Source organism: Phyllobates terribilis, unplaced genomic scaffold, assembly GCF_046119375.1.
Source record: "Phyllobates terribilis strain yellow unplaced genomic scaffold, ASM4611937v1 Scaffold_3__8_contigs__length_932513732, whole genome shotgun sequence".
Taxonomy (NCBI): Eukaryota; Metazoa; Chordata; class Amphibia; order Anura; family Dendrobatidae; genus Phyllobates; species Phyllobates terribilis.
The window spans coordinates 112766754-112838842 of record NW_027362763.1 but is presented as its reverse complement, the minus strand read 5'-3'; the positions used below and the strand labels follow the sequence as shown (position 1 = coordinate 112838842).

The 72089-nt window shown below is 53.5% G+C and overlaps 1 long non-coding RNA gene across 1 annotated transcript; it reads left to right on the top strand.

The window, feature by feature from the left end:
- The first annotated feature begins 21786 nt into the window (after positions 1-21786).
- Positions 21787-46321, top strand: LOC141258885 (uncharacterized). The gene is made up of 3 exons (XR_012318344.1): positions 21787-21915; positions 34106-34182; positions 46055-46321. It is a non-coding gene; the product is annotated as an uncharacterized lncRNA (long non-coding RNA).
- Positions 46322-72089: the final 25768 nt, after the last annotated feature.

Below are 72089 nucleotides of genomic sequence, written 5' to 3'. Positions count from 1 at the left end.
CCTAGACGTATGTACTCAGCTGTGGCAGCATGGGCTCACGGGCCTACACACAGAGGAAAGAATCAAGCCTTGGCATGGATCAAGAAACTGTACTTTGCACCCGGAATCTCTTCCACTGTGACTGCGTACTCAAAATCCTGCTCTGTCTGCGCTACCTGCAACCCAACGTGTACGGCACGGGTCCCTCTCCAACACCTGGCTAAACCAGACTACCCTTGGCAGAGAATACAAGTCGACCATATCCAAATGTCTAAAGCAAGAAAATAGGAGTACGTTTTGGTAGCCGTGGATATGTTCTCAGCCTGGCCCGAGGCCTACCCGGTTGTCAACATGACTGCTAAAGTCACAGCCAAGAAACTGATCACCGAAATTGCCTGCAGATTTGGAGTTCCCCAAGTCATAGAATCGGATCAAGGACCAGCTTTCACAGCAAATATCTACGAAGAACTCTGGAACATGTTGGGAACAGATTTGGGCCTCCGCACTCCATACCATCCTGCCAGTTCAGGCAAAGTGGAAAGGATGAATTCCACACTCAAGACCCAGCTCTTGAAAATGACCTAAGATCATCCCCTCCCCTGGCCCGACCCACTCCCCATAGTATTGTATCACATCACACACACTTCTCAGGCCAAACATGGGCTGACTCCCTATAGAATTTTGTTTGGGACCCCACCCAAGATAGGAGAGATTAGGCCCCAAGAGTTGTCTGAAACACATGATAGAGTGGTAAAATTTGTGATTGCCTTGTCTAGAGAATTGACTAACACCCGCTCTCCAGTATCTGCTTCTCTCCCAGAATCTACAGGTGATGCAGTACATGATTTCATTCCAGGCGATCTAGTGTATGTGAAGAAGTTTGTCCGGAGAGACTGCCTCCAGCTGCGGTTCGAGGGACCGTACACTGTGCTTCTCACCACCCTGACGGCTCTGAAGCTTGAGGGCAAGAGCACCTGGATTCACGCCTCCCACTGCAAGAGAGACAGAACGAGTCTATAAAAGATGACTACCTTCTTCTATATCCTTTCCATATGCTTACTGTCTGTCCCAGGGTGGACAGCTACCACACAGGGGTAGATACTTTCTTCTTCTCAGGTTGGTTGGAAGGGCTCAAGGGATTCCTCCAACAAGTTTGTCTAGTAATGGGAGGTCTACTAGTATTGGGCCTGGTGGTCCTGTGCTGCATAGTCCCCTTATACAGGAAAGCTATAACCAATGCTGTCCCAACCTCCGGGACCTTTCTGAATCAAGAGCATATATGGAGAAATACACTCCTTTGAACAAGTCTGACCAGCCCCCCCCATGACAAAGTCCAATTGAGAGATTCAGTTTAGGATCAGTTGGGAGAACTCCATGTGTCACCCAGGATAGGGCTCGATTGTCTGGGGGCGTCCCATAAGGGGGCAGCTTCTAAGATGATTGGGTGAAGAAATCCACCTCCCCTCTCCCCACACATGGACAGTCTCAAAGGCCCCAAAGCAAAGGAAAGCTTAGTGTTTAGGGGGGAATGTCGGGGTAAAAGAGAATATATATATTTGTAACTTTTATACTTTTGTAACTTTTATACGCTTTTTTGCTAATGTACTAACCACCATTTTGTGTCATATAACAATAAGCTTTCCTTGCTACGTAGTGCTCAAATCGAAACTTAAACTAAGATATTTCTAGTGTTGCCAAGACTTATTTCAGAGAAACGAAACAAGATTATAAGCTGACGGCTGCAATATCTGCCCAGAGACTGAGATAAGGAGATGTGGACCAATCAGGAGTGGCCAGACACTGGACTTTCATGGCTTACCCCGCCCCGGACAACCCCTATCCCCTCCCCATTATGTAGTGTATTTAGATTTGTGCATGTAAAAAATAAAGGCAGAACATTGCTGAGGACGTTGACTGTAGTAGTCTTCTGAGCATGCTCTGAGCTTGAACCAGCTTGTTGTCTGACTCATTCTTTGAATGGTTGACCCATGCTCATAGTTTGAATTTGGAGTGACTGGAGGACGAGTGGAATGTCATCACGACCCCCACACCATTATGGGCGTGCCAGAGGGTGGTAAGAGGCCGCCTCCCATCGTGGGCCAGGACCGAAAATGGCGCCAAAAGTGGAAACCGCCCCCACCAACAGAGACTGTGATGCTAGAGGTGTCGGTCAGCGTGAAAGAACTGCCCCTGGAGCTGAGAGTCACCAAGTTGCCCCGGGACCGCCCTCGAAGTGGGAGGAGACGAAAGAAAAGAACGAAGATGGGTGCTGCCTGGAGCAGTCTGGAGCGAGCGCACCCGGAGGCAAGAAGCCTGGAGAAGAGTATCGGAGGAGCTTACCCGGAGATGGCGAGAAAGCAGAGCAGCACCGGCCCGTTGGCCAGGAGCCTGCTAGAAACAGAGGAGGGAGAGCAGAGCAGCACCGGCCCGCTGGCCAGGAGCCTGCTGGAAACAGTGGAAGGAGAGCAGAGCAGCACCGACCCGTTGGTCAGGAGCCTGCTGGAAGCAACGACCCCACTAGGCCTAGTGGAGGTCCTCGCACAGCTTCCCCGAGACCGGGAGTGTGCGCAGACCACGCTGGAGGGCCTCGCAAGGAGGATGGCCCGGGTGCAGCGAGAGACATTGGCGGAGTGGAGCCGTGAGATGGCCCAGCAGACCGAGACCCGTCAGCGGAGCACGCCACCCAAGACGAGGAGACAGACCGCCTCTGAGGATGGCGCGGGAGGACTGAAGGCCGGAGACGGCGCCGAGAAGGGAGCCGAACGAGTGGAGGCAGGTAAAGGGGACGTCTATACCCCAAACCGGGAAACCGCGTACCTGCCCCAGCTCCCCGTCGCAGAGCCCGAAGTCTATCCTGCCGTGCCCGTAACCGCCACGCCACTGCTGCAGACTAGGCCTCAACCGGAAGCCGCCGCCGCGACCCCTGTGACGCCATGCGCAATGACCCCGAGCGTGGCCAAGCAGGAAGTAACACAAGCCTGGTCGCAAGGCCTAGTACACCCGGGCGCCGCATCACCAACAGCGCCCCCTACCTCCGCGGAGCCCCCGGCCTGGTCACAGGGCCAAGTAGCCCAGGGCGCCGCCGTCCTAACGGTGCCCTTCACTTTCCAGGTGCCCCAGGCCTGGCCGCAAGGCCTGGGCAACCCGGGCGCCACCACCACCGCGCCCCTAAGACCAAGAGTGCCGCATCTGGGAGAAAACTTGTTCGCCCAACACACGTGCCCGGACGGGCAGCTCTTCATCTGGCCCCAAGAGTACTACGAACTAGAACGCCAGAGGGCAAGGCCCATGTGTGAACCCCTGATACCGGCTCCAAAGCCCGTAAAGAGGATCTCGCCCCCGCTAGAAGAAGCCCAGTTTGAGTGGGACCCCACCGGAGAAGATCTCATGGGGTTCACTCAGGAGACTCGGGCAGCTGCAGCGGAGCGTGCTGAGTGCTGCCGCCAACAACTCGAGGTCTTCGAGAGGGAGCGGAGAGAAAGGCGGGTCCGGGAACAACAAGCCCAAATAAGGAGCGCCGAGCAGAAGAGCCGGACCAGGAGGAGTCCCCGTGCAGCTCATGGTCCCCCTTCCACCGGGACTGTGATCAAGTTTAACATGCAGCACGGGTGGGGCTTCATCAGAGACCATCACACCCCCGGCGACGTCTTTGTCACGCGCAGAGACGTGGAGTCCCATCTGCCGGAGGGGCATAGAGGTCGTGACCTTTACATCGGGGACGAGGTCACCTTTACCCGGCACAAGTGTGCCAAAGGACCTTACGCCCTCCATGTGCATCTGTCACGGGTGTGTTGCCACGAAGATCGTCACGAGTACACAGCCTGACTTCTCGCAGCTGACTTGTTGGTGCTTTGTGTTTTTTCGGCAGTGAAGGAGTTAATTCTCTCTCTCTCTGGGCTAGCTGAGGTCCAGCCTCGCCCAGCTGCAATCAATGCTTCTTTAGTGAGACTCCTTCATATCCCTGCAGGTCTGTTTGGGAGGTGTCGGTGAAAGCTTTTCATTCAGACTTACAGAGCGGATCGTGGTGTTTGGAGTTGCTGAGATAAGTGTATTTGGAAGTGTTTTTTCCCTTTCCTCGCTTTATCATTTATCTCCTTTCCCGTTGGTGTTCCCTCTGTTGTAGTTGTGTAGAAGTTGTATGCAAGGTGGTTTTGGTTTTTCCCTTGTACTGTCTCGTTCGTCTAAATACTGTGTGTGGGCATATTATTTCTGGTTCCCAATTGTTGTGATCGGGGTCCTTCTCAGGACTAGATTACTGAGGTGCAGGGATCCTCAGGAGGTAGGGGTTACGCTGGCGGCCTGGACCTCTGTACCTTTAACAGTACCTCCAGGTTGAGGGATTAGTCAGGGCCCCAGCTTAGGGTCAGCTTAGGCCCCCTACCTCCAGTATTCTGTGACAGTGTGACATTTTCACCGACCAACTTAGTTTTTCTCCAGCTACCATGGATCCAGTAGCCGGTCTAGCTCGGCAGTTGCAGAGTTTGTCCATGGGGCTGGCGGACGTTAGGTCCAAGGTTTTGCATCCTCTGGAGCAAGCCGGACCAGAACCTAAAGTAGCTCTCCCTGACAGGTTCACTGGGGGGCGGGACAAGTTTTTTGTTTTCCGGGAGGCATGCAAATTGTACTTTCGGCTGCGGCCTCGGTTATCGGGCAGCGAAGAACAAAGGGTGGGAATTGTCATCTCGCTCCTACAAGGGGACCCACAATCTTGGGCGTTCTCTCTTCCCCCAAGCTCCCCGGTTCTCCAGTCAGTGGATAGGTTTTTCGCTGCTCTGGGACTCGTATATGATGACCCAGATCGGATCTCCCTTGCTGAGTCTAAGTTACGTAGGATTCAGCAGGGAGATCGTCCGGCGGAGGAATTCTGTTCGGAGTTCCGTAGGTGGGCCACGGACACCCAGTGGAATGACCCGGCTCTTAGGAGCCAGTTTTGTCATGGTTTATCCGACAAATTACAGGATGTGTTGGCACAGTATGACTCTCCCGCGTCACTGGAAGCCGCTATGGCCCTTGCCATTCGCGTTGACAGACGGCTTCGGGAGAGGTGCGGGATAACTCTACCCCCTGTAATGTCTCCACCTCCTACAAGGTCCCCTCATATGGTGGTTCCCCTGGTCAGTCCGGAGGAGCCTATGCAATTAGGAGGGACATCATTTCGGGGAAGGGGACCGGTGGAGCGCCATAAGACAGGAAGGTGTTTCCTCTGCGGGAAAAAGGGACATTTTATTGGGGGGTGTCCATCCCGTCCCTTGCAGAGTGAAGAGTCGTCGAAAAAACTGTTGATCCCAGGTTGTGTGGTGGACGGCAATCTGGGAGTAGGTATTTCGTCCCTAGGTTCGTCTCAGTTTCTCGTACCGGCGGAGGTGGTGGTGGGTGCGAGAACTGAGAGGATATCTGTTCTTCTGGATAGTGGGGCCGGGGCTAATCTGGTTGATGCTCGGTTTGCCCGGGTTCAAGGTATGCGATTGAGTGAGTTGGCTAAACCCATCCCCATATTCTCGATCGATGCCAGGCCTCTCGGTCAGGGAAGTTTTTTGCAAGCTGTGCATGGCGTAAAACTTCAAGTGGGGGCAATACATAAAGAACTGTTGTCTTGCTACGTGTTGGAGGGTCTTCCCACTCCTATAGTGTTGGGCCTTCCTTGGTTAGCTAAGCATAACCCGGTTATTAATTGGCAAACCAGAGAGATAAGCCAATGGAGTAAATTCTGTAATAAAAACTGCATGAACACGGTCATCGGTGCGGTTACTCCTTGGGTCTTACCTCCATTTCTGGCGGACTTTGAGGATGTATTCTCGGAGAATGGGTGTCAGGAACTACCTCCTCATCGCGAGTATGACTGTTCTGTAAAACTGCTCCCTGAGGCCAAGTTACCTAAAGCTAGGTTGTATAACCTTTCTGGTCCTGAGAGGCAGGCCATGAAGGATTATATTTCTGAAAGTCTGGCTAAGGGGCATATTAGACCTTCATCTTCACCGGTGGCCGCGGGGTTCTTCTTTGTTAAGAAGAAAGATGGAGGCCTACGCCCTTGCCTGGATTTCCGTGAACTTAATCGGATTACGGTCCGAGATCCGTATCCGCTCCCACTTATTCCCGATCTCTTTAATCAGATCGTGGGCGCCAAATGGTTCTCTAAGTTGGATCTCAGGGGGGCGTACAATCTGATTAGGATGAAGGAGGGGGATGAGTGGAAGACGGCTTTTAACACTCCGGAGGGGCATTATGAGAACCTTGTCATGCCATTCGGTCTGACTAATGCCCCGGCGGTGTTTCAACACTTTGTTAATGATATTTTTCGCCACCTGGTGGGACAGTTTCTTGTCATTTATCTGGATGATATCTTAATTTACTCGCCGGATCTGGTGTCTCATCAGGAGCACGTTAGACAGGTGTTACAGATCTTGCGGGATAATAAACTGTATGCCAAGTGGGAAAAGTGTGTGTTCGCCGTACAGGAACTCCAGTTTTTAGGCTTTCTGGTTTCAGCGTCCGGTTTTCGTATGGACCCTGGGAAAGTGCGGGCAGTTCTTGAGTGGGATCGGCCGGAGAATCTTAAGGCACTACAACGTTTCCTGGGGTTTGCTAACTATTACCGGAAGTTCATTCGTAATTTCTCGTCCATGGTTAAGCCTCTCACAGACATGACTAAAAAGGGGACGGATTTTTCTAGGTGGTCTGACAAGGCTTGTCAAGCATTCTCCTCCTTGAAAAAATGTTTTGCCTCGGCACCCATACTCATTCAACCTGATGCGTCTCAGCCATTCTTTGTAGAGGTAGACGCTTCCGAGGTAGGGGTGGGAGCAGTATTGTCACAGGGTTCGTCCCCTGGTAAGTGGCATCCGTGCGCCTTTTTCTCTAAAAAATTGTCGTCCGCTGAGAGGAATTACGATGTCGGCAATAGGGAACTCTTGGCCATTAAGTTAGCTTTTGAGGAGTGGCGCCATTTTTTGGAGGGGGCAGTTCATCCGGTCACCGTCATCACCGATCACAAGAACCTGCTATATCTGGAGTCCGCTAAACGTCTGAATCCCAGACAAGCTAGGTGGTCATTGTTTTTTACCAGGTTTAATTTCGTCGTTACATATCGTCCTGGGTCTAAAAACGTAAAGGCGGATGCCTTATCTCGTAGTTTCCCTGGGGCCGGGAATACGGACGACCCGATTCCTATTCTTCAGGAGGGGGTGGTGGTTTCGGCAGTATGCTCTGAGCTGGAGGAGGAGATATTGGAGGCTCAGGGGGACGCCCCTGTTGGACCTCCGGGGAGACTGTTCGTTCCAGATCAGTTGCGACAAAAGGTGATCGAGGCACACCATAACTCAGTTTTTGCAGGACACCCGGGGAGTAAAGCAACTGTGGATCTCCTCTCGCGTCGGTTTTGGTGGCCTAACTTACATAAAGAGGTGGTAACTTTTGTCGCGTCCTGTGGGGTTTGTGCGCGCTCTAAGACCTCACATACCCGTCCGTCTGGGGCCCTTTTACCTTTGAAGATCCCGGAGCGTCCTTGGACTCATCTGTCTATGGACTTTATTACGGACCTCCCTCCGTCTTCGGGTAAAACGGTCATACTCGTTGTAGTGGACAGGTTCAGCAAGATGGCACATTTTATCGCTCTTCCGGCTCTCCCTAATGCTAAAACTCTTGCGCAGGTGTTCATTGGGGAGATTGTGAGGCTTCACGGGGTACCCTCCGAGGTGGTGTCTGATCGGGGGTCTCAGTTTGTGTCCAAGTTCTGGAAGGCGTTTTGTGCACGGCGGGGGATGCATTTGTCATTCTCGTCGGCTTTTCATCCTCAGACCAATGGTCAGACGGAACGTATGAACCAGAGCTTGGAGACATATCTTCGGTGTTTTGTGTCAGAGAACCAGGAGGACTGGGCTTCTTTCCTACCTCTGGCAGAGTTTGCTCTCAATAATAGGCGGAGCGAGTCCACTGGTAAGTCCCCGTTTTTTGGGGCATATGGTTTTCACCCCCAGTTTTGTACTTTCAGTAGGGGGGGCTCTTCGGGGGTTCCGGAGGAGGAACGATTTTCCTCATCTCTCGCTTCAGTATGGAGAGGGGTGCTGAAGAATCTGAATACTATGGGGAACCGATACAAACGTATGGCTGATAGGAGGAGAGTGTCTGGTCCGGACCTAAGTGTGAACGATCAGGTATGGTTGTCTACCAGGAATATTAAACTTAAGGTTCCCTCCTGGAAACTGGGTCCCAGGTTCATCGGGCCGTACAGAATCAGTTCTGTTATTAATCCGGTGGCATTCCGTCTTGACCTCCCCCCTACGTTTAAAATTCACAACGTGTTTCACAGATCATTGCTTAAGAGGTATGTGGCGCCGGTGGTACCGTCACCTTTACCTCCCCCTCCTGTGGTTGTCAATGGTAACTTGGAGTTCCAGGTATCGAGGGTCATTGATTCACGCTTTAATCGCCGGTCCCTTCAGTACTTGGTTCATTGGAAGGGGTATGGTCCTGAGGAGAGGATGTGGGTTCCTGCGTCGGATATTAACGCAGACCGATTAGTTCGGGCCTTCCACACGACTCACCCGAATAAACCTGGCCCTGAGGGTCCGGAGGCCCCTCGTAGAAGGGGGGGTACTGTCACGGGTGTGTTGCCACGAAGATCGTCACGAGTACACAGCCTGACTTCTCGCAGCTGACTTGTTGGTGCTTTGTGTTTTTTCGGCAGTGAAGGAGTTAATTCTCTCTCTCTCTGGGCTAGCTGAGGTCCAGCCTCGCCCAGCTGCAATCAATGCTTCTTTAGTGAGACTCCTTCATATCCCTGCAGGTCTGTTTGGGAGGTGTCGGTGAAAGCTTTTCATTCAGACTTACAGAGCGGATCGTGGTGTTTGGAGTTGCTGAGATAAGTGTATTTGGAAGTGTTTTTTCCCTTTCCTCGCTTTATCATTTATCTCCTTTCCCGTTGGTGTTCCCTCTGTTGTAGTTGTGTAGAAGTTGTATGCAAGGTGGTTTTGGTTTTTCCCTTGTACTGTCTCGTTCGTCTAAATACTGTGTGTGGGCATATTATTTCTGGTTCCCAATTGTTGTGATCGGGGTCCTTCTCAGGACTAGATTACTGAGGTGCAGGGATCCTCAGGAGGTAGGGGTTACGCTGGCGGCCTGGACCTCTGTACCTTTAACAGTACCTCCAGGTTGAGGGATTAGTCAGGGCCCCAGCTTAGGGTCAGCTTAGGCCCCCTACCTCCAGTATTCTGTGACAGTGTGACAGCATCGCCTGACAGAAGAGGAGCTGCGGTGTGAGGAGGAGGAGCAAGAGGACCCGGACGGGTCTGAAGCTAAGATCCCCAAAGAAAGAGCAGGAGGACGTCGTCGTTGAGTACGGCAGAGTAGAAGCTGTACATAGTTACCCGTCGGGGTACCAAAGAAACTGTTGCTGATAATATAGTCCCCGTTGGGACCAGCATGTGTGAACTGTTTACCCGTTTTTCCCTATCCCCACTGACCGAGGACTGAGAGCGGCCAACTACCCCTGTATATAGTTGCGCGTCCTAAAGCGCTCCCTACTGGTTTTACAGGAAAGCCACGAGTTCCAAAGACTGTCGCACTTTGCCCGGTCAACAGTTGCACAGTGACCGGAGGAGGACAAGAATGTTTTATTATGAAAAAGTTTTATTAATATATATAAATATGTAATGTTTTATATGTTTTATTATGTTCTTATGGAAAAAAAAAAAAAATTGTAAGTTTTGGCATGTTTTGTTCTTACAGCCCGAGGACGTGCTGTGGTTTACCAGGGGGGAATGTAGCACCCTGAGGATTCGGCTGCTACAGGGGTATTGCACCTCAAACCAGAGGTGTGATATTCCACTCCCGGGTAAGGATGGAGTGTGGACCTGAGCTCGGTAGGCTGCATGCACTACACACATCCCATTTCCGAGGGGCAGGCCGACGGTACTCCCACTTAGAAATGTGCAGGTACGACCGTGTCTGTCCCTGGCTGGAGTGGGAGGGGGGTGGAACATCCCAAGTAGTGTAGGGGCAGATAGGGGGAGCAGCCTGGGTAAAGTTAGGAGCTCATTGGGTGCTGGTCACCTGAGCTCACACATAGAGGGAGTATATAAGGTGGGCACCATCTTAGATCAGGGTCAGTCTGTCAGAGTAAGAAGCAGAGGTCCAGATGAGCCTGCAGAGAGAGAGTGGAGCAGAGAAGGAAAGACCCAGAGGAGGAAAAGAGAGGACTCTGAGAACCCAAATTCAATCCCCGGGTGAAGAGTCGGCAACAGGGTACCGGATCCCAAACTGGTGGGGGCAAAAGCACACCCTAGCCAGAGACCGGAGGCCGTGGGCAGCGTCTGCCACGGCCACCCACCACATCCACCCCGAAGGCAGACCACGTGGAGGGTCAGGGAACCCAAGGCCAAGGGTCTCCCAACAGAAGGCCCGAGGGAGCTGGACCTAGGTGGATCCCTGGTGGGGACGGCCAGAGGAAAGGACAGAAGGAGAGCTCAGGGTCACGCTCCGGACTTACTTGGGGGTTGGCCGAGTCCAGGACCTGGTGGACGCAGCACGGCTTGGGTGGTCACTTGAAGCTGGAGTGACCAGAACATCAGCAGTAAGTAAATACCCTAAACTGCACAACCCGACTCTGTCTCATCTATGCTGCACCACCACAACCCCCATCCTCTGCACCTGACCCCCTGAGGCTATACCCCACCCGTTGGGGGTTATAATACCAAAAGCTGCACCAACACCATCAGCCTCAGCGGACCCTGCTGCAGCGGCGGCCATAGTGACCGCAATACAACGGGTGGCGTAGTCGACAATAAAGAACTTAATAACATCTGTAGGACTGCCACATACAACTGAGCTTGACACCCTGGGCACGGACCGGGTCACAGCCACTCGGCGACTACAACTCCCATCTGATCCGGATCCGGGTATTCCCCCTAAAGAATATGGCCCAGGGGGTGCGTCACTGACATCCAATTGGTCGCGGCCGCTATTTAAATGTGCCGCACAAATCGGTGATTGGTCGCGGTCTTGGCCCGCGATCAATCACTGATCTTGCCGCAAAAGTTAAACACTACTGTGCTGATTGGTCGCGTACGCTGTCCGCGACCAATCACCGATTTGGGCGCCAAATTTAAATATCGGCCGCGACCAATCACCGATCTTGACTCCACATTTAAACACCGCTGTGCTGATTGGTCGTGGACGCTATTTAAATGTGGCGCCAAAATCGGTGATTGGTCGCGCCCGGCGTCGGAAACCAATCAGCACAGCGGTGTTTAAATGTGAAGCCAAGATCGGTGATTGGTCGCGGCCGATATTTAAATGTGGCGCCCAAATCGGTGATTGGTGCGGGCAGCGTTCGCGACCAATCAGCACAGCGGTGTTTAACTTTTGCAGTAAGATCAGTGATTGGTCGGGTCCGAAGACCGCGACCAATCATCGAATCGTCTTGGTGAGGACCGGGGAGCGGCGCTGCCTGTGCGGGTACTTCCGCTGCGAGAACCCGGGACATGAGCGGGCGCTCGCAGCAGAAGTATCCCGACCCTCAGCGCCGCTCCCCGGTCCTCCCTTCCGCATGGAGGTCAGCGACGCCGGCGGTCCTTCCGCTGCTACCGGCCAGGAGATGAGCGCCTCGCGCCGCTCATCTCCCGGCTGCATCTCCGTCCCGCAGATGGGTCCGGCGGTCGAGGTCCTTCTGCTGGTACCGGCCGGGAGATGAGCGCTCACGGAGGTGAGGCTGACCTCACTGAGGGGGGTTGGGGGCTGCAGGGACCAAGGGAGTCTGTGTCCACCTATGCCTCCCGGGTCATGATCCCCTTCCGTGAGTATGAAGATGCAAGTAAGCTCGTCAAGAGGCTTCGGGAGGAGGTGCGCTGCACAAGCGCCAAAGCTGCAGGTGCCTCCAAACCGAGGAAGACAAACCTCCAAGCAAAGATAAAGAGGCTCAAAACTGAGATTAATGTGCTGGAACTAAGGAAAGCTACCATCAGGGAGCAGATTGGTCCCTTTAAAGAAAAACTGATAAATGAAGATTGTTTCAGAGAAATGGCTGATAACAGAGAGGAAAGACAGATGGGGCTGCAGCCTGAGAGCCAGGTGGATGATGAGAGTGATGATGACCAGCAGAAAGCCCCACCTGGCAGCCTGCAAAGTCAACCGCAGGCCACGTGCAGCGAGCTCCCTGCAGGACAGGCAACAATGGCATCCGGTCGCAGTTCTGCCAGCTCTGTGGAGGACAGTGACAGTAGCAGCCAGGAAGGGGCGCTAATGGCAGAAATAAAGCTCCTGGAGTCCCCAGTGTGCCTCCAAAACTTCCATCTTGGTGACGATCTGCCAGAAGAGGCACCTGGGGGCCACAAAAAGCTGAAGGAAGCGGTAAGCTATGTATATGCCCCCCTCCCTGTACCCCCTGAGTCGGCGGCAGGCTCACCTCGCTGTATAAGCCCCGTTGCCCAGCCCAGCCCGGGTTCTGCTGTGGATCCGGTGCAAAGGCGTGGGGAGATTACACAGCTTGGTAGTGAGGCGCAGAACTCCGTCTCTGCTTGTAGTAGCAGGGACGCAGCAGGAGGTGCATCAGCCGAGAGGCTGGACAGTGAGGGCGGCCGGGCGGCGGGCGTTCGGTCAGACCATGATGCTGCGGTGCGCTCCTCAGTGGGATGGAGGAGCAGCACGGTGTCGGGGGCAGCTTCGGTAGCCTCGGTGCCTCTGAATGCTGTTGCCGCTGATCACTTAGTTGAGAAGCGGCGACAGGGTGAGGGGGCTGCTGGGGCTGAGCGTTCCAGTCCTCCCATGAAAGTGTTATTTTGTGTTGGCGCCGCTGGTCAGGAAGATCCTGATGCTAAAGATCAGCAGCACCTCACAACAGCTAAAGATCAGCATCGCATCTCTACAAATGCAAAACAGCAGAAATTACCGACTGATGATGTGGAGGGCACACATAAGACCAGAGGTGAGCTCTCCTCCAGTTCTATGGAGGGGACTGAGCCCCTTGTGCCTGATGATGCTGAGGTCAAAATGTCATCCACCATTGTTACTGGTCTAGCAGGAATGAATGTGGTGGTGGGTGTGAATGAGGCCAATTCATTCTCCAGTGGTGTGGTTGCTGGTTTGGTGGAGGGTGAGATGGAGGTGGGTAATGTTGATGCTGTTGGGGCTGATGTAGTCACTGGTCCGGTTGCCCCCCCGGTGGTGGCAATACCTGTCCAGAGTTATGCCAGTGTCACCGCCGGGGCAAATAGGGCATCCTCCTCGTCTCCGGGCTTTGGGGACAGCATGTTGCAACGGCGCCTTCTGGAGGCTCTAAAGAAGGGGGAGAGATCACTAATGGTAGAGGGTCGAGAGGTTGATCTATACTTCTGGATAGAGAGGCATGGCCTCGGGGCCTTCCGATACCAAAAATGGGGGGATACAGTGTGGTCCCTCCCAACAGCTGGGCCAGGCAGTGTGCGTAAGAATGTGGTCCGTCTTCGGTGGAGGGGCACTGATGCATGTCCTCCAAGGTCTAAAGTTGTGGAGCTCCTCCTGAGGATGGGCTTCAAGGCTATTGACATCTACGCCTTGATACATCCCTATTCCACGCCTGAGTTTGATGTCAGCTTTGTTCAGCTGGAGGGGCTTGAGCTCTTCCGGACGAATTATGAGTAGGCAAAAAATGAGCCCGGCTGGCGAGACTTTGCCTTTCAGGCAGTGTCTCGCCAAAACCAAATCAAGAAAGTGACCGTGATGACTCGTAACGAGTCACTTTCTTGTTATTACATCATGACGTGGCTTGGTCAGTATGGAGAGGTAGTGGAGATGCCAAAGAAAAACCGCGACGAGTTTGGTATCTGGTCAGGGTCCTGGACGTTTATGGTAAAACTTAAGCATTCAGGTAGTACGGTTGCCCATATTCCATCATCTGCCTTCCTGGGTAGGGATCGTATCCTGGTCTTCTACCAGGGGCAACCGAAGCTCTGTCACAGGTGCGGCGATCCCACACACTTCAGTGCAAACTGCACCGTGCAGAAATGTGCGTTGTGTGGGGGTGTCGGCCATCTTGCTGCCTCTTGTGTGTAGATTAGGTGCCACCTGTGTGGTGAGTTAGGTCACCCATTCAGCCGTTGTCCTCGCTCATTCGTTAATGCAGTTGAGACCCCGGTGGGAGAAAGCAGTGAGGCCGATTCTGCTGGGGAGGGGACTAGCAGGGGTGGGGGAGCTGAGGGGCCAGGGAAGAAAAGCAATAAAATACGCCTGCCCAGCTGAGGCGTCTAGACAAGCGCAGACAGGAGAGGGAGCAGGGCGAGCCCCAGACTACCGGGGCGGCCCCTGTCCTGGATGCCAGTCTTGCTGCTGAGGCCCCGAGGGATGATGAGTTGGATGAGGAGGTCAGGAGGATCCACAGGGAGGAAATCACCTCTGCCTGAGAATCCTCCCATTATGAAAGTATGGATGAGGATAATAAGCGGTGGCTAGAGGACAAGCGTAAGCTCGGCACCAAAAAGAAGAGAAAGAAGGGAGATAAAACATCTTCTACCGCTCTGACCAAGGTACCTAAGGAAGGTAAAACTGACTCCCCTCTGGTTGGTCTTTCTAACCGATTCCAAGCCCTTGATAACATCTCTTCCTCTGAGGAGGAGGCCGAGGGTGAGGCTCCAGCTTCGGCGCAGCTTACAGGGGTCTCCTTCTCCTGGGGATGCAATGTCCTTGGGGGGAGGGACTGGCCCAGAGTCCTGAGACGAGGACTAATAAAGAAGGAAAAATGTTGTGATGGACACGTCTGTATCATTAAAGAGGGGGAAGGATTTCTCATCTGAGGCAGAGGATAAGGGGAGTGGGAAGAAGAAAGCCATCGAACTCAATCACCAATGATGGCGGTACCCAATCCGTTGACACTGAAGTCCATTAATGTCGCCAGCATTAAGTCAAATATGGCTAGATTTGCGGCCTTTGATTTTCTCAGCAGGGTTGAAGCTGACATTTTCTTTTTGCAAGAGACCAGGCTGCCAAATATGGCAGAGGTGTTTATCGCTAAGAGGGAGTGGAGACCCGGGCCCTCCTATTGGTCTCTTGCGGCTGAGCCATATAGCGGAGTAGCGGTCCTTTTTACCGCACCGGTAGAATGCCGGCGGGTTATTGAGTTAGAAATGGGGAGGTGCCTGATATTAGATGTCCTCATGAAGGGACAGGAGCTTCGGCTCATTAATATCTATGGTCCCCAATCTAAGTGGGACCGGAAGTGTCTCTTTATTAGGATCAAGCCCTACCTTTTTACGAGTCGGCAGGTCGTTTTTGGAGGGGACTTCAACACTGTCACGAGGCCCCGGGATAGAGGAGGTTCCAGAGACAAGCTGACTTATGATAGTGTCACCCTTAATAGTATAGCTAGTGAGGCTCGCCTGGTGAATGTCCACATTCGGCACACCCCAGGCCACGAGGGGTTCACCTATCATAGAGGTAACTGTAGGTCCAGGATAGACAGGTTTTATTTAAAGGAGGAAGCCGTCTCTTCGGTAGTGTCTGTTGTTGAGGTGGAGTACTCCGATCACTGTTTGATTTTGTTTTCTCTGAATGTTACAGAGACCCCCCGGATGGGAAGAGGCTTTTGGAGGCTCAATTCGTCTCTCTTGGAAGAAGCGGAGATAAGACAGTCCTTTGAGGATTTTCTTCAGAGCCAGGTACCCTTACTAGATCTTTGTAGTAGTAAGTCAGAGTGGTGGGAGATGTTCAAGAAAAGGGTGGCGAGATTCTTCCACCAGCTCTTGAGCCTCAGGAGTCTGGACAGGTACCGCGTGTATCAGGGCCTGAGGAGGAAACTCGAGAATCTTGTCTCAACTGGAGGTAGCCGCGAGGAGATCTCCAGAGTGAAATCTTTGCTAATGAGGTGTCAGTATGATAGACACGCATCTTTGGGTTTTGAGAGGGATTATGGGAAGTACCGCTCGCCAGACGCTTACAAAAACTGCAAGATATCAGTGAATAGTAAAGTTGTTACAGGACTGGTTGACACTGCGGTGTCCCTGAAAAGATCCAGATCAGGGATCCTGGAGGTCGTCAGATCCTTCTACTCGCACCTCTTGGGGAAGAGGGATCTGGATTGGGATGAGATGTCGGCTTTTTTGGCTGAAGCCATCCCCGAACCAGGGGTAGACCCCTCTCTTGGCGTTTTGACAGAGATGATCAGGGAAGAGGAAGTTAAGTTGGCGATTGAAGGGCTTGCCCTAAAGAAATCTCCCGGTCCAGATGGCTTAACATCTGAATTCTATAAGACCTTTAAGGACGCCTTGGTTCCCCTCTTGACTGCGGTATTCAATGAGTGTCTTTCCTCGGGCACTCTGCCAAAGTCAATGAGGAGGTCTGCCCTGATCATCTTGTCAAAGGGTAAGGACTCATCTTGCATTGAGAATTGGCGTCCCATAGCGCTTCTCAATGCAGACAGGAAGGTTTTGGCAAAGGTGATGTTTAATCGGCTGGTGAAATTTGTGCCCCGACTCCTTTCGGGAGTCCAGCATTGCTCTGTTCCGGGCCGCAGTACAATTAGTGCTCTACTCTGTGTCCGAGAGGCGGTGGAGCAGGTTAGGGCTGGCCACTTCAAGGGGTACATGCTGTCATTGGACGAGGCAAAAGCGTTTGATCGGTTCAATCTCTCCTTCTGAAGTATGGCCTGCCGGGGGTGGGTTTGTTGATTGGCTTAAGACCTTGTACGCTGGGGCAGAGAGTTTCCCGCTTGAGAACGGTTGGATTGGCAGCTCTTTCGAGGTTGGGTGTGGTGTTCGCCATGGTTGTCCCTTGAGCCCGCTGCTGTACGTGTTTGCGATTGACCCACTTCTTAGGAGGGTGGAGCGTGGACCGTTGGCTAGGATCGGGATGGACCGGGCAGCACCGGAAGCTACTCTGAGAGTGGTGGCGTATGCCGATGACGTCACCGTTTTTGTTTCCTCTGATGGGGAGGCAGAGTGGCTGATGTCAGAGGTAAATCGCTACTCGGAGGCATCCGGGTCTAAGATCAACCGGGATAAGTGTGAGAGTCTCTGGCTGGGAGGAGGAGATTCTGTTTTTGATCTCCCGGACACCCTTCCAGGACCCAAAGTCTCTGCAAAAGTTCTTGGCTTCGAATTTGGCCAGGGGGATTACCCCAAACAAAATTGGGACAGCAGGCTAGAGATCGCCACTCAGAAGGTGAACCAATGGAAGGGTTGGTCTTTGACCCTAAGGGAAAGGGTAAACCTGATTAAAACCAACCTGCTCCCTTTGCTGATCTATCTGCTCAGTGTGTGCATCTTGCCGGAGCCTCTCTGGACTCAGGTCTACAGTTTGTTCTTCCAACTGTTATGGGGGAATAGACTGAACCTGGTCAAGAGGGAGGTTACTTACCGTACGAGGAGACTAGGAGGGTTCGGTATGGTCAACCCTGTGGTATTCCTTGTGAATACCTTCATTAAGATCAATATTGCAAACCTCTGGAAAGAGAGGGCTCCTCTGTGGGTATTCTCCTGTAGGGGATGGTTTCAGCCTTTCTTCCAGGAATGGGAGACAGGAGGGCAAGTGAAGGATCTATGAACACCGCATGGACATCTCCCGGCTTACGCTACCGTGGTTCTGAAGGTAATTCGCCGGTGGGGTCTGGGAATGTGGGAGGTCAGGACTCTGCCAAGGAAGCTCTCCTTGACAAAAGGGTTCTGTTCACCCATTTTCAGAGGCCTCTGGCGCTCAGGGATTGCCCAAGTCGGGATCTTGGGGTGGGTCTGCATCTTTTGAAATCTATCAGGATCCCGTCGAAGTTTTGGGACTTGGCTTGGCGCTGCTTCCATGGGAAACTGTGTGTGAGGAACAATCTGAAGTGTAGGAGCTCTGAGGACAGGAACTGTCCTCGGGAGCATTGTGGTACCATGCTTGAAAGCATGGACCACTTCCTGCTTCGTTGTCCCTTTAACACAGAGGTGTACAACAGGGTGGGCGCCTCCATTGACTGGCCCTCTTATGCGGAATGGGCCTATGGAGCATTCGGAGACCTGGGTGGTCGGGGCCGCTGCACCTTATTTCTAGTTAGCACAGTGGTTAGGTATCACACGTGGAACGCACGGTGCTTAGTATAGAAGCAAAGAAAAATCCTCCCAATGGACGATGTGTTTAGGACCATACTCGGTGACCTGGTGAAGGTGAGTTCTCTGGAGTATGAGAGACTGGGCACACGTAGGGCCACTCTCCTCTTGAGGGGCTTTTCTTTTAATGTGCCCTAGTCTGGTCATCTCCTCTCCTGGTGGTGGGCTGCTGCTGACACCATAGATTTTTGTTTTATTGATCAGTAGACAGTGATGTAGGGCTGCAGGCGCCGAACTTGGGCTTTGTCAGTTGTGGTTATTGTATTGTTTGTTATTGTATTGTTTGCTTCTGTATATATTGTATATAAGGATACGGATTTGGGTGTAGGTGTTAGGTTGGGTGGTGGGAAAAGGGGGGAGGTGGGTTCATCTTGTGGGACAATGATTATTTGGGTGAGAAACTGGCACTGCCTGATCTGGCCTATGGACGTTGGACATGGACTGAGGCATGAGACGCAGGACCAGCTCTCAGGTCAGTGCCGGGGTTGGGACTGGTCGGCTCGAGTGTGGGATGTTTTGTTTTGTCTTGTATAGTTAGTATTTATTTTATATTTTTTTTAAAAAAAGTGTATATATATATATATTAGTTTGTATATATATATATTAGTTTGTATATCATTTTGTCGGCTATTGTTTATTTTACTTACTATATTGTTATTTGTTTGGTAACCGGACCAGATGTCATAGTGTAAGTAGTTGTTTATTCTGTATATATGTATAATATGTGTGTGAGGAGAGAGGGAGCGGCTGGACCAGTTCATTACATTGTTTATTTTGTGGTTATTAATTTTGTTATGTTTCTGTTATTATTATTGTTATGTTTTTCATTTTTATGATAAAAAGATCTACAGGATGTAACTCAGGATCAGTACAGGACCAGTAATATAATGTATGTACACAGTGACTGCACCAGCAGAATAGTGAGTGCAGCTCTGGAGTATAATGCAGGATGTAACTCAGGATCAGTAATGTAATGTATGTACACAGTGACTACACCAGCAGAATAGTGAGTGCAGCTCCGGAGTATAATACAGGATGTAACTCAGGATCAGTAATGTAATGTATGTACACAGTGACTACACCAGCAGAATAGTGAGTGCAGCTCCGGAGTATAATACAGGATGTAACTCAGGATCAGTAATGTAATGGATGTACACAGTGACTACACCAGCAGAATAGTGAGTGCAGCTCTGGAGTATAATGCAGGATGTAACTCAGGATCAGTAATGTAATGTATGTACACAGTGACTACACCAGCAGAATAGTGAGTGCAGCTCTGGAGTATAATACAGGATGTAACTCAGGATCAGTAATGTAATGTATGTACACAGTGACTGCACCAGCAGAATAGTGAGTGCAGCTCTGGAGTATAATGCAGGATGTAACTCAGGATCAGTAATGTAATGTATGTACACAGTGACTACACCAGCAGAATAGTGAGTGCAGCTCCGGAGTATAATACAGGATGTAACTCAGGATCAGTAATGTAATGTATGTACACAGTGACTACACCAGCAGAATAGTGAGTGCAGCTCCGGAGTATAATACAGGATGTAACTCAGGATCAGTAATGTAATGTATGTACACAGTGACTACACCAGCAGAATAGTGAGTGCAGCTCTGGAGTATAATGCAGGATGTAACTCAGGATCAGTAATGTAATGTATGTACACAGTGACTACACCAGCAGAATAGTGAGTGCAGCTCTGGAGTATAATACAGGATGTAACTCAGGATCAGTAATGTAATGTATGTACACAGTGACTGCACCAGCAGAATAGTGAGTGCAGCTCTGGAGTATAATACAGGATGTAACTCAGGATCAGAAATGTAATGTATGTACACAGTGACTGCACCAGCAGAATAGTGAGTGCAGCTCTGGAGTATAATACAGGATGTAACTCAGGATCAGTACAGGATCAGTAATGTAATGTATGTACACAGTGACTGCACCAGCAGAATAGTGAGTGCAGCTCTGGAGTACAATACAGGATGTAACTCATGATCAGTAATGTAATGTATGTACACAGTGACTGCACCAGCAGAATAGTGAGTGCAGCTCTGGAGTATAATACAGGATGTAACTCAGGATCAGAAATGTAATGTATGTACACAGTGACTGCACCAGCAGAATAGTGAGTGCAGCTCTGGAGTATAATACAGGATGTAACTCAGGATCAGTACAGGATCAGTAATGTAATGTATGTACACAGTGACTGCACCAGCAGAATAGTGAGTGCAGCTCTGGAGTATAATACAGTATGTAACTCATGATCAGTAATGTAATGTATGTACACAGTGACTGCACCAGCAGAATAGTGAGTGCAGCTCTGGAGTATAATACAGGATGTAACTCAGGATCAGTACCGTATCAGTAATGTAATGTATGTACACAGTGACTGCACCAGCAGAATAGTGAGTGCAGCTCAACAGCCTGACTCGCGGAAAACGAAAATTTTGGCCGATCGCCTCGAGAATCGGTACTCCGGGCCCCGTGACAAGGCCCGCGAGGGCAGCATCTCCGCTTTTGCGGTGTCTTTTTTCCCCTCGCCATGGCGTTTCTTTGGGCCGCCGCGGCCGTTCCGTCGCCCCGGCGGTCGCGAGGACTTTGCCTGCCCGACCGCCTAGGCAGGCCGAACGATATGCCGCCTCTCCCGCGCCTCTGGGACCACGCCCACTTTTCATGGAAAAGATGACCCCAAAATCACTTTAACCGTATTAGCATGACCCAAAATTCAAGAAATGTACACCTTAACCGGATTAGCATATGCGGTCTACCGACCACAGGCAGATGGCGCAGGAGACCACGGAACCCTCAAACACCATTATCTGGGTTAGGAGAAGCAATGCAGCGAACGAGCAGCAGATGGTGCTGCTGTCCATGGACAGTTTTGCCTTTAGTTAGGCCAATGGGGTGGAAAAAAAAGTGCGCTCAAAAATAGAGAAAGTTTACGTTTTTTTGCTGTAATTCGTCCGATGAGCGTGATAACGGACGCTGCGCTGAACGGAGGCGCGGAGGAACGGGCGACGAAATAAGCGCGCCAAAAAAACGATAAAGTTCACGGTTTTTGGCGTAATCCAGCGTGATAACGGACGCTGCGCTGAACGGAGGCGCGGAGGAACGGGCGACGAAATAAGCGCGCCAAAAAAACGATAAAGTTCACGGTTTTTGGCGTAATTCAGCGTGATAACGGACGCTGCGCTGAACGGAGGCGCGTCCGCACGTACGCTTATTTTTATTTTGCGAATTTCATGTGAAAAACGGGGTCAGTGACTTTTTTCCTGCAGATTGAGTTTTAAGTGCGTGTGGTATCATCAGCCCCTCCCCCGGATGATGGCCGCCGCAATAAAAGTACTTAAAAAGACCCTCAAATCGCGTAAAACGGGGATGTTGCACGGCGGGGGCGGGGTCCGGGTGTTTGACTCGGAGCCGGCTGGCTTGTCACTCATGGTGCCATGTACAATATGTGAACGGCCGGTAGGGGACGCGCACGGGCTGCGGGCTCGATGTGGTGGGCCGTGTACAGTGTGAACTGCTTGTGACCCCGTCCGGAGCACAATGTAGAATGGCCGTGGGCGAGGGGGGGCGCCAGCTCTATGTTCCAGCCTGCACTGTTATCTCCTTTCCCCGTCCCTGTGTGAATGGCTGGGGGCGGGAGGACGTGACGCTACTGGGAAGCCAGCTGCCTGGCTGAGGCCGCAGCCGCACAGCATGTTGGGAGATGTAGTCCACGCCCAGGCCAGAAGAGTCAGTGACAGTGCCTGGAGAACTACAGCTCCCAAGAGCCTCCGCGGGAGAACGGAACTCTCCCTTCCTGCCTTCCCGGATTGGCTGAGACTGAAGAAAATGGCAGCAGCGGATACCCGCCGGCTGCTGTCATCCTTAACTTAGGTACACTCAACGATCCTATGTCCCAACAGGACTGGGGCAAAGGACCACAACAGGGGGGACACAGGGCCACACAGGACAGGACAGGGCCAGAGGACGAGGCTAGAGGGACGCAGAGGCTCACAGGACAGGAGCAGAGGACGGGGGGTGGTGCCTGCAGCAGAGCCACAGGGGGACACGGGGGACAGCCAGAGACAGGGGGACACGGGGGAAAGCCAGAGACAGGGGGACAGCCAGAGACAGGGGGACACGGGGGACAGCCAGAGACAGGGGGACACGGGGGACAGCCAGAGACAGGGGGACACGGGGGACAGCCAGAGCCACAGGGGGACACGGGGGACAGCCAGAGATACAGGGGGACACGGGGGACAGCCAGAGCCACAGGGGGACACGGGGGACAACCAGAGACAGGGGGACACGGGGGACAGCCAGAGACAGGGGCACACGGGGGACAGCCAGAGCCACAGGGGGACATGGGGGACAGCCAGAGATACAGGGGGACACGGGGGACAGCCAGAGCCACAGGGGGACACGGGGGACAGCCAGAGACAGGGGGACAGCCAGAGACAGGGGGACACGGGGGACAGCCAGAGACAGGGGGACAGCCAGAGACAGGGGGACACGGGGGACAGCCAGAGACACAGGGGGACATGGGGGACAGCCAGAGATACAGGGGGACACGGGGGACAGCCAGAGCCACAGGGGGACACGGGGGACAACCAGAGACAGGGGGACACGGGGGACAGCCAGAGCCACAGGGGGACACGGGGGACAACCAGAGCCACAGGGGGACATGGGGGACAGCCAGAGCCACAGGGGGACATGGGGGACAGCCAGAGCCACAGGGGGACATGGGGGACAGCCAGAGCCAGGGGGACACGGGGGACAGCCAGAGACACAGGGGGACATGGGGGACAGCCAGAGACAGGGGGACACGGGGGACAGCCAGAGACAGGGGGACACGGGGGACAGCCAGAGACACAGGGGGACATGGGGGACAGCCAGAGATACAGGGGGACAGCCAGAGACACGGGGGACAGCCAGAGACACTGGGGACAGCCAGAGCCACAGGGGGACACTGGGGACAGCCAGAGATACAGGGGGACATGGGGGACAGCCAGAGACACAGGGGGACAGCCAGAGACAGGGGGACACGGGGGGCAGCCAGAGACAGAGGGGGACACGGGGGACACGGGGGACAGCCAGAGACAGAGGGGGACACGGGGGACAGCCAGAGACACAGGGGGACACGGGGGACAGCCAGAGACACAGGGGGACACGGGGGACAGCCAGAGCCACAGGGGGACACTGGGGACAGCCAGAGCCACAGGGGGACACTGGGGACAGCCAGAGCCACAGGGGGACACGGGGGACAGCCAGAGACACAGGGGGACATGGGGGACAGCCAGAGCCACAGGGGGACACTGGGGACAGCCAGAGCCACAGGGGGACATGGGGGACAGCAGAGACAGGGGGACACGGGGGACAGCCAGAGACAGGGGGACATGGGGGACAGCCAGAGACAGGGGGACACGGGGGACAGCCAGAGACAGGGGGACAGCCAGAGACAGGGGGACAGCCAGAGACAGGGGGACAGCCAGACACAGGGGGACATGGGGGACAGCCAGAGACACAGGGGGACACGGGGGACAGCCAGAGACACAGGGGGACATGGGGGACAGCCAGAGCCACAGGGGGACACGGGGGACAGCCAGAGACACAGGGGGACATGGGGGACAGCCAGAGACAGGGGGACATGGGGGACAGCCAGAGATACAGGGGGACACGGGGGACAGCCAGAGCCACAGGGGGACACGGGGGACAGCCAGAGATACAGGGGGACATGGGGGACAGCCAGAGACAGGGGGACATGGGGGACAGCCAGAGACACAGGGGGACAGCCAGAGACAGGGGGACACGGGGGACAGCCAGAGACAGAGGGGGACACGGGGGACAGCCAGAGACACAGGGGGACACGGGGGACAGCCAGAGACACAGGGGGACACGGGGGACAGCCAGAGACAGGGGGACATGGGGGACAGACAGGGGGACATGGGGGACAGACAGGGGGACATGGGGGACACTGGGGACAGCCAGAGCCACAGGGGGACACTGGGGACAGCCAGAGACACAGGGGGACATGGGGGACAGCCAGAGATACAGGGGGACACGGGGGACAGCCAGAGACAGGGGGACAGCCAGAGACGGGGACACGGGGGACAGCCAGAGATACAGGGGGACACGGGGGACAGCCAGAGATACAGGGGGACACGGGGGACAGCCAGAGATACAGGGGGACACGGGGGACAGCCAGAGACAGGGGGACATGGGGGACAGCCAGAGACACAGGGGGACACGGGGGACAGCCAGAGACAGGGGGACACGGGGGACAGCCAGAGATACAGGGGGACACGGGGGACAGCCAGAGATACAGGGGGACACGGGGGACAGCCAGAGATACAGGGGGACACGGGGGACAGCCAGAGGCACAGGGGGACATGGGGGACAGCCAGAGGCACAGGGGGACATGGGGGACAGCCAGAGCCACAGGGGGACACGGGGGACAGCCAGAGCCACAGGGGGACACGGGGGACAACCAGAGACAGGGGGACATGGGGGACAGCCAGAGACACAGGGGGACATGGGGGACAGCCAGAGACACAGGGGGACATGGGGGACAGCCAGAGACACAGGGGGACATGGGGGACAGCCAGAGACACAGGGAGACATGGGGGACAGCCAGAGACACAGGGGGACATGGGGGACAGCCAGAGACTCAGGGGGACACGGGGGACAGCCAGAGACAGTGGGACACGGGGGACAGCCAGAGACAGGGGGACATGGGGGACAGCCAGAGACACAGGGGGACATGGGGGACAGCCAGACACAGGGGGACATGGGGGACAGCCAGAGACACAGGGGGACATGGGGGACAGCCAGAGACACAGGGGGACATGGGGGACAGCCAGAGATACAGGGGGACACGGGGGACAGCCAGAGACACGGGGGACAGCCACAGACACTGGGGACAGCCAGAGCCACAGGGGGACACTGGGGACAGCCAGAGACAGGGGGACAGCCAGACACAGGGGGACATGGGGGACAGCCAGAGACAGGGGGACATGGGGGACAGCCAGAGACACAGGGGGACATGGGGGACAGCCAGAGATACAGGGGGACACGGGGGACAGCCAGAGACAGGGGGACACGGGGGACAGCCAGAGACACAGGGGGACACGGGGGACAGCCAGAGATACAGGGGGACACGGGGGACAGCCAGAGCCACAGGGGGACACGGGGGACAGCCAGAGATACAGGGGGACATGGGGGACAGCCAGAGACAGGGGGACATGGGGGACAGCCAGAGACACAGGGGGACACGGGGGACAGCCAGAGACACAGGGGGACACGGGGGACAGCCAGAGACACAGGGGGACACGGGGGACAGCCAGAGACAGGGGGACATGGGGGACAGACAGGGGGACATGGGGGACAGACAGGGGGACATGGGGGACACTGGGGACAGCCAGAGCCACAGGGGGACACTGGGGACAGCCAGAGACACAGGGGGACATGGGGGACAGCCAGAGATACAGGGGGACACGGGGGACAGCCAGAGACAGGGGGACAGCCAGAGACAGGGGGACACGGGGGACAGCCAGAGATACAGGGGGACACGGGGGACAGCCAGAGATACAGGGGGACACGGGGGACAGCCAGAGACAGGGGGACAGCCAGAGACAGGGGGACACGGGGGACAGCCAGAGATACAGGGGGACACGGGGGACAGCCAGAGATACAGGGGGACACGGGGGACAGCCAGAGACAGGGGGACATTGGGGACAGCCAGAGACACAGGGGGACATGGGGGACAGCCAGAGACACAGGGGGACACGGGGGACAGCCAGAGACAGGGGGACACGGGGGACAGCCAGAGATACAGGGGGACACGGGGGACAGCCAGAGATACAGGGGGACACGGGGGACAGCCAGAGATACAGGGGGACACGGGGGACAGCCAGAGATACAGGGGGACACGGGGGACAGCCAGAGGCACAGGGGGACATGGGGGACAGCCAGAGGCACAGGGGGACATGGGGGACAGCCAGAGCCACAGGGGGACACGGGGGACAGCCAGAGCCACAGGGGGACACGGGGGACAACCAGAGACAGGGGGACATGGGGGACAGCCAGAGACACAGGGGGACATGGGGGACAGCCAGAGACACAGGGGGACATGGGGGACAGCCAGAGACACAGGGGGACATGGGGGACAGCCAGAGACACAGGGAGACATGGGGGACAGCCAGAGACACAGGGGGACATGGGGGACAGCCAGAGACTCAGGGGGACATGGGGACAGCCATAGCCACAGGGGGACACGGGGGACAGCCAGAGACAGTGGGACACGGGGGACAGCCAGAGACAGGGGGACATGGGGGACAGCCAGAGACACAGGGGGACATGGGGGACAGCCAGACACAGGGGGACATGGGGGACAGCCAGAGACACAGGGGGACATGGGGGACAGCCAGAGACACAGGGGGACATGGGGGACAGCCAGAGATACAGGGGGACACGGGGGACAGCCAGAGACACGGGGGACAGCCAGAGACACTGGGGACAGCCAGAGCCACAGGGGGACACTGGGGACAGCCAGAGCCACAGGGGGACACTGGGGACAGCCAGAGCCACAGGGGGACACTGGGGACAGCCAGAGACAGGGGGACAGCCAGAGACAGGGGGACAGCCAGACACAGGGGGACATGGGGGACAGCCAGAGACACAGGGGGACACGGGGGACAGCCAGAGCCACAGGGGGACATGGGGGACAGCCAGAGACACAGGGGGACATGGGGGACAGCCAGAGACAGGGGGACATGGGGGACAGCCAGAGACACATGGGGGACAGCCAGAGATACAGGGGGACACGGGGGACAGCCAGAGCCACAGGGGGACACGGGGGACAGCCAGAGATACAGGGGGACATGGGGGACAGCCAGAGACAGGGGGACATGGGGGACAGCCAGAGACACAGGGGGACAGCCAGAGACACAGGGGGACAGCCAGAGACAGGGGGACACGGGGGACAGCCAGAGACAGAGGGGGACACGGGGGACAGCCAGAGACACAGGGGGACACGGGGGACAGCCAGAGACACAGGGGGACACGGGGGACAGCCAGAGACAGGAGGACATGGGGGACAGACAGGGGGACATGGGGGACAGACAGGGGGACATGGGGGACACTGGGGACAGCCAGAGCCACAGGGGGACACTGGGGACAGCCAGAGACACAGGGGGACATGGGGGACAGCCAGAGATACAGGGGGACACGGACAGCCAGAGACAGGGGGACAGCCAGAGACAGGGGGACACGGGGGACAGCCAGAGATACAGGGGGACACGGGGGACAGCCAGAGATACAGGGGGACACGGGGGACAGCCAGAGACAGGGGGACATTGGGGACAGCCAGAGACACAGGGGGACATGGGGGACAGCCAGAGACACAGGGGGACACGGGGGACAGCCAGAGACAGGGGGACACGGGGGACAGCCAGAGACACAGGGGGACACGGGGGACAGCCAGAGATACAGGGGGACACGGGGGACAGCCAGAGATACAGGGGGACACGGGGGACAGCCAGAGGCACAGGGGGACATGGGGGACAGCCAGAGGCACAGGGGGACATGGGGGACAGCCAGAGCCACAGGGGGACACGGGGGACAGCCAGAGCCACAGGGGGACACGGGGGACAACCAGAGACAGGGGGACATGGGGGACAGCCAGAGACACAGGGGGACATGGGGGACAGCCAGAGACACAGGGGGACATGGGGGACAGCCAGAGACACAGGGGGACATGGGGGACAGCCAGAGACACAGGGAGACATGGGGGACAGCCAGAGACACAGGGGGACATGGGGGACAGCCAGAGACTCAGGGGGACATGGGGACAGCCATAGCCACAGGGGGACACGGGGGACAGCCAGAGACAGTGGGACACGGGGGACAGCCAGAGACAGGGGGACATGGGGGACAGCCAGAGACACAGGGGGACATGGGGGACAGCCAGACACAGGGGGACATGGGGGACAGCCAGAGACACAGGGGGACATGGGGGACAGCCAGAGACACAGGGGGACATGGGGGACAGCCAGAGATACAGGGGGACACGGGGGACAGCCAGAGACACGGGGGACAGCCAGAGACACGGGGGACAGCCAGAGCCACAGGGGGACACTGGGGACAGCCAGAGATACAGGGGGACATGGGGGACAGCCAGAGACAGGGGGACATGGGGGACAGCCAGAGACACAGGGGGACATGGGGGACAGCCAGAGACACAGGGGGACAGCCATAGCCACAGGGGGACACGGGGGACAGCCAGAGACAGAGGGGGACACGGAGGACAGCCAGAGACAGGGGGACACGGGGGAGAGCCAGAGACACAGGGGGACACGGGGGAGAGCCAGAGACACAGGGGGACACGGGGGACAGCCAGAGACAGGAGGACATGGGGGACAGACAGGGGGACATGGGGGACAGACAGGGGGACATGGGGGACATGAGGGACAGCCAGAGCCACAGGGGGACACTGGGGACAGCCAGAGACACAGGGGGACACTGGGGACAGCCAGAGACACAGGGGGACATGGGGGACAGCCAGAGATACAGGGGGACACGGGGGACAGCCAGAGACAGGGGGACAGCCAGAGACAGGGGGACATGGGGGACAGCCAGAGACAGGGGGACACGGGGGACAGCCAGAGATACAGGGGGACACGGGGGACAGCCAGAGATACAGGGGGACACGGGGGACAGCCAGAGACAGGGGGACATTGGGGACAGCCAGAGACAGGGGGACACGGGGGACAGCCAGAGATACAGGGGGACACGGGGGACAGCCAGAGATACAGGGGGACACGGGGGACAGCCAGAGATACAGGGGGACACGGGGGACAGCCAGAGACAGGGGGACACGGGGGACAGCCAGAGGCACAGGGGGACATGGGGGACAGCCAGAGGCACAGGGGGACATGGGGGACAGCCAGAGACACAGGGGGACATGGCGGACAGCCAGAGACAGGGGGACACGGGGGACAACCAGAGACAGGGGGACATGGGGGACAGCCAGAGATACAGGGGGACATGGGGGACAGCCAGAGATACAGGGGGACACGGGGGACAGCCAGAGCCACAGGGGGACACGGGGGACAGCCAGAGATACAGGGGGACATGGGGGACAGCCAGAGACAGGGGGACATGGGGGACAGCCAGAGACACAGGGGGACAGCCAGAGACAGGGGGACACGGGGGACAGCCAGAGACAGAGGGGGACACGGGGGACAGCCAGAGACACAGGGGGACACGGGGGACAGCCAGAGACACGGGGACACGGGGGACAGCCAGAGACAGGAGGACATGGGGGACAGACAGGGGGACATGGGGGACAGACAGGGGGACATGGGGGACACTGGGGACAGCCAGAGCCACAGGGGGACACTGGGGACAGCCAGAGACACAGGGGGACATGGGGGACAGCCAGAGATACAGGGGGACACGGGGGACAGCCAGAGACAGGGGGACAGCCAGAGACAGGGGGACAGCCAGAGACAGGGGGACACGGGGGACAGCCAGAGATACAGGGGGACACGGGGGACAGCCAGAGATACAGGGGGACACGGGGGACAGCCAGAGACAGGGGGACATTGGGGACAGCCAGAGACACAGGGGGACATGGGGGACAGCCAGAGACACGGGGACACGGGGGACAGCCAGAGACAGGGGGACACGGGGGACAGCCAGAGATACAGGGGGACACGGGGGACAGCCAGAGATACAGGGGGACACGGGGGACAGCCAGAGATACAGGGGGACACGGGGGACAGCCAGAGACAGGGGGACATGGGGGACAGCCAGAGACACAGGGGGACAGCCAGAGACAGGGGGACACGGGGGACAGCCAGAGACAGAGGGGGACACGGGGGACAGCCAGAGACACAGGGGGACACGGGGGACAGCCAGAGACACAGGGGGACACGGGGGACAGCCAGAGACAGGAGGACATGGGGGACAGACAGGGGGACATGGGGGACAGACAGGGGGACATGGGGGACACTGGGGACAGCCAGAGCCACAGGGGGACACTGGGGACAGCCAGAGACACGGGGACATGGGGGACAGCCAGAGATACAGGGGGACACGGGGGACAGCCAGAGACAGGGGGACAGCCAGAGACAGGGGGACACGGGGGACAGCCAGAGATACAGGGGGACACGGGGGACAGCCAGAGATACAGGGGGACACGGGGGACAGCCAGAGACAGGGGGACATTGGGGACAGCCAGAGACACAGGGGGACATGGGGGACAGCCAGAGACACAGGGGGACACGGGGGACAGCCAGAGACAGGGGGACACGGGGGACAGCCAGAGATACAGGGGGACACGGGGGACAGCCAGAGATACAGGGGGACACGGGGGACAGCCAGAGATACAGGGGGACACGGGGGACAGCCAGAGGCACAGGGGGACATGGGGGACAGCCAGAGGCACAGGGGGACATGGGGGACAGCCAGAGCCACAGGGGGACACGGGGGACAGCCAGAGCCACAGGGGGACACGGGGGACAACCAGAGACAGGGGGACATGGGGGACAACCAGAGACACAGGGGGACATGGGGGACAGCCAGAGACACAGGGGGACATGGGGGACAGCCAGAGACACAGGGGGACATGGGGGACAGCCAGAGACACAGGGGGACATGAGGGACAGCCAGAGACACAGGGAGACATGGGGGACAGCCAGAGACACAGGGGGACATGGGGGACAGCCAGAGACTCAGGGGGACATGGGGACAGCCATAGCCACAGGGGGACACGGGGGACAGCCAGAGACACGGGGGACAGCCAGAGACACGGGGGACAGCCAGAGCCACAGGGGGACACTGGGGACAGCCAGAGATACAGGGGGACATGGGGGACAGCCAGAGACAGGGGGACATGGGGGACAGCCAGAGACACAGGGGGACATGGGGGACAGCCAGAGACACAGGGGGACATGGGGGACAGCCAGAGACAGTGGGACACGGGGGACAGCCAGAGACAGGGGGACATGGGGGACAGCCAGAGACACAGGGGGACATGGGGGACAGCCAGACACAGGGGGACATGGGGGACAGCCAGAGACACAGGGGGACATGGGGGACAGCCAGAGACACAGGGGGACATGGGGGACAGCCAGAGATACAGGGGGACACGGGGGACAGCCAGAGACACGGGGGACAGCCAGAGACACGGGGGACAGCCAGAGCCACAGGGGGACACTGGGGACAGCCAGAGATACAGGGGGACATGGGGGACAGCCAGAGACAGGGGGACATGGGGGACAGCCAGAGACACAGGGGGACATGGGGGACAGCCAGAGACACAGGGGGACAGCCATAGCCACAGGGGGACACGGGGGACAGCCAGAGACAGAGGGGGACACGGAGGACAGCCAGAGACAGGGGGACACGGGGGACAGCCAGAGACACAGGGGGACACGGGGGAGAGCCAGAGACACAGGGGGACACGGGGGACAGCCAGAGACAGGAGGACATGGGGGACAGACAGGGGGACATGGGGGACAGACAGGGGGACATGGGGGACATGAGGGACAGCCAGAGCCACAGGGGGACACTGGGGACAGCCAGAGCCACAGGGGGACACTGGGGACAGCCAGAGACACAGGGGGACATGGGGGACAGCCAGAGATACAGGGGGACACGGGGGACAGCCAGAGACAGGGGGACATGGGGGACAGCCAGAGATACAGGGGGACACGGGGGACAGCCAGAGATACAGGGGGACACGGGGGACAGCCAGAGACAGGGGGACATTGGGGACAGCCAGAGACAGGGGGACACGGGGGACAGCCAGAGATACAGGGGGACACGGGGGACAGCCAGAGATACAGGGGGACACGGGGGACAGCCAGAGATACAGGGGGACACGGGGGACAGCCAGAGATACAGGGGGACACGGGGGACAGCCAGAGACAGGGGGACACGGGGGACAGCCAGAGGCACAGGGGGACATGGGGGACAGCCAGAGGCACAGGGGGACATGGGGGACAGCCAGAGACACAGGGGGACATGGCGGACAGCCAGAGACAGGGGGACACGGGGGACAACCAGAGACAGGGGGACATGGGGGACAGCCAGAGATACAGGGGGACATGGGGGACAGCCAGAGATACAGGGGGACATGGGGGACAGCCAGAGACACAGGGGGACATGGGGGACAGCCAGAGACACAGGGGGACATGGGGGACAGCCAGAGACACAGGGAGACATGGGGGACAGCCAGAGACTCAGGGGGACATGGGGACAGCCATAGCCACAGGGGGACACGGGGGACAGCCAGAGACAGTGGGACACGGGGGACAGCCAGAGACAGGGGGACACGGGGGACAGCGGGACACTGGGGACAGCCAGAGAGACAGGGGGACACTGGGGACAGCCAGAGACACAGGGGGACATGGGGGACAGCCAGAGACACAGGGGGACATGAGGGACAGCCAGAGACACAGGAGGGACATGGGGGACAGCCATAGCCACATGGGGACATGGGGGACAGCCATAGCCACAGGGGGACATGGGGGACAGCCATAGCAACAGGCGGACACGGGGGACAGCCAGACACTGGGGGACATGGGGGACTGCCAGAGACGGGGACTGCCAGAGACAGGGGGACAGCCAGAGACGGGGGGACACGGGGGACAGCCAGAGACAGGGGGACAGCCAGAGACAGGGGGACATGGGGGACAGCCATAGCCACAGGGGGACAGCCAGAGACAGGCAGACACTGGGGGACAGCCAGAGACAGGGGGACACGGGGGACAACCAGAGACAGGGGGACACGGGGGACAGCCAGAGACAGGGGGACAGCCAGAGACAGGGGGGCACAGGGCCACACAGGACAGGGCCAGAGGACGAGGCTAGAGGGACACAGAGGCACACAGGACAGGAGCAGAGGACGGGGGGTGGTGCCTGCAGCAGAGCCACAGGGGGACATGGGGGACAGCCAGAGACAGGGGGACAGCCAGAGACAGGGGGACAGCCAGAGACAGGGGGACAGCCAGAGACACAGGGGGACACGGGGGACAGCCAGAGACACAGGGGGACACGGGAGACAGTCAGAGACACAGGGGGACAGCCATAGCCACAGGGGGACATGGGGGACAGCCAGAGACTGGGGGACAGCCAGAGACAGAGGGACATGGGGGACAGCCAGAGACAGGGGGACACGGGGGACAGGCAGAGACAGGGGGACACGGGGTACAGCCAGAGACAGGGGGATATGGGCCACAGGCAGAGACAGGGGGACACGGGGGACAGCCAGAGACAGGGGGATATGGGCCACAGGCAGAGACGGGGGGACACGGGGGACAGCCAGAGACAGGGGGATATGGGCCACAGGCAGAGACAGGGGGACACGGGGGAGAGCCAGAGACAGCGGGATTTGGGCCACAGGCAGAGACAGGGGGACATGGGGAGCAGGTACAGACAGACACCGCACACGGGGGAGACAGCAGGCTCAGGGGGACACAACTACAGAGGGACACAGCTACAGGAGTACAAAGCCACAGGGTGACAGACACAACCACACCACCGCTCACACACACCACTGCACACCTACACCGCCGCAAGCAGACACCGCCGCACGCCCGCATGTATTGCATTATTCTTAAATCTTCATAAATAAACTACATACATATTCTAGAATACCCGATGCGTTTGAATCGGGCAACCATCTAAGATATATATATATATATATATGTGTGCTGTCTTCCTCCTGTGTGCGTTACTCCATGTGTATGTGTGTTTCTTTGTGTATGTCCCAACTGGCCAGCTGGGACGCGGCTGCTGGTGGTGGTGTCGTCCCCCCTGGCCAGCTGGGACGCGGCTGCTGGTGGTGGTGTCGTCCCCCCTGGCCAGCTGGGACGCGGCTGCTGGTGGTGGTGTAGGGCCAGCTGGGATGCGGCTGCTGGTGGTGGTGTCCCCCCTGGCCAGCTGGGACGCGGCTGCTGGTGGTGGTGTCGTCCCCCCTGGCCAGCTGGGACGCGGCTGCTGGTGGTCTTATATGTATATATTGTATCATTATATATTTATATTATGGCAAATTTATTTCCCTTTTTTTTTTCTTCAGTTAGATAACGAAGCATTGTGGAGACGCGGCTCACCAGCCTCCATGATAACGCAACCCGGCTATCCTCTTCTTCCTTGGTTTGAGTATATATGTATATGTGTGTATGTGTATGGCGTGAGCCAGCAGAGGCCGTCCTCCTGGCCAGCTGGGACGCGGCTGCTGGTGGTGGTGTCATCCCCCCTGGCCAGCTGAGACGCGGCTGCTGGTGGTGGTGTCGTCCCCCCTGGCCCGCTGAGACGCGGCTGCTGGTGGTGGTGTCGTCCCCCCTGGCCCGCTGGGACGCGGCTGCTGGTGGTGGTGTCCTCCCCCCTGGCCCGCTGGGACGCGGCTGCTGGTGGTGGTGTCGTCCCCCCTGGCCCGCTGGGACGCGGCTGCTGGTGGTGGTGTCATCCCCTCTGGCCAGCTGGGACGCGGCTGCTGGTGGTGGTGTCGTCCCGTCTGGCCAGCTGGGACGCTTCTGCTGGTGGTGGTGTCGTCACCTCTGGCCTGCTGGGACGCGGCTGCTGGTGGTGGTGTCGTCCCCCCTGGCCAGCTGGGACGCGGCTGCTGGTGGTGGTGTCGCCCCCCCCTGGCCCGCTGGGACGCGGCTGCTGGTGGTGGTGTCGTCCCCCCTGGCCCGCTTGGACGCGGCTGCTGGCGGTGGTGTCGTCCCCGCTGGGACGCTGCTGGTGGTGGTGTCGTCCCCGCTGGGACGCGGCTGCTGGTGGTGGTGTCGTCCCCGCTGGGACGCGGCTGCTGGTGGTGGTGTCGTCCCCGCTGGGACGCGGCTGCTGGTGGTGGTGTCGTCCCCGCTGGGACGCGGCTGCTGGTGGTGGTGTCGTCCCCACTAGCCCGCTGGGACGCTGCTGCTGGTGGTGGTGTCGTCCCCCCTGGCCCGCTGGGACGCGGCTGCTGGTGTTGGTGTCGTGCCTCCTGGCCCGCTGGGACGCGGCTGCTGGTGGTGGTGTCGTCCCCCCTGGCCCGCTGGGACGCGGCTGCTGGTGGTGGTGTCGTCCCCCCTGGCCCGCTGGGACGCGGCTGCTGGTGGTGGTGTCGTCCCCCCTGGCCCGCTGGGACGCGGCTGCTGGTGGTGGTGTCGTCCCCCCTGGCCCGCTGGGACGCGGCTGCTGGTGGTGGTGTCGTCCCCCCTGGCCCGCTGGGACGCGGCTGCTGGTGGTGGTGTCGTCCCCCCTGGCCCGCTGGGACGCGGCTGCTGGTGGTGGTGTCGTCCCCCCTGGCCCGCTGGGACGCGGCTGCTGGTGGTGGTGTCGTCCCCCCTGGCCCGCTGGGACGCGGCTGCTGGTGGTGGTGTCGTCCCCCCTGGCCCGCTGGGACGCGGCTGCTGGTGGTGGTGTCGTCCCCCCTGGCCCGCTGGGACGCGGCTGCTGGTGGTGGTGTCGTCCCCCCTGGCCCGCTGGGACGCGGCTGCTGGTGGTGGTGTCGTCCCCCCTGGCCCGCTGGGACGCGGCTGCTGGTGGTGGTGTCGTCCCCCCTGGCCCGCTGGGACGCGGCTGCTGGTGGTGGTGTCGTCCCCCCTGGCCCGCTGGGACTTGGCTGTTGGTGGTGGTGTCGTCCCCCCTGGCCAGCTGGGACGCTGCGGCTGCTGGTGGTGGTGTCGTCCCCCCTGGCCAGCTGGGACGCTGCGGCTGCTGGTGGTGGTGTCGTCCCCCCTGGCCAGCTGGGACGCTGCGGCTGCTGGTGGTGGTGTCGTCCCCCCTGGCCAGCTGGGACGCTGCGGCTGCTGGTGGTGGTGTCGTCCCCCCTGGCCCGCTGGGACGCTGCGGCTGCTGGTGGTGGTGTCGTCCCCCCTGGCCCGCTGGGACGCGGCTGCTGGTGGTGGTGTCGTCCCCCCTGGCCCGCTGGGAGGGACGCGGCTGCTGGTGGTGGTGTCGTCCCCCCTGGCCCGCTGGGACGCAGCTGCTGGTGGTGGTGTCGTCCCCGCTGGGACGCGGCTGCTGGTGGTGGTGTCGTCCCCACTAGCCCGCTGTGACGCTGCTGCTGGTGGTGGTGTCGTGCCCCCTGGGAGGCGGCTGCTGGTGGTGGTGTCGTCCCCCCTGGCCCGCTGGGACGCGGCTGCTGGTTGTGGTGTCGTCCCCCCTGGCCCGCTGGGACACGGCTGCTGGTGGTGGTGTCTTCCCGCTGGGACGCGGCTGCTGGTGGTGGTGTCGTCCTCCCTGGCCCGCTGGGATGCGGCTGCTGGTGGTGGTGTCGCCCCCCCTGGCCAGTGAGGACAGACACCTGAATGTCCGCACCTCTGACAGTGGGAGTGACCCAGGGTCTAAAAAACGACAAAGTCCCTTCATTTTGAGTAAATCCGGTTATTTAGCAGAACATGGTACAGATGTTAACCGGATGTACCCAAAGTTTATTGACCCCACTCCGGACACCTGGATGCCCGCACCCCCTATTCCGGACACCTGGATGCCCGCACCTCTGACAGTGGGAGTGACCCAGGGTCTAAAAAACGACAAAGTCCCTTCATTTTGAGTAATTCCGGTTAAGTAGTATAATGCAACCCGGCTACCCTCTTCTTCCTTGGTTTGAGTATATATGTATATGTGTGTATGTGTATGGCGTGAGCCAGCAGAGACCGTCTCCCACCTGGCCGGCTGGGACGCGGCTGCTGGTGGTGGTGTCGTCCCCCCTGGCCCGCTGGGACGCGGCTGCTGGTGGTGGTGTTGTCCCCCCTGGCCCGCTGGGACGCGGCTGCTGGTGGTGGTGTTGTCCCCCCTGGCCCGCTGGGACGCGTCTCCTGGTGGTGGTGTCCCCCCTGGCCACCTGGGACGCGGCTGCTGGTGGTGGTGTCTCCCCTGGGCCGCTGGGACGCGGCTGCTGGTGGTGGTGTCGTCCCCCCTGGCCAGCTGGGACGCGGCTGCTGGTGGTGGTGTCGTCCCCCCTGGCCAGCTGGGACGCGGCTGCTGGTGGTGGTGTCGTCCCCCCTGGCCAGCTAGGACGCGGCTGCTGGTGGTGGTGTCCCCCCTGGCCAGCTGGGACGCGGCTGCTGGTGGTCTTATATGTATATATTGTATCATTATATATTTATATTATGTCAAATTAATTTCCCTTTTTTTTTTTCTTCAGTTAGATAACGAAGCATTGTGGAGACGCGGCTCTCCAGCCTCCATGATAACGCAACCCGGCTATCCTCTTCTAACTTGGTTTGAGTATATATGTATATGTGTGTATGTGTATGGCGTGAGCCAGCAGAGGCCGTCTACCCCCTGGCCAGCTGGGACGCGGCTGCTGGTGGTGGTGTCGTCCCCCCTGGCCAGCTGGGACTCGGCTGCTGGTGGTTGTGTCGTCCCGCCTGGCCAGCTGGGACGCGGCTGCTGGTGGTGTTGTCGCCCCCCCCTGACCATCGGGGACAGACACCTGAATGCCCGCACCTCTGACAGTGGGAGTGACCCAGGGTCTAAAAAATGGCAAAGTCCCTTCATTTTGAGTAAATCCGGTTACTTAGCAGAACATGGTACAGATGTTAACCGGATGTACCCAAAGTTTATTCACCCTAATCCCGTTACTTAGCAGAACATGGTACAGATGTTAACCGGATGTGCCCAAAGTTTATTCACCCCACTCCGGACACCTGGATGCCAGCACCCCCTATTCCGGACACCTGGATGCCCGCACCTCTGACAGTGGGAGTGACCCAGGGTCTAAAAAACGACAAAGTCCCTTCATTTTGAGTAATTCTGGTTAAGTAGTATAACGCAACCCGGCTACCCTCTTCTTCCTTGGTTTGAGTATATATGTATATGTGTGTATGTGTATGGCGTGAGCCAGCAGAGACCGTCTCCCCCCTGGCCGGCTGGGACGCGGCTGCCGGTGGTGGTGTCGTCCCCCCTGGCCTGCTGGGACGCGGCTGCTGGTGGTGGTGTCGTCCCCCCTGGCCAGCTGGGACACGGCTGCTGGTGGTGGTGTCTCCCCCCTGGCCAGCTGGGACGTGGCTGCTGGTGGTGGTGTCTCCCCCCTGGCCAGCTGGGACACGGCTGCTGGTGGTGGTGTCGTCCCCCCTGGCCAGCTGGGACGTGGCTGCTAGTGGTGGTGTCGCACCCACTGGCCAGCTGGGACGTGGCTGCTAGTGGTGGTGTCGTCCCGCCTGGCCACCTGGGACGCGGCTGCTGGTGGTGGTGTCGTCCCGCCTGGCCAGCTGGGACGCGGCTGCTGGTGGTCTTATATGTATATATTGTATCATTATATATTTATATTATGTCAAATTAATTTCCCTTTTTTTTTTTCTTCAGTTAGATAACGAAGCATTGTGGAGACGCGGCTCACCAGCCTCCATGATAACGCAACCCGGCTATCCTCTTCTAACTTGGTTTGAGTATATATGTATATGTGTGTATGTGTATGGCGTGAGCCAGCAGAGGCCGTCTCCCCCCTGGCCAGCTGGGACGCGGCTGCTGGTGGTGGTGTCGTCCCCCGTGGCCAGCTGGGACTCGGCTGCTGGTGGTGGTGTCGTCCCCCCTGGCCACCTGGGACGCGGCTGCTGGTGGTGGTATCGTCCCGCCTAGCCAGCTGGGACGCGGCTGCTAGTGGAGGTGTCGTCCCACCTGACCAGCTGGGACGCGGCTGCTGGTGATGTCCCCCCTGGCCAGCTGGGATGCGGCTGCTGGTGGTGGTGTTGTCCCCCCTGGCCAGCTGGGACGCGTCTGCTGGTGGTGGTGTCCCCCCTGGCCAGCTGGGACGCGTCTGCTGGTGGTGGTGTCACCCCTGGCCACCTGGGACGCGGCTGCTGGTGGTGGTTTCGTCCCCCCTGGGCCGCTGGGACGCGGCTGCTGGTGGTGGTGTCGTCCCCCCTGGCCAGCTGGGACGCGGCTGCTGGTGGTGGTGTCGTCCCCCCTGGCCAGCTGGGATGCGGCTGCTGGTGGTGGTGTCGTCCCCCCTGGCCAGCTGGGACGCGGCTGCTGGTGGTGGTGTCGTCCCCCCTGGCCAGCTAGGACGCGGCTGCTGGTGGTGGTGTCCCCCCTGGCCAGCTGGGACGCGGCTGCTGGTGGTCTTATATGTATATATTGTATCATTATATATTTATATTATGTCAAATTAATTTCCCTTTTTTTTTTCTTCAGTTAGATAACGAAGCATTGTGGAGACGCGGCTCTCCAGCCTCCATGATAACGCAACCCGGCTATCCTCTTCTAACTTGGTTTGAGTATATATGTATATGTGTGTATGTGTATGGCGTGAGCCAGCAGAGGCCGTCTCCCCCCTAGCCAGCTGGGACGCGGCTGCTGGTGGTGGTGTCGTCCCCCCTGGCCAGCTGGGACTCGGCTGCTGGTGGTGGTGTCGTCCCCCCTGGCCAGCTGGGACTCGGCTGCTGGTGGTGGTGTCGTCCCCCCTGACCAGCTGGGACTTGGCTGCTGGTGGTGGTGTCTCCCCCCTGGCGACCTGGGACGCGGCTGCTGGTGGTGGTATCGTCCCGCCTAGCCAGCTGGGACGCGGCTGCTAGTGGAGGTGTCGTCCCACCTGACCAGCTGGGACGCGGCTGCTGGTGATGTCCCCCCTGGCCAGCTGGGATGCGGCTGCTGGTGGTGGTGTCGTCCCGACTGGCCAGCTGGGACGCGGCTGCTGGTGGTGGTGTCGTCCCCTCTGGCCAGCTGGGACGCGGCTGCTGGTGGTGGTGCCGTCCCCCCTGGCCAACTGGGACGCGACTGCTGGTGGTGGTGTCGTCCCCCCTGGCCAGCTGGGATGCGGCTGCTGGTTGTGGTGTCGCCCCCCCCTGGCCCGCTGGGACGGGGCTGCTGGTGGTGGTGTCGTCGTCCCCCCTGGCCAGCTGGGATGCGGCTGCTGGTTGTGGTGTCGCCCCCCCCTGGCCCGCTGGGATGCGGCTGCTGGTGGTGATGTTGTCCCGCCTGGCCAGCTGCGACGCGGCTGCTGGTGGTGGTATCGTCCCGCCTAGCCAGCTGGGACGCGGCTGCTGGTGGTGGTGTCGTCCCGCCTGCCCAGCTGGGACGCGGCTGCTGGTGGTGGTGTCGTCCCGCCTGGCCTGCTGGGACGCGGCTGCTGGTGGTGGTGTCGTCCCCGCTGTCCAGCTGGGACGCGGCTGCTGGTGGTGGTGTCGTCCCCCCTGGCCAGCTGGGACGCGGTTGCTGGTGGTGGTGTCGTCCCTCCTGGCCAGCTGGGACGCGGCTGCTGGTGGTGGTGTCCCCCCTGGCCAGCTGGGACGCGGCTGCTGGTGGTGGTGTCTTCCCTCCCCCCCCCTGGCCAGCTGGGACTTGGCTGCTGGTGGTGGTGTCGCACCCCCTGGCCAGCTGGGACGCGGCTGGTGGTGGTGTTGTCGTCCCGCCTGGCCAGCTGGGAGGCGGCTGCTGGTGGAGGTGTCGTCCCACCTGACCAGCTGGGACGCGGCTGCTGGTGATGTCCCCATTGGCCAGCTGGGATGCGGCTGCTGGTGGTGATGTTGTCCCGCCTGGCCAGCTGGGACGCGGCTGCTGGTGGTGGTATCGTCCCGCCTAGCTAGCTGGGACGCGGCTGCTGGTGGAGGTGTCGTCCCACCTGATCAGCTGGGACGCGGCTGCTGGTGATGTCCCCATTGGCCAGCTGGGATGCTGCTGCTGGTGGTGATGTTGTCCCGCCTGGCCAGCTGGGATGCGGCTGCTGGTGATGGTGTCGTCTCGCCTGGCCAGCTGGGACGCGGCTGCTGGTGGTGGTGTCGTCCCGCCTTGCCAGCTGGGACGCGGCTGCTGGTGGCGGTGTCGTCCCCGCTGTCCAGCTGGGACGCGGCTGCTGGTGGTGGTGTCGTCCCCCCTGGCCAGCTGGGACGCGGCTGCTGGTGGTGGTGTCCCCCCTGGCCAGCTGGGACTGGCTGCTGGTTGTGGTGTCCCCCCTGGACAGCTGGGACGCGGCTGCTGGTGGTAGTGTCCCCCCTGGCCAGCTGGGATGCGGCTGCTGGTGATGGTGTCGTCTCGCCTGGCCAGCTGGGACGCGGCTGCTGGTGGTGGTGTCGCCCCCCCTGACGACCGGGGACAGACACCTGAATGCCTGCACCTCTGACAGTGGGAGTGACCCAGGGTCTAAAAAATGGCAAAGTCCCTTCATTTTGAGTAAATCCGGTTACTTAGCAGAACATGGTGCAGATGTTAACCGGATGTACCCAAAGTTTATTCACCCTAATCCCGTTACTTAGCAGAACATGGTACAGATGTTAACCAGATGTACCCAAAGTTTATTCACCCTAATCCCGTTACTTAGCAGAACATGGTACAGATGTTAACCGGATGTACCCAAAGTTTATTGACCCCACTCCGGACACCTGGATGCCCGCACCCCCTATTCCGGACACCTGGATGCCCGCACCTCTGACAGTGGGAGTGACCCAGGGTCTAAAAAACGACAAAGTCCCTTCATTTTGAGTAATTCCGGTTAAGTAGTATAACGCAACCCGGCTACCCTCTTCTTTCTTGGTTTGAGTATATATGTGTATGTGTATGGCGTGAGCCAGCAGAGACTGTCTCCCCCCTGGCCGGCTGGGACGCGGCTGCTGGTGGTGGTGTCGTCCCCCCTGGCCCGCTGGGACGCGGCTGCTGGTGGAGGTGTCCCCCCCCCCCCCCCCACTCCCCCCCCCCCTTGCCAGCTGGGACGCGACATCTGGAGGTGGGGTCCCGTCCCCCCCCCTCCCTGGCCAGCTGGGACACGACTGCTGGTGGTGGTGTGTCCCCCCCCCCCCCCTCCCTGACCAGCTGGGACGCGGCTGCTGATGGTGGTGTCGTCCCCCTGGCTCGCTGGGACGCGGCTGCTGGTGGTGGTGTCATCCCCTCTGGCCAGCTGGGACGCGGCTGCTGGTGGTGGTGTCTTCCCCCCTGGCCAGCTGGGACGCGGCTGCTGGTGGTGGTGTCGGGCCAGCTGGGATGCGGCTGCTGGTGGTGGTGTCGTCCCCCCTGGCCAGCTGGGACTTGGCTGCTGGTGGTGGTGAGAGCAAGCATGTGGGATGTAGGGCAAAAAGCGAACACTGTGGGGACAGATCCAGCACAGGGGGGCAGTGACCCAGTGTCTAAAAAATGACAAACTCCCTTAATTTTGAGTAAATGCGGTTAAGTAGTATCATATAGTGCAGATGTTCACCGGATTGGGGAAGAATGGACTTCGGTTACCGCCTGCGCTATATGCTACAAATTAACTGGATTTACCCAGTTTAGGGAAAATGGACTTTGGGTAAATCCGGTTAACTATGGCCTGTGATTGGCTGAGGCAGTCACATTTTCTGGTCAGTACACCCCAGCAGCAGCCTCTATATACAGCCCAGCAGCAGCAGCCTCTATATACAGCCCAGCAGCAGCCTCTATATACAGCCCAGCAGCAGCAGCCTCTATATACAGCCCAGCAGCCTCTATATACACCCCAGCAGCCTCTATATACAGCCCAGCAGCCTCTATATACAGCCCAGCAGCCTCTATATACACACCAGCAGCAGCCTCTATATACAGCCCAGCAGCAGCAGCCTCTATATACAGCCCAGCAGCAGCAGCCTCTATATACACCCCAGCAGCCTCTATATACACACCAGCAGCAGCCTCTATATACAGCCCAGCAGCAGCAGCCTCTATATACAGCCCAGCAGCAGCAGCCTCTATATACAGCCCAGCAGCAGCAGCCTCTATATACAGCCCAGCAGCAGCAGCCTCTATATACAGCCCAGCAGCAGCAGCCTCTATATACAGCCCAGCAGCAGCAGCCTCTATATACAGCCCAGCAGCAGCAGCCTCTATATACAGCCCAGCAGCAGCAGCCTCTATATACAGCCCAGCAGCAGCAGCCTCTATATACAGCCCAGCAGCCTCTATATAGACCCCAGCAACAGCCTCTATATAGACCCCAGCAACAGCCTCTATATAGACCCCAGCAACAGCCTCTATATAGACCCCAGCAACAGCCTCTATATAGACCCCAGCAACAGCCTCTATATAGACCCCAGCAACAGCCTCTATATAGACCCCAGCAACAGCCTCTATATAGACCCCAGCAACAGCCTCTATATAGACCCCAGCAACAGCCTCTATATACAGCCCAGCAGCCTCTATATACAGCCCAGCAGCCTCTATATACAGCCCAGCAGCCTCTATATACAGCCCAGCAGCCTCTATATACAGCCCAGCAGCCTCTATATACAGCCCAGCAGCCTCTATATATACACCCCAGCAACCTCTATATATACACCCCAGCAACCTCTATATATACACCCCAGCAACCTCTATATACAGCTCAGCAGCCTCTATATACAGCTCAGCAGCCTCTATATACAGCCCAGCAGCCTCTATATACAGCCCAGCAGCCTCTATATACAGCCCAGCAGCCTCTATATACAGCCCAGCAGCCTCTATATATACACCCCAGCAACCTCTATATACAGCCCAGCAGCCTCTATATATACACCCCAGCAACCTCTATATACAGCTCAGCAGCCTCTATATACAGCTCAGCAGCCTCTATATACAGCCCAGCAGCCTCTATATACAGCCCAGCAGCCTCTATATATACACCCCAGCAACCTCTATATACACCCCAGCAGCCTCTATATACACCCCAGCAACCTCTATATACACCCCAGCAGCCTCTATGTACAGCCCAGCAGCCTCTATATATACACCTCAGCAGCCTCTATATACAGCCCAGCAGCCTCTATATACACCCCAGCAGCTTCTATATACAGCCCAGCAGCCTCTATATATACACCCCAGCAGCCTCTATATATAGCTCAGCAGCCTCTATATACACCCCAGCAGCCTCTATATACAGCCCAGCAGCCTCTATATACAGCCCAGCAGCCTCTATATACAGCCCAGCAGCTTCTATATACAGCTCAGCAGCCTCTATATACAGCCCAGCAGCAGCCTCTATATACAGCCCAGCAGCCTCTATATACACCCCAGCAGCTTCTATATACAGCCCAGCAGCCTCTATATATACACCCCAGCAGCCTCTATATATAGCTCAGCAGCCTCTATATACACCCCAGCAGCCTCTATATACACCCCAGCAGCCTCTATATACAGCCCAGCAGCCTCTATATACAGCCCAGCAGCCTCTATATACAGCCCAGCAGCTTCTATATACAGCTCAGCAGCCTCTATATACAGCCCAGCAGCCTCTATATACACCCCAGCAGCTTCTATATACAGCCCAGCAGCCTCTATATATACACCCCAGCAGCCTCTATATATAGCTCAGCAGCCTCTATATACACCCCAGCAGCCTCTATATACACCCCAGCAGCCTCTATATACAGCTCAGCAGCCTCTATATACAGCTCAGCAGCCTCTATATACAGCCCAGCAGCCTCTATATACACCCCAGCAGCCTCTATATACACCCCAGCAGCCTCTATATACAGCCCAGCAGCCTCTATATACAGCCCAGCAGCAGCCTCTATATACAGCCCAGCAGCAGCCTCTATATACAGCCCAGCAGCAGCCTCTATATACAGCCCAGCAGCAGCCTCTATATACAGCCCAGCAGCAGCCTCTATATACAGCCCAGCAGCAGCCTCTATATACAGCCCAGCAGCCTCTATATACAGCCCAGCAGCCTCTATATAGACTCCAGCAGCCTCTATATAGACCCCAGCAACAGCCTCTATATACAGCCCAGCAGCCTCTATATACAGCCCAGCAGCCTCTATATACAGCCCAGCAGCCTCTATATACAGCCCAGCAGCCTCTATATACAGCCCAGCAGCCTCTATATACACCCCAGCAGCCTCTATATACAGCCCAGCAGCCTCTATATACAGCCCAGCAACCTCTATATACAGCCCAGCAGCCTCTATATACAGCCCAGCAGCCTCTATATACAGCCCAGCAGCCTCTATATACAGCCCAGCAGCCTCTATATACAGCCCAGCAGCCGCCTCTATATACAGCCCAGCAGCCTCTATATATACACCCCAGCAACCTCTATGTACAGCCCAGCAGCCTCTATATATACACCCCAGCAACCTCTATATACAGCTCAGCAGCCTCTATATACAGCCCAGCAGCCTCTATATACAGCCCAGCAGCCTCTATATATACACCCCAGCAACCTCTATATACAGCCCAGCAGCCTCTATATATACACCCCAGCAACCTCTATATACAGCTCAGCAGCCTCTATATACAGCCCAGCAGCCTCTATATACAGCCCAGCAGCCTCTATATACAGCCCAGCAGCCTCTATATATACACCCCAGCAACCTCTATGTACAGCCCAGCAGCCTCTATATATACACCCCAGCAACCTCTATATACAGCTCAGCAGCCTCTATATACAGCCCAGCAGCCTCTATATACACCCCAGCAGCCTCTATATACAGCTCAGCAGCCTCTATATACAGCTCAGCAGCCTCTATATACAGCCCAGCAGCCTCTATATACAGCCCAGCAGCCTCTATATACAGCCCAGCAGCCTCTATATACAGCCCAGCAGCCTCTATATACAGCCCAGCAGCCTCTATATACAGCCCAGCAGCCTCTATATACACCCCAGCAGCTTCTATATACAGCCCAGCAGCCTCTATATATACACCCCAGCAGCCTCTATATACAGCTCAGCAGCCTCTATATACACCCCAGCAGCCTCTATATACAGCCCAGCAGCCTCTATATACAGCCCAGCAGCCTCTATATATAGCCCAGCAGCCTCTATATATACAGCCCAGCAGCCTCTATATACAGCCCAGCAGCCTCTATATACAGCCCAGCAGCCTCTATATATACAGCCCAGCAGCCTCTATATATACTCCAGCAGCCTCTATATACAGCCCAGCAGCCTCTATAGACAGCCCAGCAGCAGGAGCCTCTATATACAGCCCAGCAGCAGCCTCTATATACACCCCAGCAACCTCTATATACAGCCCAGCAGCCTCTATATACAGCTCAGCAGCCTCTATATACACCCCAGCAGCCTACATACATATTCTAGAATACCCGATGCGTTAGAATCGGGCCACCATCTAATATATATTTATTATATTATTTATTTTTTTCTATTTAGGTAACCAAGCGTTGGAGACTTCAATAACTCCTTTAGATGTTTCTTGGCAAATAAAGGGGATTGAGATTTCCAAATGTGGATGTCCTGTCTGGATGGCATTTGTGCTGGATTGACAGAGTTATGAATAAATGACAAGGCTCATTCATGCAGAATTTCTTTCCTTTGTTTTTACAAAAGTACATATATGAATTTATTTCTTTTTTGTACTAAATGTTTTTGCCCTCTGCCTCATTACTTTTTCCAGTAAATAAAATGTTTTAAATAAAAGTTTGAGATGGTTTTGTTTGCTTCTCTGGTATAGTGGTGGGGTAGGGTTAATAGAAAGTATTTCTCCATATTCAGCATCTGAATATATCTATTCCTACTGATAATGCATCTTGGAGGCTGCTGCAACATGCATTATTGTTAGGAAGATGCACGATCCTGGATACCGATGCTGCAATTTGGCATCTAGGATACTGCGTGAAATTCTGGGAAAGGCGCCCACAACTGCAGCAGCGCCACTTGCCTGGCCGTCTCCAGGGCTGTGGAGTCGGTAAGCCAAAGCACTGACTCCGACTCCATGACTCTGACTCCTTCCTACATTGCTGATGTTTAGGTGATACATTTATTCTAGCATCATGTGAACATAAGCCTTTTAATCATTATTGTAACAATCAAGATATGTAGAACATAATAATTTGAAAATATTGCATTGAACTACCGTACCCAATTTATTATATATTTTTGGAGTCTGAGTCGGTCCTTTTTATACCGACTCCACCAAAATTGACTCCGACTTTGACTCCACAGCTCTGGTCTCCGATGCACCATCACTGACACAGATGCAAAGATGACGACATAACCCAGCGAGCATACGCACTTGCGCTGCTGCCATGTTTTTACACTACGGAGGAGAGTGTGGCCACAGAGACAATCAAGAACACTAAGCAATGGGAGGCTATCTACTTACATAATTGGCAGTTCGCGCGGTGCACGAATCCCATAAGGCACCGCGGCCGTGCCCGGCAGGAAGCACATGAGTGCCCCAAGATGGCACAGGACACCCTGGCTGCACCCGCCACTTCAAACGCTGCTGCAAGCACAGCCAGACACACCGCCAGAGACGCCACCGCTGCCAGAGCCGCCCCTGGGGTCGCCGCTGGATCCACCACCAAATAACCCCATGCCACTGGCAGACCCGCCAGAACACACACACTCATCGGTGCTCTGTGGCTCCGCGCTGGATTCCGCCCGACCGCCGGTCTCTCTCCGCTGCTGTACCCTACATGCAGCGTCCCGTACATTACGGTAAGCTCCGCCCAATCACAGGAAGCAGCCGCCAGCCAATCACAGACCAGCAGCTAACGTCGGCACGTGATGTTACAGCCGTCCCTCTGATTGGGTGCCGGATACTCCCTCTGATTGAGTGCCGGATGCTTCCTTTCATTGGTCTGAGCTTACCATAACGTACACGTATGATACGGTAGGTACATGTACGCTACGTCAGCCCAGACCGTCAGCCGCCCAGAATACAGCGACGACCGTGGAGGACCTGGGAGTGTGTGTGAGAGAGCAGACGGGGGGAGAGCACATGAGGCACACAGCTCAAAACACCGAGCACAGGACACCAAAACACAGCACACAGGGAGGCAGAGGGGGAGAAGGAGCAGAGACGGGGGAGACGTCACAGGGCAATTTCACCGCCCTCCCGACGCAATAGCATCTGGCCCATTTCAAGTTCACATACACTGTCCAGCTCATATAAAGGCAGGCCACACCCTACTTAGCAATGACAGCAAAAAATATATATATATATATATATATATATATGAACATGCAGTATAGGTGCATGTTTACCAAGGCCTCAAAAGAGCAAAACCAAAGGGAGAAAAAAGAAAAAAAAATGAGCAAGTAGCTTTAAAAAAGGAAACAATACATGGCACAGAGCATGGAAATAAAGATAGGGTACTTGGTAACATTATGTTGATCGAAATAAATGTGAAAGCCATCCCACTGCGTCAAGGTGACCCATTCGGCTTGGTCCTAAGCTAGTGTCAAATATTAAAACATTACCAGTTGCCGAGTGTCGTATCTATGATAAGGACTTAGCAGGTCCCGGGGACCAATGGTGAACACTAATCAATCTGAGGCTAATCACATATAATGTCCAGCACTGTCAGGGGGGGGGTAATGGGTCATAACCCCTGGAGGTCATTTTGGGCATCAGACACCTGGATGCCCGCACCTCTGACAGTGGAAGTGACCCAGGGTCTAAAAAACGGCAAAGTCCCTTCATTTTGAGTAAATCCGGGTAATTAGCAGAACATGGTACAGATGATAACCGGATTTACCCAAAGTTTATTCACCCCATTCCAGACAAATATCAGAAAATTGGCAAAAACAACTAAGTATGAAGGACTCATCGGGTGAAACGCTCTGGAACTGAAATCGGATGCGCTTACAGACATGCTCCCCTGTCTGGAAGTCTGACACAAGTTGAAAAATTTTCTAAGTCCCAAAAAATTTTTTTTTTCAACTTTTTTTCAATTTTCCCCTCGTGGGATATATATTTTACCCACACATTTGGGACCCTCCTGGGATGCCCTCTAACATACTATAACCTCATTTAGTGGAGATTTTCACAAAAAATGAAATTTTCAAAAAAGTCAGAAAATTACACTAATCAATCTGAGGCTAATCACATATAATGTCCAGCACTGTCAGGGGGGGGGTAATGGGCCATAACCCCTGGAGACACCTGGATGCCCGCACCTCTGATAGTGGAAGTGACCCAGGGTCTAAAAAACAGCAAAGTCCCTTCATTTTGAGTAAATCCGGTTACTTAGCAGCACATGGTGCAGCGGTTAACCGGACTTAGGGTATGTGCACACGATGCAGAAATGAAGCAGAAAATTTCTGCATCATTTCTGCATCTCCCTGGCAGAAAAAACGCATGCAGATTGACAAGCACTTTCCAGGCGATTTTAGCATCACCTGGAAAGTGCTTGACAACTAGGTCACACTGTATAAATCCATGCAAACAGCATATATAGTGTGACCCGAGAGAGTGTATATACTTACCTCCGATGGCCCGCGCTGTCCTGCTTTACAAAGTTCCCGGCTGCCGGCAACTTTGAATTGAAAGACCTGCCGACGTCAGCGTCACGTGACCCGTCACATGACTCTGACGTCAGCGCAGGTCCTACAACTCACTGCAAGTGCCGGGAACCAAGCGGGAGCGCTGCGCGGGCCGACAGAAGGTAAGAATACATTTATTTTTTATTTTATTCTTTTTTTTACAGCTTTTTTAATGGTACCTGGGTGTGGATGAGACTCTCCTGTCCTCCACACTCGGGTACCATCCGCACATTAGAACGCACCAATAGCGCAACTACAGATGCTGTCTTGCGGAATTGGCGCGTTCTAATGCAAGTCAATGGCGGCGAAATCGCCGCGTTTCCGCAAAATTAATTGACATGCTGCGGAAAAATCCGCATCATGGGCACAGCACATGCGGATTTCCATTGGGGAACATTGCTTCCCTTCTACCATGCGTTTTTCATGCGTTTCCGCGGCGTTTACGCAACTGCAAAAACGCCGCGGAAATGCATGAAATACGCATCGTGTGAACTCAGCCTTACCCAAAGTTTATTCACCCTAATCCGGTTACTGAGCAGCACGTAGTGCAGATGTTAACCGGATTTACCCAAAGTTTATTCACCCTAATCCGGTTACTGAGCAGCATATGGTGCAGATGTTAACCGGATTTACCCAAAGTTTATTCACCCCCCCATTCTGGACAAATAAAATAAAAATAAATGAAAAGCAAAAACTGAACTGAATGTCCAGCACTGTCAGGGAGGTAATGGGCCATAACCCCTGGAGGTCATTTCGGGCATCAGACACCTGGATGCCCGCACCTCTGATAGTGGAAGTGACCCAAGCTCTAAAATACAGCAAAGTCCCTTCATTTTGAGTAAATCCGGTTATTTAGCAGCACATGGTGCACATGTTAACTGGATATACCCTCATTACAAATTTCCATTGACCGTGCTCCACCTGGTGACGGAAATTTGTTAGTGCATGCATAACCCTAATCCGGTAAAGTAGTAGCATATAATGCAGTCTTAACCGGATTTAACCTCATTACAAATTTATAGTGACCGTGCTCCACCTGGTGACGGAAATTTGTTAGTGCATGCCATTGGTTAAAATATAGCATATAGTCCACTCTTTAACTGGATTTACCCCCTGTTACAAATTGACAGTGTTAGAGCTCCATCTAGTGACGGATGTCCAGTGGTGCAGTCCAAGTGCTAATCTGATTAAGATCATACATTTTCAATGGTCAATTAACAGTTTTTGGGCGAAAAATGTTACGCCATTTCTTTACGCAAACGCGCATTTTGTCCGCATAAATCTGTTCTAGAACGTTATTTCAGGTCCTAGAGCGAACGGGAGCCTTGTCGCAACGTACGGTCCCCAAGAAAGTAGCGCCAAATCGTCCGCACGACCGCGCAATTGTTCGTTTTATGTCGCAACGCGCCCAAAGGGTCGCCTAACGGGCCCCGCAGCGAACGGGAGCGCATCCCCACCCACAGGTATGGAGAAGAGACCTGAAAACCACGCTTAGCGCCGCGATGCGCGTCCGCCGCAACCCCATTATAAGTATAGGGAAAATAATTATCACTGCACTGTAACGGTTTATAATGGAAGCCTATGGAAATGAGATAATCCGGTTAACAGCCGGGACAGAATTTCGTCCTCGAGACCAGACTCTGTCCACAAAAACCTTAACCAAGCTACTTAGTAGCGCGAGGACCCAGAAATCTGGTCTGTGAGAGCAGCAGCGTCCCAGAGGACCCTGAATCTTGGCATTTGGCTTCGTACCGGAATCCTGTCCTCTATGGCAGCTAACATAGCAGGTCAACCTCCGGAGTATAATACTGGATGTAACTCAGGATCAGTAATGTAATGTATGTACACAGCGACTGCACCAGCAGAATAGTGAGTGCAGCTCTGGAGTATAATACAGGATGTAACTCAGGATCAGAAATGTAATGTATGTACACAGCGACTGCACCAGAAGAATAGTGAGTGCAGCTCTGGAGTATAATACTGGATGTAACTCAGGATCAGTACAGGATCAGTAATGTAATGTATGTACACAGTGACTGCACCAGCAGAATAGTGAGTGCAGCTCCGGAGTATAATACTGGATGTAACTCAGGATCAGTAATGTAATGTATGTACACAGCGACTGCACCAGAAGAATAGTGAGTGCAGCTCTGGAGTATAATACAGGATGTAACTCAGGATCAGTAATGTAATGTATGTACACAGTGACTGCACCAGCAGAATAGTGAGTGCAGCTCTGGAGTATAATACAGGATGTAACTCAGGATCAGAAATGTAATGTATGTACACAGTGACTGCACCAGAAGAATAGTGAGTGCAGCTCTGGAGTATAATACAGGATGTAACTCAGGATCAGTACAGGATCAGAAATGTAATGTATGTGCACAGTGACTGCACCAGCAGAATAGTGAGTGCAGCTCTGGAGTATAATACAGGATGTAACTCAGGATCAGTACAGGATCAGTAATGTAATGTATGTACACAGTGACTGCACCAGCAGAATAGTGAGTGCAGCTCTGGAGTATAATACAGGATGTAACTCAGGATCAGTACAGGATCAGAAATGTAATGTATGTGCACAGTGACTGCACCAGCAGAATAGTGAGTGCAGCTCTGGGTATAATACAGGATGTAACTCAGGATCAGTAATGTAATGTATGTACACAGTGACTGCACCAGCAGAATAGTGAGTGCAGCTCTGGAGTATAATACAGGATGTAACTCAGGATCAGTACAGGATCAGTAATGTAATGCATGTACACAGTGACTGCACCAGCAGAATAGTGAGTGCAGCTCTGGAGTATAATACAGGATGTAACTCAGGATCAGTACAGGATCAGTAATGCAATGTATGTACACAGTGACTGCACCAGCAGAATAGTGAGTGCAGCTCTGGGGTATAATACAGGATGTAACTCAGGATCAGTACAGGATCAGTAATGTAATGTATGTACACAGTGACTGCACCAGCAGAATAGTGAGTGCAGCTCTGGAGCATAATACAGGATGTAACTCAGGATCAGTAATGTAATGTATGTACACAGTGACTACACCAGCAGAATAGTGAGTGCAGCTCTGGAGTATAATACAGGATGTAACTCAGGATCAGTACCGGATCAGTAATGTAATGTATGGACACAGTGACTGCACCAGCAGAATAGTGAGTGCAGCTCTGGAGTATAATACAGGATGTAACTCAGGATCAGAAATGTAATGTATGTGCACAGTGACTGCACCAGCAGAATAGTGAGTGCAGCTCTGGGTATAATACAGGATGTAACTCAGGATCAGTAATGTAATGTATGTACACAGTGACTGCACCAGCAGAATAGTGAGTGCAGCTCTGGAGTATAATGCAGGATGTAACTCAGGATCAGTACAGGATCAGTAATGTAATGCATGTACACAGTGACTGCTCCAGCAGAATAGTGAGTGCAGCTCTGGAGTATAATACAGGATGTAACTCAGGATCAGTACAGGATCAGTAATGTAATGCATGTACACAGTGACTGCACCAGCAGAATAGTGAGTGCAGCTCTGGAGTATAATACAGGATGTAACTCAGGGTCAGTAATGTAATATATGTACACAATGACTGCACCAGCAGAATAGTGAGTGCAGCTCTGGAGTATAATACAGGATGTAACTCAGGATCAGTACAGGATCAGTAATGTAATGTATGTACACAGTGACTGCACCAGCAGAATAGTGAGTGCAGCTCTGGAGTATAATACAGGATGTAACTCAGGATCAGTACAGGATCAGTAATGTAATGTATGTACACAGTGACTGCACCAGCAGAATAGTGAGTGCAGCTCTGGAGTATAATACAGGATGTAACTCAGGATCAGTACAGGATCAGTAATGTAATGTATGTACACAGTAACTGCACCAGAAGAATAGTGAGTGCAGCTCTGGAGTATAATACAGGATGTAACTCAGGATCAGTACAGGATCAGAAATGTAATGTATGTACACAGTGACTGCACCAGCAGAATAGTGAGTGCAGCTCTGGAGTATAATACAGGATGTAACTCAGGATCAGTACAGGATCAGTAATGTAATGTATGTACACAGTGACTGCTCCAGCAGAATAGTGAGTGCAGCTCTGGAGTATAATACAGGATGTAACTCAGGATCAGTACAGGATCAGTAATGTAATGTATGTACACAGTAACTGCACCAGAAGAATAGTGAGTGCAGCTCTGGAGTATAATACAGGATGTAACTCAGGATCAGTACAGGATCAGTAATGTAATGCATGTACACAGTGACTGCACCAGCAGAATAGTGAGTGCGGCTCTGGAGTATAATACAGGATGTAACTCAGGATCAGTACAGGATCAGAAATGTAATGTATGTACACAGTGACTGCACCAGCAGAATAGTGAGTGCAGCTCTGGAGTATAATACAGGATGTAACTCTGGATCAGTAATGTAATGTATGTACACAGTGACTGCACCAGCAGAATAGTGAGTGCAGCTCTGGAGTATAATACAGGATGTAACTCAGGATCAGTACAGGATCAGTAATGTAATGTATGTACACAGTGACTGCTCCAGCAGAATAGTGAGTGCAGCTCTGGAGTATAATACAGGATGTAACTCAGGATCAGTACAGGATCAGTAATGTAATGTATGTACACAGTAACTGCACCAGAAGAATAGTGAGTGCAGCTCTGGAGTATAATACAGGATGTAACTCAGGATCAGTACAGGATCAGTAATGTAATGTATGTACACAGTGACTGCACCAGCAGAATAGTGAGTGCGGCTCTGGAGTATAATACAGGATGTAACTCAGGATCAGTACAGGATCAGAAATGTAATGTATGTACACAGTGACTGCACCAGCAGAATAGTGAGTGCAGCTCTGGAGTATAATACAGGATGTAACTCAGGATCAGTAATGTAATGTATGTACACAGTGACTGCACCAGAAGAATAGTGAGTGCAGCTCTGGAGTATAATACAGGATGTAACTCAGGATCAGTACAGGATCAGTAGTGTAATGTATGTACACAGTGACTGCTCCAGCAGAATAGTGAGTGCAGCTCTGGAGTATAATACAGGATGTAACTCAGGATCAGTACAGGATCAGTAATGTAATGCATGTACACAGTGACTGCACCAGCAGAATAGTGAGTGCAGCTCTGGAGTATAATACAGGATGTAACTCAGGATCAGTACAGGATCAGTAATGTAATGCATGTACACAGTGACTGCACCAGCAGAATAGTGAGTGCAGCTCTGGAGTATAATACAGGATGTAACTCAGGATCAGTACAGGATCAGTAATGTAATGCATGTACACAGTGACTGCACCAGCAGAATAGTGAGTGCAGCTCTGGAGTATAATACAGGATGTAACTCAGGATCAGTACAGGATCAGTAATGTAATGCATGTACACAGTGACTGCACCAGCAGAATAGTGAGTGCAGCTCTGGAGTATAATACAGGATGTAACTCAGGATCAGTACAGGATCAGTAATGTAATGTATGTACACAGTGACTGCACCAGCAGAATAGTGAGTGCAGCTCTGGGGTATAATACAGGATGTAACTCAGGATCAGTACAGGATCAGTAATGTAATGTATGTACACAGTGACTGCACCAGCAGAATAGTGAGTGCAGCTCTGGAGCATAATACAGGATGTAACTCAGGATCAGTAATGTAATGTATGTACACAGTGACTACACCAGCAGAATAGTGAGTGCAGCTCTGGAGTATAATACAGGATGTAACTCAGGATCAGTACAGGATCAGTAATGTAATGCATGTACACAGTGACTGCTCCAGCAGAATAGTGAGTGCAGCTCTGGAGTATAATACAGGATGTAACTCAGGATCAGTACAGGAACAGTAATGTAATGCATGTACACAGTGACTGCACCAGCAGAATAGTGAGTGCAGCTCTGGAGTATAATACAGGATGTAACTCAGGATCAGTACAGGATCAGTAATGTAATGCATGTACACAGTGACTGCACCAGCAGAATAGTGAGTGCAGCTCTGGAGTATAATACAGGATGTAACTCAGGATCAGTACAGGATCAGTAATGTAATGCATGTACACAGTGACTGCACCAGCAGAATAGTGAGTGCAGCTCTGGAGTATAATACAGGATGTAACTCAGGATCAGAAATGTAATGTATGTACACAGTGACTGCACCAGAAGAATAGTGAGTGCAGCTCTGGAGTATAATACAGGATGTAACTCAGGATCAGTACAGGATCAGTAATGTAATGCATGTACACAGTGACTGCTCCAGCAGAATAGTGAGTGCAGCACTTGCATGGGGCCACCACCATTTTGTTTGTTATCCTGTGTTATGATACAATGACATGACAATATAATATATTGGTGAATGAATTCCACTTAGAATGTTGGAATTTCTTCTATGTGTTATATAGTCATATCTGGTTGCTCTTGGCTTGAGCGCTGTTGCATATCTTTGGGATAGGTCCATACGAGTATGAATATTATTAGTGTATATTATTGATCCATTATTTAACCCTTACTTATACCACTACATAATGCTGACACTTCCACAATGTCCCCTATCACATGTGTGACATCTTCTGTCCTCAGGTTTTCTCCACTTTGCTTCTTCTGATCTTCATCTCTTGTGTCCATGGAAGAGAAGAGCAGGTCCCTGGCGCTGATGGCTGGGAGGCCCCTCTAGGGTCCGGCGGGGGATGTCTCTTCACACCGGACACCACATTTCCTCCACGTGTGAAGGTGGATATGAAGGTCGGCAGTCGGAGTTCTGCACAAGTAATGGCGGACAGTGTGAGGAGCCGCTCCATCTCTCCATGGGAATACAGGGAAATGTACATGGAGTAATGGCAGAAATAATAATAATGATATATGGGGGTCAGCAGGCCGGAGTATGGGGGACTAAACATGGTTACTGCTGTGTCCTGATCTCTCTCATCTCCTTCCACCAGCTCTAATGTGGACAGTAACAGATTCCCTGCGGTCATCAGCGAGGCCCGATGTCTCCACCGCGGATGTTTGGCCCCGGAGGGTCATGTGGACCTCAGCATGAACTCAGTCCCCATCAGACAGGAGATCCTGGTCCTGCGTGGTGAGATGAGAGGATGTGTCCCCACCTATAGGCTGGAGAAGCAGCTGGTGACGGTGGGCTGCACCTGTGTCCGGCCCATCATCCAGTACCTGGAGTAACAGACGCCATTGTCACGGAGCCTCAGCTGTCATGTAGCGTCTTTGTTACCCCTAACGACCAATCAGAAATCACGTTTATTTTTCTTGTGTAATTTACAAATGTAAAAGCTGAATTCTAATCGGTTGCTATCGGCAACGAGAGTTCAAGGATTATTTATACAATGTAGAGAATAATGAAAGTGTTGCCCGTAGCAACCAGTCAGATTCCAGCCATCGATTCCGCACTGCAAGAGGCAAAACGGCAGAAATCTGATTGGTCGTCAGGAGCAGCAGCGACAAGAACTTTGTTATTTTTATAAATCGCTGAGTAATATTATTATAAGACGTATTTCTTGCTTTATAATTGAATTATTTATTATTAGTTGTTGTATTTTTATATAAATGTTTCTCATATTTATACAAATATCTATTACAGAAAATCATTAAAACTATTAGTTAACCTTTGTGTTGTGAGTATATACTGTATATATAGTGGAAAGACAATCCTGGAATCATTTCTAGCTGTTAGAAGATCTTTTACAGTATTTTTTTTTAGTTGGTCCATTAAAATAAAACAATGAAACAAATTTGTAAATCTTGTGTAGTGTATACAGCTCTTATGCAGACCTATGTGTCTCCATGGTTACAGATTAGAATACACCTGTTTCTTCAGTTATTTTCTCTTTCCGGTGCTTTGTGGCTCTTGGAATACAAATATGGTGGTGATCGGAGAACGTAGGAGGAGATTTATTAGGACAAGTGTTTCATTCCCCAAGATTACAGAGGACCTGTCACCTGCTCAAAAAAATTGAGCTAAATATCTAAAAAAGACTCAGTTATACTAATAGATCATAGACTGAACATGAGTCATCAGGAACAAGGAGTCTTGAAGTTAGAGTATTGTCCTACTGATGAAATGACAGCAGACATCTTCACGAAGGCGTTGAATGCTGATAAACACCAGACTAATAAAAAAGTTGGGTTTCATTGAATAAGTCCTTACTTTTGAGAAAGGGTGTTGGCATTTGCAACAGATTAGGACTTATTATAAGTGAAAGGAGGACTTTATACAAACCAGACAGCAGATGGCGATAGTGTGTAAAGTTATATGCTTGCTGTAATGGTGGGAGGAAAGCTCTCAATTGTTGGTTGTTTTTACTTCCTGTGTTTTTTCCTTTTTTCCTGAATGTGTTATATCAGAAACACACGGACTGTGTGACACTGAATTGTATCTCATGTTTAACCAGTATGAAGTAAATACTGTCTACTCAAGATATCTTGCTGATTGAAGCTCTCGTAAGTACAGTGATGACTGTAAGAAGATGCACTCTGCGACACAGGCCGCACTTCCGGTGGGGCCCTCGCTTTGGTCCCGGACTGCAACCCACTGACGGCAGCACCAGCAGGCCGGCTGGGCGGATTCCTGCAGTGGCGAGCGCGGCGGGGGATTCTGCCGCCATGCTCACCTGACTCAGGGTCCCCTGAGGGGCTCCGCAGCCTGCACCTGCTGAACGTGGACATCTCGGGTGAGAGCTTCTTGGGGGGTCGCGTTCTCCTTGTTCTCCTTCCTGACCCCGCTGGCGATTCTTCGGATGAGACATTCAGCAACTCTGCAAGTTGTGACTCCAGCCACCCTCCACGCCTGGATCGAGCTGCATCCCGCAGCCTGCTAATCAGGGATTCCACCATCTCCATTACTCCCGGTCAGTGTCCAGAATTAATGGGTGAGTGGTTATTTGCTTCTTTTTTTATGTCTGTTTCTGTGAACTTTCTCCTATGACTCCCCTGCTGGACTGACTATTTCCCGCACTTTTCCCTCATATACTCCCCCCCCCCCACCAAATGCCCGCCCCACCACTCTTGTACCCAATCCGGATCTCTTTATTTCAAAAAATTGCACCCTCCTGGCCCATCCCGGTCATGTGGGGCTTCCGTCTAGTTTCTCTTGCTTCCAGCCCCTTTCTTTATTGTGCATAGGATAATTGATTATATATTAGTGTCCCCTGATTACTGCTGGTGTTTGTTATACCCATTTATATAATTATATATCGATATCTTGTGGTAAATATACATATATTACCTCTATACACTGTGTTCCAAATTATTATTCCAAAAGTGTTTAAACTCATTGATGGTGATGTGTGTCAGGGCTCTTTATATCACTGTAAGCAATTGCAGACACCTGCGCTAATTAGTTTGGCAGATGTGTCCAATGAAAGGCAAGACTACTTAAGAAGGCGGTCCTACATTATTAAGCAGTCTACATTTTCTGCCAAAATGGGAAGGAAAAAGGATGTGTCGGCTGCTGAGAAGCAACAAATTGTGGAGTGTTTAGGTCAAGGCATCACTACAATCAACATTGCCAAGACACTTCATCGTGATCATTGCACAATCAAGAAGTATGTAGCTGATTCACAGTACACACGTGTGCGTGCTGATAAGGGAAAATTGAGGACTCTTTCCTACAGGCAATTACGTCAGGTTAAAAGAGCAGCGGCAAAAAAGCCTTGTCATAGCAGCAGACAAGTTTTTGAAGCTGCTGGTGCCTCCAACGTCCCCCGAACAACAAGATGCAGGGTCCTTCAGAGGTTTGCAGCTGTGCGTAAGCCATCCTGTCGACCTCCTCTATCCACTGCACACAAGCAGAAACGGCTCCAGTGGGCCAAACAATACATGAAGACTAACTTCAAAACTGTTCTGTTCACCGATGAGTGCCATGCAACGCTCGATGGTCCAGATGGATGGAGTGGAGGATGGCTGGTTGATGGACACCCCATGCAAGCACGGCTACGGCGCCAACAAGGAGGAGGTGGAGTAATGTTTTGGGCTGGAATCATGGGGAGAGAGGTTGTTGGCCCCTTTAGGATCCCTGAAGGGGTAAAGACGAACTCCATAATGTATGTTGAGTTTCTCAAACAGCACTTCCTGCCATGGTTCAAGAAGAAGAACCGTGCATTCTGCAGCAAGATCATTTCATGCATGATAATGCACCATCTCATGCTGCACATAACACATCTGCATCTCTGGCTGCTATGGACATAAAAGGGGACAAACTTATGGTGTGGCCCCCATGCTCCCCTGACCTCAACCCCATTGAGAACCTCTGGAGCATCATCAAAAGGAGTGTCTATGATGGCGGGAGGCAGTTCACATCTAAGCAACAGCTCTGGGAGGGTATTCTGTTCTCATGCAAAACAATTGAAGCAGAAACCATCCAAAACCTGACAAATTCAATGAACGAGAGAGTTCAGAAGCTCCTTTCGAACAAGCGGTCCTACGTGCAAATGTAACATCACCTAGAATAAAGTTTTGAGTTGAAAACTGTTTGATTTCAGTTTGTAATAACCTGCTAATGCTTATAATTTCAAAAATGACCATTTTTTTGTTCTTTATTAAAATGAAAAGGTTGAAAACTCTTCTGTGTTTTATTTTTAAAAAAATATACTGTTATCATAGGCAGTTTGTACAAAAAACTTTCAATTGTACTCTAATAGTTATTTGACTGGAAAATTACAATAACTGCAATTCATATAGGTAATTTGGGAAAATCTGAGAAAATATTATTTGCATAATAATTTGGAACACAGTGTATTTTATGGTTCAGGTTCACTCACCCATTTTTTCGTCTGTGGTGTTTCTTTTCTTCTCCCTTTATTATGTATACGTTGTTTTTACATGTAGTGAAATAAAGTATTTGCAATTTTATTCTTGGGCATCAATTTATTGCTCTCTTTTTGGTGTTGACTGATATTGAACGCTATTAAAACAATTGTGGAATTGCGGTTTTATCACAATTTCGCCGCAACTGGAATTTTTTTCCTGCTTTCCAGTACATCATATAATTAAATGTATGGTGTCATTCCAAAGTACAACTGGTCCTGGAGAAAGCAAGCCCTCATATGCCTATGTAGAAGAAAAAAATCATGGCTCTTAGAAATTGAGGGGGGAGGGAGAGCACAAAAGCGCAAATATGAAACTAATTATAAATTATTATGCATAGACATCTATATGGATTGTGACTTAACCTCCAAATTTCTGAAATTGTAGAGAAGTGAAATCTCCTGCATAAGGTTTAAAATCCACGGAAGATTTCAGATGGAAAAACTTAAATCCTTTAAGAATGGCTCCCTTAGCGTTCAGGTCTAAAATCATCAACGAAAATCAAATACAGATTGGTTAGTAGATGAAGTTAAAAGTTTTATGAATGGATGGATAGAAAGATATATGATAGATATGAGATAGAGAGATAGATAATAGATGATAGATAGAAAGACAGATGATTGATAGATGATAGATAGATAATAGATGATAGATAGATAGATAGATAGATGATAGATAGATTATAGATAGCTAATAGATGATAGAAAGATAGATGATAGATAAATGATAGATAGAAAGATAGATGATAGATAGATAATAGATGATAGATAGATAATAGATATAGATAGATGATAGATAGATAGGTGATAGATAGATGATAGATAAATACATAGATAGATAATAGATAGATAGATAGATATATACAGTAGATAGATAGATAGATAATAGATAGATAGATATATAGATATATACAGTAGATAGATAGATAGATAGATAGATAGATAGATAGATAATAGATAGATACATAGATAGACAGTGTAACGGGTCAGGGAGGCGGAACCTCTGAGCTACTATACAAGGGGGCGGTCCTTGTAAGGGAGCGGGTGGCAACCAGGGATGACGGGCAGGCAGTCACATCAGGTGACCGGGACAGTCTCTGAATGAACGGGCTGGGGGTCACGGCAATTGATCGGGGCAGTCTCTGGAAGAACGGGCAGGAGGTTACGGCAAGGGATCGGGGCAGTCTCTGGAAGAACGGGCAGGAGGTTACGGCAAGGGATCGGGGCAGTCTCTGGAAGAACGGGCAGGAGGTTACGGCAAGAGATCGGGGCAGTCTCTGGATGAACGGGCAGGGAGTTACGGCAAGTGACCGGGGCAGTCTCTAGGTAAAGGGTAGGTACGACCTGTGATGGCAGAGCCTCCGGGTAGGCTAGCAGGCAGATAGTAGATGTGTGCTCCCAGGTGAGCAAGCGAGAGTCTCTGGAATGGCAGGTGGTCACAGCACGTGACGGCGAAGCCTCCGGGTAGGCTAGCGGGCAGGTAACAGGTGGGCGCTCCCAGGTGAGCGGGCAGGAGTCTCTGGAAAGGCAGATGGTCACAGCACGTGACGGTGAAGCCTCCGGGTAGGCTAGCAGGCAGGTAACAGGTGGGCGCTCCCAGGTGAGCGGGCTGGAGTCTCTGGAAAGGCAGATGGTCACAGCACGTGACGGCGGAGCCTCCAGGTAGGCTAGCAGGCAGGTAACTGATGTGCGCTCCCAGGTGAGCGGGCAAGCAGGTCCATAGACAGACTGACAGGAGTAGGAAGGCAGACCGTCGGACCTCAGGCTAGCAGGCAGGTGACTGGATATCAGGCAGGACAAAGACAGCAAGCTGGCAGGAATCTGGCAGGTAACTGGCAGGTAACTGGCAACGGGACCTGAGGGCTGAAGCACAGGTGAGACACAGGTGCAAACAACATTGCTCGGGCACCTCCATTTTGGAGGAGGTGCCTTTTATATGGGAGGTCCTCCGGCAATTGGCCGGGGACTCCTTAGGACGGCGCGCGCGGTCCCTTTAAGAGAGGGGGAGCGCGCGCGCCCTAAGCACACTGCCGGGGAAGGAGCGCGCGCCGGAAGCAGCAGGGAGAGCAGCGCTGGAGGACGCCGCGCCAGGAGCGGGGAGGTGAGAGGGACGGCGTCTCTGCCTAGAACGGGGCAGAGACGCCGATGCTACAGACAGATTGTGCATTGATATTACCTAAGTTATCAGCCAATATATACGGAATAGGAAACTTCCACCGGGCGTTTTCATTACGCAGAGCATTTCGGTCACCTTTCTGCAGACAGAAAACACAAATATTCTGCACTGTGCCCGGCTATGAAAGCACCACATGTCAGCTCATGAATGTAGCCCCCCGTGTTCCTCAAGAACCTTAGTTTTTTTCCTAAGCCCCATAAGGGCACACACTGTGCAATTATCTGAGATTCTAGCGTGACCTCCGCAGGGAGGATGAGAGTGATACGTGGTGCAGAATACGTTGGTCTATAAGCAGGCATGCAATACATGGGGTGCAGAGAAAAAGGTTGCACTTGGGTCACGACCTGACTAAGGAGGCACGGTGCCATTTGAGGTTTATTCTCTTAGTACCCCCTCCAATTTATATACAAATAAGATATTATACAGTGCTACATTATACAAGGTATAAAGGATGGTGCCCACATAAGAGTGCCATGCTTTAGCAACAAAATAACAGTGCCACTCAGAGCCAAAATACATACGGCTATATAGTGTTCTCAAGATAGAACAATAGATTGCTCAAATAAATACTGTCATACAGTGCTCACATATTAACACTATGAAATGCCCAAATAACTACCACTTTACAGTTCTCACATGTTATGACCATACAGTGCCCAAATAAATACTGTCATACAGCGCTCACATATTAACACTATGAAATGCCCAAATAAACACCACTTTACAGTTCTCACATGTTATGACCATACAGTGCTCAAATAAATACTGTCATACAGTGCTCACATATTATCACTATGAAATGCCCAAATAAACACCACTTTACAGTTCTCACATGTTATGACCATACAGTGCCCAAATAAATACTGTCATACAGCGCTCACATATTAACACTATGAAATGCCCAAATAAACACCACTTTACAGTTCTCACATGTTATGACCATACAGTGCTCAAATAAATACTACAATACAGTGCTCACATATTATCAAAATACAAGGCACAAATAAATAGTACCGGACATTGTTCACATATTATCACTATACAGTTCCCAATACATAATCTAACAGTGCTATACAATGGCTAACTAAAAATACAATATTTAGACTGAGTCATGGTCATAACCTTGTCAATCATTCCTGGCACCAATATAGAAGCGGGAGGCTGATGGGACCCATGTGTAAATGCCCTGGGAAATGTCTGTGCTTCATATGAGGGCATCAGCACTATTATTTTGGGAGGCCTTGTTTCAGGGTTTAGATTGGGCCCAGTTACTTGCTGGCCACTTTCTTCGGAACGGCTCTCCATCACCCCTCACCACAATTCAGTAGACCCATACCAGCTATTACTGAAATTATTGATTGCCAAGTGTAACAGCGGAAAATAAATTATTGAAAAAAAATAAATAAATAAGCACGATGCTCCCCGATCCTCTGGGCGGCATGTAGACTTCTTTTTATAATTTTATAAACTTGTGTATTTATAGATTTGATGTCATTAATCATTAATGGTCCATTACTTATTATTCCTCTATGTAGTCCTTTCTCCAGCTCCGGTGTTATATACTTATTTTATATAAAAAAAGTTCCAGTTATTAGCTAAGGCTGAAAATAAATAAAGTTTTAGAGTCAGTAAAATATAAAAGCGGTATTTTATATTGGGATTTCTTATAGCAAACTCATCTTCTGCTTGTGAGTGCACGTTGCTATATAATGACGCAGCCACCCAACCAACCCGAACCAAAGACACCCCAGTGACAGCCACATAGTCACTATATAGCTCTCACTGGCGGTAAACTGACCGTTTTAGGCAGCGGATGCAACCAAAACTCACTCATGTACTTGAAATCCCACCTACCCAGTTTTTTCATTGACTAACGTGGGCTAGGTTTCAACCACATCAGAAAAAGGTGATGAGTGAGCACATATATAATAGGTATCCGTTTGATCCCATGATCTAATATTGGCGATGCCAGGGGTTCTAGGGGAAGGAGAGGCTGCTCACACTGCTGTCCACCCTGTCTATCTGATCTAATAATGAAGATACCAGGGGTGCAGCGGTAAGAAGAGGCTGCTCACACTGCTGTCCACCTGTCTAATTGATCTAATACTGGAGATACCAGAGATCCTGAGGTAAGAAGAGGCTGCTCACACTGCTGTCCACCATGTGTATTTGATCTAATACTAGAGATACTAGTGGTGCTGAGGTAAGAAGAGGCTGCTCACACTGCTGTCCGCCATGTGTTTCTGAGCTAATACTGGTGATACCATGGTTGCTGAGGTATGAAGAGGCTGCTCACACTGCTGTACACCTGTCTAATTGATCTAATACTAGAGATACTGTGGGGGTCGTGATGACATTCCACTCGTCCTCCAGTCACTCCAAATTCAAACTATGAGCATGGGTCAACCATTCAAAGAATGAGTCAGACAACAAGCTGGTTCAAGCTCAGAGCATGCTCAGAAGACTACTACAGTCAACCTCCTCAGCAATGTTCTGCCTTTATTTTTACATGCACAAATCTAAATACACTACATAATGGGAGGGGAAAGGGGTTGTCCGGGGCGGGGTAAACCATGAAAGTCCAGTGTCTGGCCACTCCTGATTGGTCCACATCTCCTTATCTCAGTCTCTGGGCAGATATTGCAGCCGTCCGCTTATAATCTTGTTTCGTTTCTCTGAAATAAGTTTTGACAACACTGGAACTGTCTTAGTTTAAGTTTCGATTTGAGTATTACGTAGCAAGGAAAGCTTATTGTTATATGACACAAAATGGTGGTTAGTACATTAGCAAAAAAGCGTATAAAAGTTACAAAAGTATAAAAGTTACAAATATATATATTCTCTTTTACCCCGACATTCCCCCCTAAACACTAAGCTTTCCTTTGCTTCGGGGCCTTTGAGACTGTCCATGTGTGGGGAGAGGGGAGGTGGATTTCTTCACCCAATTATCTTAGAAGCTGCCCCCTTATGGGACGCCCCCAGACAATCGAGCCCTATCCTGAATGACACATGGAGTTCTCCCAACTGATCCTAAACTGAATCTTTCAATTGAACTTTGTTATGGGGGGGGTCTGGTTAGACTTGTTCAAAGAAGTGTATTTCTCCATATCTTCTCTTGATTCAGAAAGGTCCCGGAGGTTGGGACAGCATTGGTTATAGCTTTCCTATATAAGGGGACTATGCAGCACAGGACCACCAGGCCCAATACTAGTAGACCTCCCATTACTAGACAAACTTGTTGGAGGAATCCCTTGAGCCCTCCCAACCAACTTGAGAAGAAGGAGGTATCTACCCCTGTGTGGTAGCTGTCCACCCTGGGACAGACAGTAAGCATATGGAAAGGATATAGAAAAAGGTAGTCATCTTTTATAGACTCGTTCTGTCTCTCTTGCAGTGGGAGGCGTGAATCCAGGTGCTCTTGCCCTCAAGCTTCAGAGCCGTCGGGGTGGTGAGAAGCACAGTGTACGGTCCCTCGAACTGCGGCTGGAGGCAGTCTTTCCGGACAAACTTCTTCACATACACTAGATCGCCTGGGATGAAATCATGTACTGCATCACCTGTAGATTCTGGGAGAGAAGCAGATACTGGAGAGCGGGTGTTAGTCAATTCTCTAGACAAAACAATCACAAATTTTACCACTCTATCATGTGTTTCAGACAACTCTTGGGGCCTAATCTCTCCTATCTTGGGTGGGGTCCCAAACAAAATTTTATAGGGAGTCAGCCCATGTTTGGCCTGAGGAGTGTGTGTGATATGATACAATACTATAGGGAGTAGGTCGGGCCAGGGGAGGGGATGATCTTTGGTCATTTTCAAGAGCTGGGTCTTGAGTGTGGAATTCATCCTTTCCACTTTGCCTGAACTGGCAGGATGGTATGGAGTGTGGAGGCCCAAATCTGTTCCCAACATGTTCCAGAGTTCTTCGTAGATATTTGCTGTGAAAGCTGGTCCTTGATCCGATTCTATGACTTGGGGAACTCCAAATTTGCAGGCAATTTCAGTGATCAGTTTCTTGGCTGTGACTTTAGCAGTCATGTTGACAACCGGGTAGGCCTCGGGCCAGGCTGAGAACATATCCACGGCTACCAAAACGTACTCCTATTTTCCTGCTTTAGACATTTGGATATGGTCGACTTGTATTCTCTGCCAAGGGTAGTCTGGTTTAGCCAGGTGTTGGAGAGGGACCCGTGCCGTACACGTTGGGTTGCAGGTAGCGCAGACAGAGCAGGATTTTGAGTATGCAGTCACAGTGGAAGAGATTCCGGGTGCAAAGTACAGTTTCTTGATACATGCCAAGGCTTGATTCTTTCCTCTGTGTGTAGGCCCGTGAGCCCATGCTGCCACAGCTGAGTACATGCGTCTAGGCAAGCAAGGCTTCCCATCCACTTGGTAAAGAGTCGAGTTGACCTTTGAATCTTTGTGACCTGCCAGCACGGCTCCTGCCGCTTTCCATTGCTTAACTTCTTCAGTGGGGGGTCTTCCTTTGTTCCTCACACAATTTTTCTTCAGGCATCCTGACCCCCCTGGATTCCACTCGTGTCTCCGCTGGACTTGTATGGTCTTCCGCCGGCTGTTCTTTGGCTCTTGCTCTAGTGAGCGCCACAGCTACGGTTTGCAGGGTCTCCCCCATCTCTTCTTCCTTTTCCTGCCACTTTGATGACACATTCTCCACTGCTGCAGTCTTGGCTGCTTGGTCAGCTAGGTGGTTGCCCCTGGCTTCTCTGGATTCTAGTCTTCCATGAGCCTTGACCTTCATAACAGCAACCTGAATGGGTAGTTCCAGGGCCTTCATTAGGGCCTTAATCCATGAGACATGTTTCACTGGTGTACCTGCAGCTGTGATGAATCCTCTAGACTTCCACAAGAGTCCAGAATCATTGCAAATTCCATGTCCATACCTGGAATCGGTATATATATATTCGCCTTTGTTCCTGCTGCCAGGTGGCAGGCATCTGTGAGAGCCACAAGTTCAGCTTCTTGTGCAGACATGTATGGTGGTAGAGCTTCAGCCTTGAGGACTGTTAGGTCTGTTGTGACAGCATATCCCGTGTGGAACTTCCCTTAAGGGTCTGCGAGCGGATGTGCCACCATATTCTCTGGAGCAGAAGTCTCTTCCTGCAAAATTTTTATACAATCATGAAGTTCCACCAATGGATCTTCACCCTCTTCACCTTCCCCCCTAGAAGGTGGAAGCAAAGTGGCAGGGTTGATAGTCAGACATCTGGTCAGCTGACTTGTCAAGGAGGATGTGAGCAGCGTGGACCGCCTTAAGGCACGTGGGGGCAGTTCGGGCGACAGGGTCCAGGCGGGCTGAGTAGTAGCCCAAAGGCCGATACTTAAGATCATAGCGTTGTGCTAGAACTCCAGAGACATGACCTTCCGATTCCGAGACAAAAAGGTGAAATGGCTGAGTATAGTCTGGTAAGCCCAAGACCGGGGCAGAGACAACAGCCTGTTTAAGGCGGTCAAAACATAGTCTGTGTTGATGAGAAACACGTGGATCTTCAGCATGAAGCCAAACTGAGCCTTCATTCTTGAGACAGTCGTACAGAGGTTGCATGAGCTTTGAGGCATCAGGGATCCATTGCCTGCAGTAAGTGATGAGGCCAAGGAAAGTCTGCATAGCGGAGTAGGTGGTTGGGAAGGTGATATCCATGATGGCTTGTTTTCTTTCTTCAGTCAGATGTCTAGTACCTTGTGATATACAATGTCCGAGGAAAATGACCTTGGGCAGACACCATTGGACTTCGCCTTTCGAGACTTTACAGTTAGCTGAGTGAAGAAACCAGAATAGGGATGCTGACATCTCTGGCAAATTTTCTTCAGTGCCACATAGCAAAAGATCATCCACATACTGTAGAAGGGTGACCTGAGGGTTCTCTTGAACCCATGGCTCCAGAATAGACTTCATAGAATGAGTGAATTGGTTAGGAGAGTTCTGGGCTCTTTGCGGAGTCCTGGTCCATGTAAACTGTGCTCCTTGAAAGGTGAAGGCAAAAAGAAACCACGAATCTTCATGTAAGGGTATACTGAAGAAGGCGTTGGCCAGATCTAACACCGTAAACAAGGTGGCCGTTGGAGGCACCTGAGACAAAAGGGTGTTTGGGTTGGGTACCACTGGAGTTTCTAAAATGGTAGCTGCATTGACGGCTCTGAGATCCTGAACCAACCGGTATCTTAGAGGCTCTCCCGGAGCGGTTTTCTTTTTACAGGAAAGAGGGGTGTATTGCATGGAGATACACATCTGACAAGGACTCCTGATTCCAGGAGGAAAACGATTTGGGTACCCAAGCTTTGTTCTTGTGCAGCCTTGAGGGGGGGGGGGTATTGTGGCAACCGTGGGTACCAGTGTCCAGGCTAGAGGTGTACTCGGACCGGGGGAACCTGCAGGAGGCCGACGTCCTCTGGCCCACTGGACCACAGAGAGTGAGGTTGTATGGTCATCATCATAAAAGGGAAGGCTTTAAGAACACAGCGGTCTTCAGTCCCTTGTTCGGAATGAGGGTCCCGCAAAAAAAGCTCCATACCATGGTTTCCGAAGGTAATAGTTGCCTTCATCCGCTCTAAGAGATCGGCTCCCAACAGATTGACAGGGCAAGTTTCAGAGACCAAGAATCTTGTGAGTACTCCGGTGAACGGTCCTGCAGACACAGGGACTGTGAGTGGAAAGGAAATATGTTGGCCTTCCACCCCAACACAGGTGAGGGTATCCGGTGATAGGGATACAGAAGGAGGGAGCTGTGCAGAGGAAATAACAGATGTGGCCGCCCCAGTGTCCACCAGGAACTCCAGTGGTTGATGGTCCACCTGTAAAATGACAGTCTCTGAGGATGTGGTCAAGGCTACCACACTCCCAACATAACATTCATCCTTCAGAATCACGAGGTTGTCTTCTGTTTCTAGATGATCCCTTGTCATCTCTTCTGTCTTGTTTTCTATATGTGGGAGGAGTATCATCACCTGTGCCTTTAACCATTACCCACTTGATTCCATGTTGGTTGCCAGGGGGTGGGTAGCTTTCTTGAGCTTGATATACCATGGCAGAAACGGCTTTCTTCCTTGGCTTAGTATCCTTTTCCATTTTTAGCATGGCTTTTTGGAAAGCTTTGACAATGTTTACTGCGTCGTTAAAAGAAGAAGAACGAATCTCGGGCCGTACTCTCAGGATGTCATCTCTGAAAGCGTCTTGTAGGCCATCTACTAGGGCCTGAACCAACAGGGCGGCCTGCGTCTTGACGTGAGGACTGTATCCGAGATCCTCAAAATGCATGCTGAGTCTTGCAGCATATCTTTCCACAGATTCATCAGGGTCTTGTTGAACATCTTGTACAGACCCAGCTTGATCTGACAAGCGATTCTGAGCCCAGACTTTTAACTGTTTCATGTATTCTAGGCCGGATTCATACGTACTAAGGGGTCCTGCTTTTGTGGAATCCATGGCCTTTTGAAAGCTCTCCGTTTTCGGCTAAGTGAGCCTGGCATTCTGCAGCCAGAGTAGAACCAGCAGCAAGGGCAATTTTACGAGCCAATCCTCCAGCATGGCTCATACAGGTGTTTGCAGGGTTGACTATGGCCCCCGCCCGATGTGTAAGGATGTCACCATAGCCTATTGACAGAGTGACAGGGCGTCCTGATGGGTCTACTAGGTTCCGGGAGCGGCAGGGGTCCCAGACTTCTGAGGGGCTGAGGGGTGGTGTTCTGTCAGCAGTTGTTTGGAGCAAGGGCCGGAGTACGGGTAATGGATGTGGGGTGGAGGATGCCATAGGAGACGTATGGGGTAAAAGGGGGGGTGGGGTGGGGCTGGAGTATCTTGAGCCCATCCCTCATCTGACTCCGTATCGTCTTGAGTAACAGTATGTTGGCGGAGGGAGAGCAGTCTGGCCTGAAATTCTGGGGAGTTGAGGAGGATATCCCCAGGGTTGTGGGTGACTCCCATAGGAAACAGGGGAAGCGTCTCAGCATCGTGGACTGGAGCAGAGGGTGTCACATTAGTTTCAGATGGGTACTCTGGGACTACGGGCTTTTCCACCTGTGCTGGTGGCTGGTAATATGCACCGGACGGATCTAGTGGTGGATATAGGCCGGATTGGGGCTTTCCGGGCCTCCCACAACAAGTAAGAGGTGTAGCAAGATGGCCGTTGGAGGGAGGAGGTGGGAGTGGGGGTGGGATTATTCTTGGAGGCAGGAAAAGGTGTAGTAAGATGGCCGTTGGAGGGAGGAGGGGGGAGTGGGGGTGGAATTGTTCTTGGGGGCAGGCTGGGCATCGTGCCATGGGTGGCCCCCCCCCCACAGACACAGCAGAACTTCGGGTTCTGCTGTCAGCACATACGACACGTCCATCCTTCCGATGATTTAGCGTCGGCGCCATTATAGGGTGGTGGCTGAGGGCTCGGTGTAGTGACAGGCATCAAAGGTGTAACGGCCATTTTGGGGGCACATAACAAATCACAATCTGCAGCTTTCATGTATCCGAACAAAGGCTCGGCATTATCTGTTCCCCCCCTGCACCATCTACTCTAAGATGTGCATGAGCCTGGAGTAGAAATCCTCACCCAACTTTCCCAACTTCTGTCTAACACATTCATTCTACACTGAAAGCTGGAGCCTGCCTGTACTGGATAAGCTTATCATGTTATACAAATTCCTAACATTCTTCTTGCCTTCTTGCCTTCCCGTAACTCCACTAATTGGCTTAACTCTCACAGCAGCATTCCGCAACTTACGAAATCTTTCAAATTTGAATATACGCAACATTTTCTTATAGAATGCAATGATCTGTCGCGACTCAGATCACTGGTGCAGTCCACAGGTCGCCACTCCTCAGTGTAGAGACACCTCAATACACTGATGAGATAGAGAGACACCTCAATCTAACTCCTTTCCTAGCCTTGAATGGCGACTTTACAGTGCGACTCACCACGGCACCCTGACTACAGGTCACCACCCGTCAGTGTAGAGACACCTCGATACACTGATGAGATAGAGAGACGCCTCGATCTATCTCCTTCCCTACCACGGTACCACCCGACAGTGTAGAGACACCTCGATACACTGTTTAGATAGAGAGACACCTCAATCTATCTGCTTTCCTACCACGGTACCACCCGACAGTGTAGAGACACCTCGATACACTGTTTAGATAGAGAGACACCTCAATCTATCTGCTTTCCTACCACGGTACCACCCGACAGTGTAGAGACACCTCAATACACTGTTTAGATAGAGAGACACCTCAATCTATCTGCTTTCCTACCACGGTACCACCCGACAGTGTAGAGACACCTCGATACACTGTTTCCTAACCTTGACTTAACAGCAGTCTCTGTGTTAGACGAAGAGCACACCTCAATTCGTCACAGATTCTGACAGCACAACACCTCCTTATGAGGTTTCTCTGTATAAGACGAAGAGTACACCTCAATTCGTCACAGATTCTTTCTCCCTTACACTACAATTCAGGAATGCTTTGTAACCTTGACTATCAGTTACAGGAGGCAGCTATCTAAGAAAAGTACAGTGACCGGGGGAGGAGGAGGTGGTGTGCACACGAGCACGCGCAGGCATGCGACGTCACTCGGTTTAACACTTGCTGGTTCAGGACGTGGTGCGGGACGCCTGAGGTCTCACCACTCGACCGATCACCCACCCAGATCCAACCTGACAACCCCACAGAAACCGCTGCGGCTGACACACAGGCAAGTGAGACATATAAAATACATCTCAACTTACCGTGTTCGATGGAGGTTGATCAGGCCTCAAATTCAGCCACCGCGGTCACCACCAGGGAAATCAGCAATATGGGTCCGGGAGGGCAGCGTACCGCTAGCCACGCCGCACGTTGAGCGCCATTTGTGGGGGTCGTGATGACATTCCACTCGTCCTCCAGTCACTCCAAATTCAAACTATGA